This window comes from Cavia porcellus, unplaced genomic scaffold, assembly GCF_034190915.1.
Source record: "Cavia porcellus strain 051 isolate PalLab524CR breed Dunkin Hartley unplaced genomic scaffold, mCavPor4.1 scaffold_10, whole genome shotgun sequence".
Classification (NCBI taxonomy): Eukaryota; Metazoa; Chordata; class Mammalia; order Rodentia; family Caviidae; genus Cavia; species Cavia porcellus.
In genome coordinates, this window is record NW_026947493.1 from 73,197,487 (window position 1) to 73,269,575 (window position 72,089).

Consider the following 72,089-nt stretch of genomic DNA (forward strand, 5'->3'; position numbering starts at 1 on the left):
CTAGAGCTTGCACCTCTGTTCCTCTGCCTGGAATTCAAACCCTGGATGGCCCATGGCTCAGCTCTCACATCGGCCCAGGAACTGGCCCGTGCCCTCCTCCTGCCCTTAACCGGCTTCATTCCACTCACAGGAAACAGGCTCCTAAGGTTTTATTGGCCCACATCCGCAGTATGCAAGGATCGCATCCCTCATGGGAAGGTGTCCACGTGCATGACACACCTGAGGTCTTTTTCATTCTTCCTTCTCCTCTCTGCCCTCCATCTCTTAGTGTCCCTTCCCATTTGCCGAGGACTTGTGTCTCATATGAAGTAGATTATATACTGAATATTGCATTTCATTCTTTTAAAAAGTTCTGCCTTGAGTGGTATCAAACTGTACACTGACTGACATGTCAAAGGAAAATGATATTACTTTAAGGAGGATTCCGGCATTGACATTTTTGTGTTTCTAACACTGAATCTTTGCCAGCTGACAAGAGAGAAGCACCACGCAAATAAGGAAAGTGCCCGAGTGCTCACTTTCTGCCAGGCATCGTCCTAAACTCTTTGACTGCTCCCGTCCACGCTGCGCCATCACTGCAGGACCGGGTTCAGGTAAAGAAGCCGAAGCACAAAAGTCTCGGGTGTCCTCCCTGGACCACGCAGCTGGGCGGCAGAGCAGTGATTCCTGGCCAGGCCGTGTGGCCGGCACCCGTGCTCTTCACTGCTCTGGCAGATTATTTGGAGGAAGCATCCTTCGTGATGAGGCAGGGGAAAGGTCGAAGCTGTATCTGCCACCAGCCAACTGGGGGACCTCAGACAGATTGCTCAGCCTCCATCTCCCCTGCACAGCAGCTCCCTTTCAGCTTCAAGTCCTGAGGAACTGGAGTGGGGACCAGAGTGTCCCCACTCTGAGCAGCTGCTGCAGTCCACCCCTCCGGAGCAATGTACACGTGCCTGCACTGTGCAAACTGATTCAGGGGCTTTGCAGAGTCCCTGCAGCCCAGCGTCCTGGATGCGAAGACTTGTATAAACAGTACACTTCAGGCCCTGGAAGAGATCTGAGGAATGTGGGTCTTTTTGTTTTGAAGGAATTTTTCAAAGTAAGGGTGGCTTTCACAAGCTTGAGACTGTCTAGGTATAGTTTGAGGGGAGGATGAGACCCCGCAGGGTCTCCTGTGCATCTTGTGACTAGAGCTCCTCTCCTGGGCTTTGTGGCTGTTTTTTCAGGAGAATTTTTTAGGACATTTTCCTGACCATTGTACTATGCTTAGCAGCACCCTTGGTGTCTACCCACTTGCTATCAGGAGCACCCCTTCTCCAGGTGTGACAACCAAAACTGTGTTCTTCTATGGGCAAATGTTCCTTGGGGCCCAAATCACCCCTCATTAAAAACCACTGGCCTTAACTGGGTGTGGTGGTGCACTCCTGTAATCGCAGCACTCGGGAGGCTGAGGCAGGAGGATTGTTGGAAGTTCACGACCAGCCTGAGCTGCAAAGTGAGCCCAATGCCAGCCTGAATCACATAGTGAGACCCTGTCTCAAAAAGACAAAAAAAAAAGAAAAAGAAAAGGAAAAACCTACTGGTTTAGAGAACATCCTAAAACAATTTTTTGTCCATATAAGAATTTGTACATGAATAACCATAGGGCTATTATTTTCAATATAATGTAGAAAAAGCACAAACATCCACTGAATGATAAATCATAAAATAAAATGTGGCTAGCCATGCAAGGGAATATTATACATCCACAAAAAGCAATGAGCCATTCATACCATATCCAACATTATAACCTTAAAAACACAGACAATGAAAGAAGCCACACACAGTAATACAAAGTACATGATTCCATGTATATAAAATGTCTAGAATGGGTAATAGAGAGACATAGAAAGTGGATTAATGGTTCCTCAGGCCTGGGGATGAGGGGTGGTAGGGAGTAATGGCAAACGGGCACAGAGTCTCTCAGTCTTTCTTTCCCTCTTGTGAAGTTTGAACTTAGGACCCTACCAGGCAAGTACCCTACCGTTCAGCCCACAACTGAAGGTGGTGATGATTGTGTAACAGTAGATGTGTTCTAAAAACCACTGCATCGTTTTGTTTAAATGATGAATTACATTGTATGTAAATTACATCTCTCTACCACAGTCATGAAGAAGGAAGAGGAGGAAGAGGAGGAGGAAGAAGAGGAGGAGGAGGAAGAGGGGGAGGAGGAAGAGGGGGAGGGGGGGGGAGGGGGAGAAGTCACTGCTGAGGGCCCAGGTGCTCACTTCCTGCCCGGCTCCCAGGAGTGGCAGGGTCTCATGCTCCCCGACGGCCCCTGTGCAGGGCTGGGTGTCCAGTGTCTGGGAGCCGCAGGGCTTAGAGGCCCACACTGCCTTGCTGTCAGAAGAGGAGCAGATTACTAAAGCAGAAAGGGCCGGTGGAGGGGAGGAGCAGTTGCTTTGGGCCTGTGTGCAGAGGAGTCGGTTCTGCTCTCCTGGTGCCTGGTGATGGAAGGGCAGATGCCCTGTGCTGTGACCTGGCACACAATGCCCCCTGGGGACCCTGCAACAAGAAGTCAGCATTGCCTTCAGTATGCTTAATAGCCAAATGTCTTTCCTGTTGCTGTTTTATTGTTTGTCTGTTTGTCTTAGAATACAAAGCACAGAGCCCAGCCAGGATCTTGGAAAGTACAAGAGGAGAACCTGCCTTAACAGAGGATGCCCAGAGTGTGGGCCACAGATTCCAAGCAGCCTGCTTGAGATGAGCACGTTGGGGATGTCTCTTCCTTCCTGGTCATCCTGGACCAGTGCCCCGCAGTGCTGCTGGCCATTTCAGTCAGCCCTGTGTGGCTGTGCAGGCGAAACTCGGGCCGAAACCCTAACCCTCCTCCCCCTCCTCCCCCTCCTCCCCCTCCTCCCCCTCCTCCCCCTCCTCCCCCTCTTCCTGCTGCACTGGACAGAAGTGGCTTCAGTGTTTCCTGACCCCCACTCAGACCTGGGCTCTGTCTGCGTTTTGCCTTCACGGCAGCTCCACGAGAGGTGATGTCCCAAGGACCTTCAGTCGAGGAAACCAAGCCACTGAGTGGAACCACCCCGGGTCATGCGTCCATGGCCCACTGAGCTCGAAAAGTACATGGCACAGGGCACAGCACACAGCCAGGCTGCGTGGCCATTGGCCTCATTCTCCAAGGTCTAGTCATTGCTGACCATTTGAGCTGATCTTGATGACTCACTGGCATAGTTAGCATGGAACGGGGTCTTCCAGCAATCAAACCATAAACCCCACACTGTGGGAGCCCAGGGTGGAAAATTAAGGCCTAACTGGCCTCTCGTATGAGCACTAGGGAGAAAGGCAGCGTGCGTGAGTGCCGACACGCGGCAGGGAGAATGAGCCCAGCTGAGTCCTGCTGCTACCCAGGTGTGTCCTGCAGATGGGGGGAGACAGCCAGATACTGTTTTACTTTCACTGTTTGTGCAATGAGATAATAAAGCACAGGGGAGCCAGTCACTCAGGGCTCTTTGCTGGAGGGCGTCAAGACATTTTAACCTATTTTGTGACTCTATGTCATCTTCATCACACCCTTGGTCAGGTGCAACCTTGTAGGTTGGTCTCCTACACAAAACCAAACCCTGATGCTGGGATTTCAAACGCCCTGGCTTCTGTGGGGGCCACAGGGTATAATCTTGGTCAGGGTAACTCACAAAGTAACACTGACTCCAATGCCGAATGCCTCTCTACTGGCAAGTCATGTATTTTATCTCCATCAGTCCTGAGACGCTGCAGTGTGTTACTGCCCTCATTTTGCAGTGGAGGAGACGAGGTAAGGTTGAGCAGCACAGCCATGTCACCCCAGCGAAGCCCGTGCACTCACCAGCACGCTACCTGGGCCCCAAGCAAAGTCCTGAGCACTTCCTGTCCTGTGCGTGTCTGTGCCACCCTCCCCAGGGACACAGTCACTGAGGTGCGATCACTCTGTGTGTTCTGGAGCATCTCTTGCTCACGGTAGGTGCACAGTGCATGCGTGTGGCATGCAGGGTGTCTGGTAGGAAAGAGACGGACTCAGCATTCAAGTGGAATCAATGAAGGCCCAGATGCTTCCCAGGTGGTAAGGGGCAGCTTCCCTTGGCAGATAGCAATGGTCGGAAGCCTCCCACAGGCCTCATGTGCTCAGAGGTGGGGCTTTTGGATCATGAAGGTCTGAGGGATTAATCCATGCCTGGTTCAGAGCTGTGTGTGTGCAGTTAGGCGGTGGCCTGGGTGGAGGTGACATTTCCCAGGTGTGACCTGGAGGCGCCTTATCTCCCTCCCCAGCCCCTCTTTGCTTCCTATTTCTGATTCTTCCCCACCTTAGAACCTGCCAACCATGCCCTGAAACTTCTGAAGCTGTGAGCCGAATAAAGCTCTTTGCCTTTGAGTTGTGGGTGTTGGGTATTTTGTGTCAGCAACAGGAACATGTCTAAGACTGAGATTCATGTAATCTAATTGTGGTGGGCAAAATTAGTTATACCAAATAGAATTTTTAACTTTCCTTTAGGCCTGGTATGGTAGGGCTTGCCTGTAACCCCAGTGCTCAGGAGGCTGAGGCAGGAGAATCACTATGAGTTCAAGTCCAGCCTGCACTTGTCTCCCAGTGCTGCTCCACTCCTGGATCCTGAGGCCCAGGTCACTGAGCAAACTTGTCTTAGGCAAGGATCTTTCTGTTGCAAGTGACAAAATCCCAGCTCAAACAAGCTGACATAAACTGGGGATCTGCAGTGTTGGCTTTCTCAACTAGGAACCGCTTGGGAATCTTGGGGCACTGAAGCCAGAGCTACTGGGAACCGGGCTGGGGCATGGACTGGGGAGCCCCATCCAGCCAGGCCCTTCCTGCTTGTCTCTCCTTTCCAAAGGCCAGCTTGTGTTTGGCAGAGGAGTGAACGTGGAAGATGCCCAGTTTTGCACCCCCAGATCCTCCCTTTCTTGTGAGCCCAGAGGAGGAAAAAGGACAACTTTCTTCCACCTTTGATTTGGGGAATTCTAGGGAAAAGCTCCAGCTGGCCCCGTTGTACTGCATGCCCGCTGCTTGGATCAATGCATTCACTGCCAGTCAGTCAACACACACTGTGAGCAAAAATGGTATCGTGCCCAGCCTTGTGGAGCTCATAATCAGTGGGAGAGACAAAAACAAACCATTCTGCAAATGCAAACTTGTACTATGGCAAATGTGAGGCAGAGAGATAGTTATAAGGGTGCACTTGGGGTCACGGAAGCCTTCCCTAAAGGACTGATGTTAGAGCTAAGGGACCGGTTACCTAGGTGACGAGTCAGGAAGGGCGCTTGGGGTGCTATGGCTGGAAGGAGCCAGCTGCATGCTAACTGCAGGGCCTGAGGCTGCAAGAAAACCTAGTAGCCAGAATGAAAAGACTAGCAAGGAGCAGTGCAGGAGAGACAAGAAGGGGCGGCCCATAAGCTTGCGGGTCCTAGTGAGGAATTCGCCTTTATCCTAAGGCCATGGGAAACCAGGGCAGAAGTTGTGTGTGTGTGTGTGTGTGTGTGTGTGTGTGTGTGTGTGTGTGTAACATAATCATATTTATCCTTTGGAAGAATGCTTCACCTCCAGCTGCAGTAGACAGGGAGGAGGTGGCCTCAAATGGAGGTGGAGCCACGTGCTAGAAGGCCACACAGTTGTTCAGGAGAGAGATGAGAATGGCTAGGACGAGCGTGACCCGGGAGGTGGACAGGACAGAACCAAGGGGGAAGAGCTGATGCACCTGCAACTTGGTGATGGCCGGGGAGGAAGAGGCTGTTGTCAGAAGTGAGTTCTAGCTTCCCAGCTTCCTTAGCAGTGCCCAGGGATGAAGAACAAGGATCAGCCTAGCTAGGTCACACTGTCACCTGTCTTGGTTACTTTTCTCTTGTTGCTGGGATAAGACACCTGACACCCAAAGTGAAGAAAGGAAAGATTTATTTAGCTCACAGTTTCTGGAGGTTTTAGTCCTTGGTCAGCTGGCTCTAAGGCAGGGTGGCATGGCACTGTGGCAACACTTCAAGGCAGCAGCCAGAGCCAAACGGAGGAAAACAAACCTCTTCTCCTCCTTTATATTGGACACAGGCCACCCTCCCCCTGCCTCCCCTCTCACCCGCTTCAGGGCAGGTGTAGCCTGGACCTTCTTTGCACAGTGAGGATATTTACCAAGAAAGAACCCCGGCTCCCTGCTGAACCTCTCAGTTAAACTTCTAAACTTCTCAAGTTGACACAATGTATCACCCCAAGGGAAGGACCTGGCACTCAGTCCAGATGCATGAGCTGGGGATAAATGTTCTGAAGGTACTATAACCAGGAAAAGAGAAACAGAACAACACTGGACAGACCCTACTGCAAAGATGACGTAGAGGGGGCAGTCTCTGGTCTTTGTGGGGGACCAGCGAGAAGCACCACAGGTCTATCACAATCACTCATTTGCATATGTCATCAGGAGAGACACATAGGAATAAAATCACGCTGCTGCGGGACCCCCAGGTGAGGTTTCCTAAGGTCAAGTTCACGGTCATGGCCACACACCTGAATGGGCACTGTTATTCTTGTCATCCTGCCCCTGAGGCGGCCAGCCAGGTGACATCTTGGCTCCAGTCAAATCAGAGGTTAAAACAGACCCAGCAATTAATTCCAACAGTTCCAGGCAACTGGGATACTAGCAAAGGAGCTAACAGAGTACAGCACAAGAGCATTATTTAGTCCTTGTTTTGCAAAAGCACCCTGAAGATACACACGCCTGAACACTGCTCTCTGACAGTCTCTAAATGTTTCCCCTTTGTGACATGAAGATAAGAATCTTGAGAAAAAATGCAGTTTATCTTAGCTGTTTCTTCTCAGTGGTATCTTGAGGCTGAAAGCAAATATGTCAAGATTATAAAGGAAGCTGATAAGCTAGAGATGAGGTTAAAATAACAAGAACTGGTCTTTCAAGGTCTCCTCGGGTCCTCAGCCAAACCAGTCACATTTACGACAAAGTGAAAGAAGCCAAATTGCCCAGGATGTTTGTCTACGAAAACAATAGCGTCCCTGTTTGCACATTCAGCGACAGATGTGAACTTGCCAGGGCTTTGCTAAGTTCCAGTAAAGCCACAGAAGCAGCTGGGGTCTTATCTGGAGAGCAAACGGGCAGCGGCCAGGTTTGATTTAGCCACGTCCAATTTGTTGGTTTGCTTGTTCTTTCTTTCTTTTTTAAGTACTGTTTTAAAAACTATGTTGAAAATAGTTCAGGTAGTAAAGAAGAATATAGAACAGTAAATTGTGCCAGCCGCCAACTGGCACAATTTGTGGACTCCGACTGGCGACATTTTGGGCTAAAGGATTAAGTAAAGGGCTAGCAGCTGAGTTGGGGTTTGCACGCTTCCCGAGAGCAGGTCCTGTGGGCCCCCTCAAAACTGGCAGTCCCCTTGTGAGTCCTACAGAGAGCTGACACACAGCAGAGCCGGACTTGAACCTGGGCTGTATTTCAAGTCTTCCCACTAAGATGCTGTGCTAAATGGAGCCTTCCAAGCTGTCTGTTTTACCTTGCGGCTCCTTGAATTAATATTCTGGCCTTAACCCCAGTCTGAGGTCAGGCAGGTCTGGCCGGAGGGCATGATGGTAACAGGTTCTATGTAAAGGGGAGGGTTCTGGGTTTTGAGAGCGACTGGATCTCCCTTTGCAGTTCAGGCTGGCCTTGAACTCACTCAGTAGCCCTGGCTGGCTTCTCACCCATAGCCACCCTCCTGCCTCTGCCCGGAGTGCTGGGATTACAGGCAGGCGCCACCATGCCCAACTAGGTGACTGACTTCTAAGCAATGAGAGATGCGCAGAATTGTCCTGAGAGACTCAAAAAAGAAAGCAAATGCTTTTACCTGTTGCAACTTCTCTCTGCCTGAAATGTGGCTGGGTTGGCTGTGCTCTCTGCATCCCAAACTTTAGCGTGCCTGGGAATCACCCAGGGATCTGTTTAAAATGACAAGAGTCCCCGTCATGCTGTATAGTTAATATGCACTAAGAAAAAACCATTGAGACCAGTGGGAAATTTGATATTTGATGATACTGAGAAACTATTACTAATTTTAAGGTATAATACTAAACTATTGTTAATTTAAAGGTGCTATTGTCCTGTTAAAACTGTCCTTATTTTGTATAGAAACATACTAAATGATGAAAACAAAACAAAGCAAAAATAATACCTTGCAGATTCAGCTGGGTGTGGTCCGCGAGCCCGCGCTCCAGGTACTCAGGAGGCAGATATGGAAGCATCACACATTTGAGCCCAGCATGGGCTAAAAATTTAGCTATGCTTTCAAAATAAAAAAGTTCTTGTCAATTTAGTTCAACTTTAAGAATACTCGTCTTCTGAAAGTTACAGAAAACACAATAAGCTGTCTGAAATTTGGTTCGAAACTCTCTAGACTAGCCAGGCATGGTGTACATGCACGTGGTCCCAGCAATCCAGAAGCTGAGGTAGGAGGGTCTCCTCGAATTTGAGGCTAGCCCTGGGTACATGGTGAGTTCAAGACTAGACGATAAAGTGAGATCCTGTCTCAAACAAAAACACCTGTCTAGGTATATGTGGGTTGGGGGAATACATGTAAAATAAAAATAGGCCAAATGTTGATAGTTGTTGAAAATGAGTGATTGGAAAACTAGATTTATTACATCACTTTCTCCATTTCTGTGTATATTTGCAAATTTCACAAATAAGAAGAAAAAAGGAAAGAAATAAGTAAAAAGCAAAAAGAAAGAAGAGGAGAAAGACAAGGGAAAATAGAATCACTGTTAGTAATTATATAAAAGTCAAAAGATAAAAAATTAAATTTTTAAACAATAAGTCAGAGAATAAAAAGTTTAATAAACATAAAAGGTAAAACATAATTAGAACAAAAAATACAATTCTTTTTAAATATCAAAAGGAAAAATTTTTTAAAGTTTTTTCTTCCTTTCTTTGGGGGGGACCAGGGTTTGAACTCACGACCCTGTGCTTGCCAGGTAGACACTGTGCCACTGAGCTAAATCCCCAATCCCAAGAGGAAAATTTTTAAATAACAAAAAAGATGAACAGCACAAGAGAAAACAAAATTTACATTCCATCTCTAGGAATTCTAATACAAATCAGTTTCATAAGAGATGAGACCAAACACAGCAGTCATATCAGTAAATGCAAACAGGTGTCATTCACCTATTAAAAAATTATTTTCTAATTGGCTCATAAAAATTTAAGTGACTCATAAACCCAGAGAGAAGAAGCAAGAGGAAACCTAAATACGTGAAACTACACCAAGGAGACTTAAAATCAAATTATTTTAAAAGAGAAAATCTTAAAAGCAGCCAGAGGAAGAGTACATGCTATGTACAGAGGAGCAGAGTAATACTGGATTCTTACCAGAAATAATGTAGACAAGAAAAGCTATATTTTTAAGGTTAGAAAAGCCAAAAATAACTATCTACCTAGAATTGAATACCTAGCAAAAAATCATTCAATAATGAAGACATAAGGATTACAAGAATAAGGACTGCAAAGCTCATAACTTCTCCAGAGTTAGAGTTGGTGTCTGACATGATCTTAAGTCCTGTTAGGCAGATTAGGGACAAAAGTCCCATCAGAAATAGTTAAACAAACAGGACAGTGATTGAACTTCCTAAAATTTAAATGACTCAAAAATATGCACATGTGGGATTCTAAAGGTATAACTCACAATGGATACATGTATGAATACACATATGACACTCATTTTGCTTAGAATGTACACCTATGTGCACATACGTGTGTATACATGCAACCTATAGGAATTATGTTTGTATGTGGTTGTGTACAAAAACAAGTATTTCCAGCCTGAAGCTCTTATGTTACTCAATAGGAAACACTAAACACATTTCTGCTTTGCTCAGAAACAGCATACAGGTTTCTACAATCTCCACTGCTGTTTAACCTTTAGAGGAAGTATTTAATCAACACAATAAAGATTAGAAGAGAAAATGTGCAGCTATTTATATCTGTACACAACATGATAGGACATCCAAAACCTAAAGAAGTCAGTTTTTAAAAATCAATGTAACAAGATATAAAGTTAACATAAAAATCAATAGCCTTCATATACATAAGCAATAACCAGTTGGAATAGATAACATAAGAAAACTCTATTTATAAGAGCAACAAAAAACTAAAATGTTTAGGAGTAAAGCCTAAAAGTAGATACATTTATTCACAAAATGAGTGTGGAAAAAGTCTTGACTCAAAAATCTAAGTGAGCCGGGCATGGTGATGCACGCCTGCAATCCCAGCTTATGGGAGGTTGAGGCAGGAGGATTGCCAAGAGCTTGAGGCTGGCCTGGGCTATACAGTGAGTTCAAGCCCAGTCTTAACTACACAAAGAGACTTTGCCTCTAAATAAATAAATAAATAAATTTAAAAATAAATAAATTAATTAAATTAAATTAAAAAAATAAATAAAATGAAAAATTAAAGCATAAGATCCTGAGTTCAATTTCCAGTACCCCCCACCATAAAAGACTAATATGTTTGATTAGTCTTCTGCATTGTAAAATGCAGAAAAAAAAAACTTCTGCATTGTAAAATGCCACCATAAACAAAGTTAAAAGATGAAATGAAGAAATAGCAGCCAGTGCCAAACCAGCCTACTGTTGCCACCATCAGGTACCCATACCCAGCACTGGCTGGGATAACCAGGCAGCCATGCCCCAGTGAAATCATAGCCAATGTGGGAAGTGTCTGGGACTCTACACCTGGCTTGTCCAGAACACAGGAAAATGTCAAGATGAAAAAGTAAAAGCAGGGACTAGGGACTTAGCTCAAAGCATAAGCACCTGCCTTGCAAGCACGTGGTCATGAGTTCGATCCCCAGCACCGATCCAAAAAAAAAAAGTAAAAGCAGTCTCTGGCCTACAACCCATGCAGAGCAAGTCTAGCAGATATAAATATGGAAGATACTGAAGCCTCACACCTGAAGTTTCTGAAGTGATGGCAACTGAAGCAAAGAAACAACTTCATGAGACTATAAAAGAAATTAGATCAGAAATGCTATTTCAGGTAAAAGAAGAAATGAAAAACATAATAAAAAATTGCTGAGCATATCTAAAGAAGATATAGGTAAAGAAGTAGAAAGAGATAGAGAAATGAGGGAATCCTTGAATGAACAATATAAGCAAGATTTAGAAGCATGAAACAGATTCAAAGAAACCTCTAGGAAACTTAAAACTCTATTGAAAGCTGGCAAAACCACTTGAAAGAAACTGAAGATAAACTTTCAGACCTTGAACACAGGTTTGCAGCTAGCAATTGTGAAAGGAAAGATCTCTTAAAAATAACAAGGAACCGGAAAATAACAATTAAATGGCTAAAAGATGACACAAAGAAAAGTAAGAATAAGTGTCAGTGAAAAGTGTCAACACAAATGACATAAAAAGATTATTTGCAGAAGTAATAACAGAAAACTTCCTGAGCATGGGAAAAGGACCTGACATACAGATAAATGAGGCATATAGAACTCTAGCTAGCCATAACCATAATAAATCTACATCCAGACATACAAGAATCAAGACCCTAGAAATCTAGCACAAGAACAGAATATTAAAAGCTGTTAGAGCAAAGAAATGTCACTTATAAAGGAAAACCCATCAAAATCATGACAGACTTCTCAATACAAACCACCAAGTCAAGAAGAGCTTGGAGTGAAGTATTTCAAGTCCTGAAAGAAAATAACTTCCAACCCAGATTGATGTACCCTGAAAAACTATCTTTCAGCATTAATGGAGAAACAAGATACTTCCATGACAAAGAACAACTGAAGGAATTCATGGCCACCAAATCAACTCTACAAAGAATACTGAAGGACATTCTAGACAGAGAGAAAAATGACCACGGTTCCAAAAACAGTGGTGGAGGGAAATCACCAAGCAAGGCAAGCAATTGAATGGAGGGGAAAAGTAGAGAGCTAGCAGCAGGAAGATAGCAAGGCAGAGACCATCCAGAGCATGTAGATCATAACCATCAATGCAGATGGCCTGATTCACCAATAAAAAGACACACAGGCCGAACGGATTGGAGATAAGATCCATCAATATGCTTTATACAAGAAACACATTTAGCTAGAAAGGAAATTCATAGGCTGAAAGTCAAAGGAGAGAAAACCATGCTCCACATGACAGGGAACCAGAAATAAGCAGGGATAGCTTGTCCAGCAATTGCAGAACGGATAAGAAAGAGATGGCATTTTTATACAACGGAAAGCTATCCAGCTATAAAGAAGGATCTTGCAGGTAAATGGGTGCAACTCGAGATCACGCTCATGGGTGAACTGGTTCAGTCACATGAATGAACATTGTGTGGTCTCCCTAGTATAAAAAACGAGTGAGATCTAAAATACACAATAGATATTGTGAAAGGGGGGAATTGTGTCTAAAAAGGGAAGGTGATAGCCATTGTTCATTTCCTATTACCTTGTTTTGAAGCTTTATTTTAATTTTATTTAATTTTATTTTTATTGTTCCATCTTGTTTGGTTTTATTCTGTTTTGTTTGTTTGACTATTATACCTGATGCTATGGGCAACTATTTCAAAGATAACAAGATATATTATGGCAGCCATTGTTGATTTCCTATTACCTTGTTTCAAAGCCCTGTACTGCTTACTTTGCTTTGCTTTGAATGGTTTTATACTGTTTTGTTTTGTTTGACTTTATTATGTCTGATGGAATGGGCAGCTATTTTGAGGATAACAAGAGGCATTATGGTAGCCATTGTTGATTTCCTATTATCTTGTTTTGAAGCCTAGTATTACATTCACTGCTTTGCTTTGATTGATTCTTCTCTGTTTTATGTTGTTTGGTTCTATCCTCTTCAAAAAAAAAAAAAAAGATAACCCATGAATTAAAATTATTTCCAATATACATCACAGATTTTTACAATATTTACAACTAAGGAAGAAAAAGTAGACTGAGAGCCCAATAGAAAATTGGCAAAAGGCATGTATAGACAATTCACAAGAGAATCAAATAGCCCTTACATAAATGCAAATGGTCTACTTCAATCATAGTAAGAAAAATGCAAACTAAAATTACACCTAGCTTCCTTTCCTACTCACTTGGCTGGCACAAATTCATAAACAACATGCTGCATATCAACAACCACTGGGCGGGGGTGACACGTTCTTCCAACCAGCAATTTTGTTTCTAGAAATTTATCACAAGAAAATATTTTTTTTTTGGCTTTTTCCTTTTTATCGGTACCAGGGCACAAGAAAATATTTTAACAATAAACATTTTAATGTTTCATATATTTTTAAAAGTTAAGTGGGTAAGACTAGGAAGAAAGGAACTTAATTCAATTCAATATTGTAACTACTCCAGGAGGGAGGGAAAACACATCCAAATAACCCGGACAAGCCCAGTGCTTCTGTAAGTTTGAGCTTGATCGCAGCTTCATTCTGTGGAGGTGCAGATGTGGTGATTACCCAACTCTTGGCGGCTCTAGTGAAAATGTGTAGATGTTGTTGGGAGCGAGGGTTCTTATTACAGAAGCCCAGACGTACATACAAGCATGGGACAGGGAAGGAAGGAGGGGGAGAAGAAGGAAGGGAGGGAGGGAGGAACGTTTCCAGGGTTGGATTGGAATTTATCACCACCAACTTTTCTATCAGACTCTCCTTTTCCAACTATGAAAGGCACAGAATCAACATCAGCATTGTAGTAATGAGGATGTCTAAAGCCTTTATCTTGGTTTGTAAGTACCTTTCCCTGCTAATGAAACCAGGACTTCTTAGAGAAATGCTTGGTCCCAGGGTTGGGACATAGAAGGTATAAGATAAACCCTGACCATCTTATTAGGCCAAGGAGTGAAAATGTATAAACCAAACCACCATGACAGGAGGTGCTCACAGGCCCCCAGGAATCCCGCTGGATTAGTCTGAGAAAATGTGGCATCAAGCTAAGGGTAAAAGGGTCATACTCCTGGGTGAAAGCAGGGACTCCGGAGCCCACACTGATCATCAGCCAATGCGGTAGACAGGAGACCTTCCACGCCAACTGCCAAGTGGGAAGGGAGTTGTGAAATAGAAAAAACCATCATTTTAAACCAGCCGAGTCAGGCTGATTCAGCAAGAAGGAATGAACACTAAATCTAGGGAGGTAAGTTTGATGAGGAACAGAATATCTGCATAGTCTTCAGGTATCTCTCCAGAGGCTACTAATTCATCACAAAAGGTAAAGCAGTACTTCTACATATGGGTCCAAATCAGGGACAGATAAAAGTGTGTCCTCCTCCCCTGCCAGGTGTCACAGGCTAGAAAGAATCCAGCCGCTATTTCAAGTGGGAATACAGAGCCTGGAATCGGATTTTAAGGAAGTACAATGAATCCAAATTAAGAAACATTTATAAATAAAGATCAATTTCATGAAAGTCAAGGAAAGGTTGAGGAACAACTGCACATTAAAGAAATCAAGAGAGAAAACAGCAAAATGCAAACCATGAGGGGCACTAGTAATTCATAATTGAGATACATGACTGTTAAGTTTTGTATCAGTGTTAAAGTCCTGAATCTAACAACTACTGTAATTATGAAACAGGATTATCTCTGTTCACCGGAAATACACGGGGAAGTACTCAGAGGTACGGGGACGTGAAGCCGGGCATGGTGGCATGTGCCTGCAGTCCCAGCACTCTGGGAGGCTGGAGCAGAGGACTGCAAGCTGGACCCTAGCCTGGGTAACTTAGTGACTGAGACTCTGTCTCAAAATAAAAAATAAAAATAAAAGGCTGAGAACAGCTTAGTGCAAACCCTGGGTTCAGTCCCCAGTAGCAGAGCCGGGCATGCATGGTGGCACACACCTGTCATCCTGGCTCTCGGGGCTGAGGGCCGAGGACTGCTGCAGGTTACAGGCTGCCTGGGCTACACCGGCAGCTTAAGGACAGCTTGGACTTCAAAGTAAGACCCTGATTCAAAAAACCAATAAAAGAAAACAAACAGCTGTTGACTTAAAAGAAAGAAAGAAAGAAAAAGAACCCCAGTACCTCCAAAAAAGAAAAGGGGGATGATACATGCACCCTGTTCCAAAATGGTGCAGAAAAAAAAGAAAAGAAAAATGTGAAGGGATGAAATAACAAATGTAGCAAAATGCTAAACAAACACTGGTGAGTTTGGGGTAAAGTGTTTTTTGAAAATTCTCCATACTACTTTTGCAATTTTCTGTTACGTCAAAATTATTTCGATGAAAAGTGAAAAGCAGAAGTATGCCAGCACTCACTAGGTTTCTAATCTCAGAAATGCACAGCCTGGGGATAAATAAGTAAACACTACGGGACGCCTGAACCACTCGCCCCGCACCGTCCCCGCGTCCCGAGCCTCTCCCAGGCTCCAGGTCCGCTTCTCTCTTCTGCGGAGGCCTCGCTTCTCCAGGACCCTAACGTCACCGGTGGCCTTCAGGACACAGCTATGAACTGCTGTCATATCTGCAGCATTGGAGTTGTCACTGTCACTGCAGCCTTCTTCAAAGAGCATCACAGGGAAGGTGACAGAGAGAAGGGAGCCATATGGAGGTTGGTTCTGAAGCCATAAAATACTAGTACACGTTGTGAGGCATTTCACAGTCATAGCCTTCATTTTAAAAATATTAAGAATTGCTCTTTTTTGGCAGGATTTAAAAACCATTTTCTCTTACTTGGGAACCATGAAACCATGAAACCTGGAATGATCGATGTGGTATCATCTCGAGTTTTAGTCCTTGCTGCAGTGCAGTGAGTGAGTGGAGTTTGCTGGTGGTAAGTGGAGGCGGCTGGGCCACGCTGCCTCCACTCCCCACTCTCCCGTGGCTCACAGGTTTTTCTTAACAGCTGACTAGGAAAACCCTGTCTCCTCCCACAATGCGGTGCTATAGTCTAACATGGAACATCACACAACAACAATAAAGAGCCAACTACTGCGACACACAGTGTGGATCAATCTTACAAGTTAGACAAAAGTCAAGCGTGTGAATCCATGTTTTGTGAATTCATTAATATGAAGTTCAAGAACAGCTAACACAAATGCGTAGTGATAGAGGAAGAAACTTACCTTTGGTAAGGACAAACAGCAACAGAGGGGAGGCACAAAAGAGCCTTCTGAGGTACTGGACAGGTGTTTATTGTTGTTGTTGTTGAGACAGGGTCTCTCTATGCAGTTCAGGCTGGACTTGAGCTCACTTTATAGCCCAGGCTGGTCTCAAACTCTCAATGATCCTCCTGCCTCAGCCTCCCAAGTGCTGGGATTATAGGCGTTAGCCGCCATGTACTTTTTTATGCTTGGTTATAAGCATTGGCCAAAATCAGAAAAGATGCACTCTTTAGGTTTTGCACTCTACTATAAAGAGGTAATACTGCAATAAAAATTCAAATTAAAGTCTATTCAGAAATAAAATCTGTGTAATAAAAAGCAAAGAATAAAGTTTTAAAAAACAAGGCAAAGAGCGCTGCTCCCAAATCACCACAGATCTGAGGCATCACTAGAAAGGACACACACCCTGCTCACAGTGTACCACAGGCTCGAACGGCTGTGTCTGTGTCCAAAAGCCACAGGGCCGCTTCTGCCAGGGGACAGTCGAGACAGGGCCGAAGGTGACACCACCACAAAGCATTCATCACTCAGCCTCTGGGATCAGATGAGAGCCAAGTTTGCATTTCCAGACAATGTCATCCCAAAGTCTTATCAATATAATCAGTGAAGAAAATTTTAATTAGTCTTGTCCACATAATTAGAAGAGAAAAGCTAAATTAAACTAAAAGTTAGTGACGAGCAGTTCTAGACCACACTACAAGTATGTGTTACTTATTTGAAAGCATTCTCCATTTGTTGGAAATTTCTTCTTTAGCAGAGGCAATTGACATTTCATTCATTCTTTTGTTTTTTTAGTTGAGACAAGATCTGACTACATAGTCCAGGCTGCCCTTGAACTCAAGGCAATCCTCCTGCCTCAGACTCCCAAGTGCTGGGGTTACAGGTATGCACCACCACATCCTGACTCCATACCTATTGCTTGAAAAATGTTAAAGAGAATGTTGGTATCTTCCTGCTTGGTACAGAAGCACAATACAGGGTCAGAGTGCTAATTATGCAGGCTTTATAAACTTTTTTTTTTTTGTACCAGGTGTCAGGCAGACACTTAAACCACTGAGCTAAATCCCCAGCCCTAAATATTCTTAATTACAAGATTTTGAGTAAGTTTATCAGCTCCAAGAGAACCTAGAAAGATGATCACAGGGTCACTAAAGGAATGTCTAATGTTCCCAAGCAGTCCAAGGCTCTCAGAGGAAGAAAAAAATATTCATTTTGAATTTTATCCTGGTGAAAGTCCTTTTTCTCCTAAACAATGACATTCTCAATTTTTTGATGAGAAATGTGTAACAGAAAAGCATCTTCCTGTTTGTCTGACTATGCACTTTGAGAAATGCGAGAACTTGCTAGGTGGGTCCCCCAGTGTCCCCAGTCCCCAGGCTAAAGGCAGCCCAGGTACTTGATACATTATAGACCTTTCTTTTTGTACTTTATAGACAGTTTATGCTGAGCCTAAAAGCATGAACTCCAGAGTATAAGCCTTGATCCAAATCCCAGCTTCCATCACTGCTTACCATGCACGCAAGCTTGGGCAGATCGCTTCCAAAGTTTCAGTTTCTTGTTCTGCAAGATGGGACATTACTCAATCAATGTCGTGAGTTATATAAAGAACTGAATGTGCTCAAGTATAGGAAAGAGTTCATTTGAGGTCTGGGCTATGTATAATTCAGTGATGTTTGTGTAGCATGTGTGAAGCCTTGGATTTAATTTCCGGAACAGAAACAGGAAAGAAATTCACCTGATAAATTAATTTGTAGTACATGCTTAATATTAGCAGTTATAATTACTGACTCAAAATCCAGGCATTTCTTTTTTTTTTTTTTTTTTGTCTTTTTCGTTTTTATTGGTACCAGGGATTGAACTCACGACCGCCTGCTTGCAAGGCAGGTGCTTATGCCGTTGAGCTAAATCCCCAGCCCCTAAAATCCAGGCATTTCTTTGCTACAAAAATTGAATTGACATCTTTCCAAATTACACGTCCCCCCACTTTAAGCATCAAGGTACACAGTTGCCCCTGGCCGCTGTCTTAGTACTTTTTCTCAGCGTTTGTTGACTGTAACCGTAGTGCCTCTAAATATCACTGTCTCATAACTGGTATTGTAAAGAATGGTTAGCAAGTTTATAAACTACCCATGCAAGATTAAAAATTAAGTTAAAAACTTAGTACCTTAGCATACAATCTAGTATTTGATTCCTTTTACATTGTAATTAATGCTTAAGGAAATGAACATTCTTCTACAGACTTAATTTGGAAAATATTCACATTCAGGAGCTGAAACTGGCAATTCTGATTAGCAACTTGAAGGGAATGTAATACACAATACCCCATGTACCCCACAGCTTTTCACTTGAGAGAAGTGTAGAACAAAAATCCATCAGCAACCCTAAGTTCATTTGTTCACTTATGCTTTAGCGACAGTAATAGACTTTGCGTCATCTTCCTGAGAAATCAAGCACTGTTGATTTCCTATGTGAGGAGCTTTTTTATACAGAAAGAGCGTTACCTAGAGTTAGTTAACATGCCACAGTGCTTCAAGTGTCCTGGTGACAGTCAGTAAACAGCGCACTGCACACATTTTACCTTTATAAATGATTCAGTTTTCCTTGAATTAGCCATGATTGTGATGGTCCATGAAAAGGTATCACCTACCATGTGAAGTGAGGTCGCCCTGTCATTGTGCTAGTTAGGCAGCATTTGAAGCTAGGTGATGGACAAAATATAGTGAGATGCTCCATAAAAATGTAGTCACTCAAATCATTATCTTAACCTGAGACTGTTTCACCGAGGACAGGTTATATTTATACAAGTGAAGTCAGTATGAAGCGAAGAGAAGGCGATAAACGTCCACCATGTAGCTCTGGAATTGTCCAAAGGTGCTCTTCCCGGCTGGTCTGGTCTAGAAGTCCCCATGAGCAGTGTATCAGAGTATCAGCAAGTACACTGACTGACACAACTTGATCTGCTTCTACACTCAACCAGTTTTAGTTTCCACGAGAACCATCCAGAATCTTTTTAAAGTCATACTCACTCACTGCAAAGCAATAATCTGCCACGATAGCTTTTTATCAAGAGTAAGAAATTTTCAAAGTACTCTCTTTTATCTCTCACTGTTGCCCACTGCTTTGAGCTGGAGGGGGAGGAGCGTAAAGAGAGCGCATTTTTGGTTATTATGGGAGACACCTAAGTGACTCCCCTCGAATGCAGAACAATTGCTACAACTTTGATTATATGGAGATTTATTTCCTTATACTGACATGCACAGAGCTGACTACATTTCCTTCTCTTCATTGGCTCTAAGCATTGCAAATAAGGCTAGCCAGGTACTGGTATGCAATCTCTAAAGCCATTGCAGTCTCCTGTTTCCCTGCATAGTGTTCTCTCTAAAACATGTTAAGTACAGCAGGATGGTAGAGCCATCAGCTCCAGGAATGTCAAATGGGTATGAGCCTCGAGATAGAGGCTCTGCCTCTCCAGGGCACAAATGTTTACGTATCAGAAACCCAAACAATGGCCTCCTAAAACAAGTCAGTTGTTACCTTAATTGAATTATGCAAATTAATCATTCTTAATATCCTTAGCCCTGCATTTTGCAGAGATGCTTTTCTCCCTACCTGGCTAGCCTGCTCAAGTTACTCAAGTAATTCCCACCATCCTCCAGCCACCTCCTTCTTCACAAGGTATTTCTGGGAAGCCTAGCATCAGGGTTTTTGGCCGCACATCCCCACAGATACTGGGATTCAATTTAGGACCCCTTGGCTGCCCTTAACTTTGAGTATGTCTTGGTGTCTTTACTCTTGCCGTGCGTTGCATTGCAAGTGGCAGATTGGAATTAACTTGCTGGATTCCAATAATGTCTCAATGGGATTACAAATTAACCTTTTGGATTGTGAGGAAAATAGGAAAATGATTACCATACTATACTCAATATTTGGGATTACTATAGGTTATGCTGTTTATCCAAGTCTCAGTATACATATTGAAATGGAGGAGTTACCGTAGGCTAGACAAGTTTCCAGTTTGTCCAGACTGTCACCTTGTTGGTCTAAACTTTCAAATGTGTCCTCACATTTTATAAAAAAACATGCTAGTGCAATAAATGGGAGTTACCTTATTCTGCCTTCCATCTCAAATCCCCACTATGAAACCAGGCAGTTTAAAGCACTAGACAAGAGCTATGTATTTATCAAACACAACCAGTGAATTTCCATCATTCATGTAGTTACTTCTGTGAAGTCACTCTCAACAAGCACTGAATCACTGTGTTAGGGATCTGTGAACCTGTCACACATTAGACATCGGTCATGATCAACACTGGAGTCGCACCCTACAGCACTGGAGGGCACGTAACCCCTGCCTGGGCAAGGTTCACCTCACACACACATCAGGTACCTCAGGTGCTTCTGGTATTGCGCACTCCAGGTAGCACTTCTGTCCTCACTCAGGGGCCATTTAGACTGTTAAGATCGCCAACATAAGGCTTACACCCGTGAACATGGCACCGAACAGAAGGAGACACTTGTTTATAGCTAAAAAAGAACCAACTGATCTTATGAGAGTGTGCATGTCAGGTGACTTGCTGTTCTGTACATGTCTAGGAATGACTGAAAAGCAGTATGAGCATTAATTTTGGGGTTGACAAATATGCAAACACGAATCCACAAACGATCTGTCCATTTTTCTTGACAATTCCTGCAAGATCAAAGGTCTACCTTGCAGATTTGTTGGCTCCTGTACATCTGCTATACCTAAAAAACAGACATTTCAAGAACAGACGAGTGTGACTTACCTTCCTATCCTCCTAGAAATACTGAACTTTAACCATCAAATAAAAGTAGCTAGCTGGGGATTTAGCTCAGTGGCATAAGCACCAACCTTGCAAGCCATGTGGTCCTGAGTTCAATCCCTGATACAAAAAAAAAAAAAAAAAAAAAAAAAGCTAGCTTGTGCAAACTATTTGAAATACATTTTACAACTCCTAAAAATTTCAATTAAAACCTGCTTCTTTAAAAGCCATCATCTTTTCAAACTAAAATTTTCGGAAAGATGGCATATGTTTCTAAGCACTGACAAAAAGCTATCGACTGTCCATTGGGTGCACTTATTTGAGCCACAGTAAATGGGATGGGTTGGTTTTATACACCAGTTTCAAAAGCCAAGCTTGGCTAGGTATAGAACTCTTATAAGGTCTCATTGTACAGGGAGAACTGCCACTTACAAACCAGGATCGGATCCCAAATGCTGTTCCTAGCATAGTCATGAGGTAAGAAGCTACTCAAAACTCAGTGTGCAGAAGAGTATCAGACCACTTTCTCAAAAATGCAAAATGCCTAAAATACTTTTTATACAGCTATCTGCATAAGATATGAAGTCATGTCTACACCTATCCTCTAGAAGAGAGAATCCCTACATCTTAACTTTGACAAAAATCATAAGTGGTAAGGTTATTACAACATACTGAAATTAAGTCACCATTACAAACTACCAAACTAAAGACCTCTCGGTAATAGGTATATGGTTGGGATGTAGCTCAGTGGTAGAGCACACGTGCATTAGGCATAAGACTCCTTGGTGCCTAACAGTATGGTTTTAAACTGATCGAACCTTTATGAAAGCTCACATGGACTCTCAATTCATAGAATGCCTCAGCAGAGTGATCTACGCCTTTTAATACAAAGCCAAGGCACTTTTGAGTTCAACAGAAGAGACTGTTATGCCAACCACTACTTCCAGGTGTGTAACTTAAAAGTCATCACCTGTTTCATGTCCATCGAGAGAATGAGACTTTAAAAAAGCATAGTGGGGGCTGGGGATTTAGCTCAGTGGCATAAGCGCCCACCTTGCAAGCAGGCAGTCGTGAGTTCAATCCCCAGTACCAATAAAAAGGAAAAAGACAAAAGAAAAAGAAAAAAGCATAGCCGTGCACTGTTTAAGGAATTTTTATTAAAGCAAGAATTTTATAATCCAAATTACGTTTCCTTGCTCAGTTATCAATTCTGTTATGTAGACAGAACTGACATCCTGAGCTATTCCACAGTAAAGAATTACAAAATTAAAGAAAGGAATGCTTTAAATTTTTGTACTTTGCTGAAAATTCTTTTTCTGGGGTCTATAAAACATTAATTTGTTTTTATATTTTACTATTTTTTTTTGTATTTTTTTGTTTTTAAATCACGTAATCTAGGACTAGCATTGTTTGCTAGACCTGGCATTTGCTCGGTACATAAGGTTCAAAGTTTCCTTTCCTTTTTTTATTTATTTTATATTTTGCAATGTTTTTTTTTTTTCATAGTATTTAAAGTTTTTCGATGTTTAGATATTTTTCTTCGGTGAAGCACGAGTTTCTTTTCGTGGTCCCTGATCAATCTGTAAATTAAGAATAAACATTTAGAGACAGGAATTACTGGTACTTGTCAGTAGCAAATTAAAAGCCCACAGCCAAATGCAGTCTGGTGCCCCTTTCTGTAAACTTTTTCTGTAGACTTTTACTGTAACCACCATTCCTTTACATCCACATCTGCTCTGTTAGACACTGCAACAGAGTAATTTCGCCAGGAACTACATACATTGCCCACAAAACCTATTAATTCTGCCAGTCCTCCACAAAAAGGCTTTCCAGTCCCTGGTCCTGATCTTAGCTGTAGCTTTGTGGCTACATCAGACCGTTTCTGCAGACATGGTGGTGCACACCTGTAATCCCAGCACTCAGGAGGCTGCGGCAGGAGAATTGCCTCAAGTTTTTGAGGCCAGTCTGGGTCACATAGTGAGTTTAAGGCCAGCCTGAACTACACAGAGAGCAAGACCCTGTCTCAAAAAGACCCCAAAATGTTATCCTGTTTCATGGAATAACAGAGCAGTGAGGGCAAATGTTGTAGTCACCACCGAATAAACGTTTAAAACTTTTGAAAACCAACCTGGTACAGACCACTTAATGTAAATTACAAATACCACAGCTGTCTGAAAATGCTGCAATTTAAAAACGCTAGTTTATACAAGCATAACAGGTGAAGTTTCCTTTAATTCCATTATATGTCTACTTCTCTAAGTCAAGCTGGAAAACAGTGAATTACAGAAGAAAAACTCACTTTAAACAGTTGGAACTCCAGTGGCACTGTTCACTGCTTTCTGAGCAGCCTCTTTAGCTTGGTGGGCTTGTAGTACAGCTACGGCTTCATCAACCTAAAGGTACCACCAAATACATTGGCCTGGTAAATAAATAACTGAAAACAGTTTCTAACTAATAATAAATTCCCATAGACAAATAAGTCTGCATAGACAAGTAAGTATGCACAAAGACAAAGTAGTGAAAAATTATTCTAAACAGCAGGACTAAAGAGTATGACGTCAGAACTAAACTGACTGCATCTGAACAGCTTCCACATATACCATGGGAGCACTGGGCCAGTTACCAACTGTTTCAGCTTCCCCATTTACAAAGCGGGCAAAACACATCACAGGTGGTTATTCTGAGTGTTCATGATTAATGTTTGTAAACCCACAGGACTCTGATTTGTTTAAAGCACTATGTAAATGTTCTACAGAACTACTCTACAGAAAACACTGGAAGACAGAGTCAACTAGACAAATGATAAATTTTAAATGACCTTAGAACGGAGAGACTCTGGAGACTCCAGCATGTGAAGAAGTTCTGAATTATCAATCTCCAACAACATGCCAGTGATTTTACCAGCAAGAGTAGGGTGCATGGCTTGAATAAGTGGAAACAGCCGTTCACCTAGAATTGAAAATATTCAAATCTTTCAGTCAAAAAAAAAGCAAAGAAAAAAATACAGATGGCACTTAACAAGCTACTTTTGAGGACGCTTACTTGCATGTAGTACACGTATGCCAGCCCACAACTCATCATTTCGTTACACCTTTCACAGGAAAGAGTAAAATCTACCACAAAGTAATTCCTAGCACTACTGAGCTGTTAAATAAGTAATGTAATCACTATTAAATTGTTAAATCTGCTTAGACAAAAACCAAACCCTCATCTTATCTGGTTTAAATTCTTTCTTCCAAAAATGGAGTTGGTAGCACTTGGAGGTGAATATCTCACTTGAAGCTGAGGCAAAAGGATTGCTACAAGTTCAAGGCCAGCCTGAATTCTATAACAAGATTTGTCTCATTAAAAAAAAAGAAAGAAAGAAAAGGTGAGCTGGGCCCATGGTAAGTCATACTCTACCACCCTAACTACTGCCAACAAATGTGATTACTAGCTTTGCAATGTTTTAATTAGTTACAGTAGCAGCAAACCTGGCACATGTTTTTCTTTTTAACAGGCACAGAGTTGTTTTTCTAAACTAAAACCTCAGTATTTGGATTTAATTGCAGTACTGGCACTCTGCAATAAACAAGTGGGGTTTGAGTTGTACCTGATCTATTAGATGCTTTGCCACCACTAAGGTGACCATAACCATCTACTGCACCAGCTGTCACTTTTAGTTAGGTGCACAGTGACTTTTGCACTTTTTATTCTTCGTTGCTGACTACAAGTTGGACAAAAACACTTACCCAACATTTGCTTTTGCTCTTGAGGGGGGGCAGATGCCAACATGGAAGCAGTCAAAGGTTCCTGACCTTGTACATGAACAGCAGGCTAGAAAGAAAGCAGCAAAGAAAACTCCTAAGCACAGAAGGAACAGCACACATCAAGACAAAGCAGCCATCAAGACAATCACCCAAGGGCTATATGACATGCTGCGTACACAGCATTAGGGGCTGAGCAGTGTTTTAGAAATGTAGGCTAAGGCCCCATCCCCACCCCAAAGAGGAAGGCCAGAGCCAGCTGGGGATGGTGGCACACGCCTATAATCCAGCACTTGGGAAAGGCTGAGTCAGGAGGATCACTGTTAAGTTTGTGGCCAGACTGGGCTATGCAGTGGGTTCAAACCTAGCCTAAATTATATAGTGAAATCCTGTCTCTGAAAAAGAAAAAGGAGAACAAAAAGGAGGCTAAGGTGGTCATTAATAACTATGTGCTCAAAAAAAAAAACCAAGAGTATTCTTTGGAATCATATTCTGTTGTCACTACCATCAGTCCAACACTGGAAAAGACACAAACCTATCTACATACACTCTTAACTTCCCTTCCCTTCCCTTTTCATAACACGCCTGCCAAACAACTCCCAAACCACACAAGTAATTTAGAATGGCTATTTCTTAGTGAGACATAAAACACTTCCACACGATGTATCACCGAGATATTCTGCACAGCTTCCGTGTTCATCAATCAAGCAGTTGCCTTAATGTCTGATTCCCGCAAAACACTGTCATTCTTACAGAGAAATGATCACGTGCACACCTGCTGCATGGTGACCTGGGGCTGTGCATTGAGATGCTGCTGAGGATTGCGGACTCCCGCAGCATATTTATACTGGGGGACGGTGCGGACAGCAGGAGTAGCTGCAGCGGCAGCAGCTGCAGGACGCGGACCCATTGTCTGTGTTGATGTGTTTGCTGAAATATAAAAACATTGTTTCTGTATTTTTCTATTTCAAACTGGGAATCCGTTTTGACACAGGGATTAAATTAGCCTTACCAACACGCTGTGTCGACATGACTCGTGGAACCTGTGAAGAAGCTGGTCTCATAGTACTGAATGGTGGTCTAGGAGCGGCTGGGCGGATAGCACCGGGCATATTCTGGAATGCTACAGGAAAGACAGGAACGCTCATCAGCTGGGAACTCTCAAAAGTGTTATGCTGCTTTCTCAGAGCTGAGGTTCACACAAAAGCTAGAAATAATCAAATAATATTCTAAAGCCAAGTTCTAACTTTCTATTTTTCCACTCATCAAATCAGCAATAAAGACACGACTTCATATAATAAGTAGTACTAATACCTAAGGTAATGAAGCAGACTAAAATCTCAAGCACTTCTGTAATACCAGCCTGTCACACAGGATAAGGCTTAAAATTAAAATGCCCAGCTGGGCATGGAGATGTATGCCTATAATCCCAGCGCTTGGGAGGCAGAGGCAGGATACCTGCAAATTCGAGATACAAGTCTAGTATGAGCTACACAGTGCAAGACCATTCTGAACCATATAGAAAAACTGTTTCACTGTAAAAACACTGAAGCTTTTTTTTTTTGAGACAGGGTCTCTCTATGTAGTTCAGCATGGCTTCAAATGCTTGGCAATCCTGCCTCAGTTTCCTGAGTGCTGGGATTACATATTTAAGCCACTAGGAATAGCATAATGAGCTTTTAAAACTGCTTGGTATTCAAACATGGAGTCGAATCCATTCCCAAAGTCAGCATACATGCTAATATCTCAGTAAGACAGGAACGGTAGTGAAGCAGTTTTTTTTTTTTTTAAATAGCAAGGAAAAGAAATGAACATCTATATTCAAAAGGGATGAAAAGCCATCACTAACATACTACTGAAATAGAACAGCTAATCTCCTTCATGAATATTTTTAATCCAATTTCCAGTCTTAATCAAAAAAATTAAAAGGCTTACGATGAGGTCTGGCACCCTGAGCAGTCCAGCGAGGACTTGGTCTTAGTTGAGCAATTTGGCTAGGAGGATAGTATGCAGCACGGTTCTGAGTCTGCAGAAGGAGCAATTAGCGAATTTATCAGCTTTAGAAAATGCAGACTGTATAACCAGCATTTGCTCTCACCAACACTGCCAGACCCACACCCCGAACACTTTCTCCTAGTGCCACCACCACTCACCCTGCGGGCCGCTGCCCGCCTCTTCCCGAAACCCACCTGTGGGATAGCTGCCATGAAGTAACCTGAAGGAGGCGCTGGCTGGTAGGGGTTGATTACAGGGTTGGGCACAGCTCGTACACTCGCCATCCTCTGCATATACTGGTTAGTGAGGTGAGCCTGGCGCTCTTCTTTGCGCTGAGCTAAAGCTACATATAGTGGCTTGGTGGCCACAATTCTACCATTCATTTCTGTAACTGCTTTAGTGGCTTCTTCTGGGGAGGAGAAACACACAAAACCAAATCCTTTGCTGCGACCACCCTCCATCATAACCTATTAAAAGAAAACAAATAAAAAGTAGAATGAGGCACCGAAACAAGAGCATCACCATTTAGTTAACTATAGTCATTTCTAGTATTATTTATTGAGTATTATTTACAGTAACATGGAGTTAACTGCAAAATAAAAACTGGCATCAAATTCCCTAAATCAATGCAAAGGCAAAATTAGTAAACACATGAAAATGCATCAATAAACTAAAAAAGAAAAAAAAAAACATCAAACAAGATGAGACTTTTTTTTTTGGTACCAGGGATGGACTCGGGATCTTGCTCTTGCTGAGGTGCTTGTGCTGCTGAGCCAAATCCCCAGCCCCTAAGATGAGACCATTTTGGACTCAACTGACAAATCAGTAAGACCACAGAAACTCAGCCAGCCACTTTTTGAGAGTCTGGTTGCTGTAATTTTAAATACAGTGTTACTACTAACTAGCAATTCCAATTCTAGAAATTTAGATGTAAGACGTTTATTAGAGCACTGGTTCTAACAGTGCAAATATGCAAAGCAATCCAAATGTCTACTGAAGTAAATACTATATAAGTAAAACAAATAGTCATTAAAACAAAAAAAGGAAAAAAAAGTAAAAGAATACTTGAAACAGGTAAGCATTTATTTGCATCTACTATTAAGTAAACAGGCAAGTCAGACTATGTATAAAATACGATTCCATTTTCCAAAAGCTATTTCTACCTATATAAAAAGTCTGAACCCTATGGAAAATACTCAAACTAATTACTTTTTACAGACTAAAGCTAATGTTTATCCTTGATTAAAAAAGGATCTGTGTCTTGATAAACAAATGACCGTTTCCTCCTTGCCCACCTTTTCACTTTCCTTTGAGTAAGAATATACCAAAGACTTTTGCCCCTGTCCCAATTTTTTACTCTGTCTAGGGTAATAGGTTTATCAGGAGGGAAAAGCCAATATCAGCACCAGCCATGGGACCACTTCAGATCACCAAGTTAAATTTCTCCCTGTGCACTCTTCCCCTACCCCAGGCTTTTGCACAAAACCTCGTATGGAGGGGTTTCTAAAGCATGGACAGCAGACTGTCCAAACCTGTCCAAGACCCGAGCTTCTCACATCAATATTTAAGAATTTGTGCTACAGTCCTATTATTGTTTCTTTATCTGACTTCAAGAGAAGTATCTTCTCAGCTTATTGGTTAAGGGGAAGTTAAAGATCTGACTATCCAAAATTAGGCAAGTAGAACTATTGTAATAATTACAATGCCCTAATAATTATCTTTTTAAATTGCTATAATAACCAGTATGGAGCAGTCCAGTCATGTGACCATGCAGCTATCCTTAGGAAAGAGTTCACAATATTTGCAAAAGTAAGCCATCAGGTTCTCACATGCACTTCAAAAATGCAAGTTTTAGTAATTTAATGAAGGTCTTGATTTCTAGAAAGATCTGGTATTTTTGTGGGAAATTATTTGATTATTTATTTACAAAGCAAGCACACATTCCACATACAGGGATTTGTCCACTAATCTTTAAAATTCACACGCTTTTACCTTTGCGCTAGTGATTGTACCAAAAGGAGAAAACTCTTTCCGGAGACGTTCATCATCAATACCATCATCGAGATTTTTCACATAGAGGTTAACACCCTAAAAAGAATTAAAGAGAACTATAGGAAAGGGTAAAGGCACACCCCACAGTGGCCCTAAGCACACTTGCTATTACTTTATCCCACCCGTCGTTTCTTCCTTCCCACTCTCGAACCCTGTTACCTGGCAATAACTGAAATGAATGTAAAATAGGTTTCCTCATCCCTGTCTTATTTTGCTTGTTCAATTAAAACTGAACCTGGTATCTGGTGATCCTATCTTGCTTCATCTGTTCAAATTTGCGCTTAAGTTCCGTCTGGCGTTCCACTTTTTTCTGAGCTCGACCAACGTATATTTGTTTTCCATTGAGCTCCTTTCCATTCATCTCATCCACAGCCTTACAGAAATAAAAAAAAAAAAATGCAATCAACAACTGGTAACATAAAAGCTTATTTCCTTAACAATACGGATTATTAAATTATAAAGTTAGGGTAACCTCATCCTCCCATATCTATAAGCCTGGAGCAATACAGGTTCTCAATTTATATTAAACCATGTATAAAACACAAACAAGCTGGGCATGGGGGTCCATGCCTGTAATTGCAGCTGAGGAGGCTGAGGCAGGAGGATTGCCCGAAGTTTGCAGCTAGCGTGAGCTATACAGTAAATTCAAAGTTAGCCTGGAATGAGACCCTATCTTAAAAAACAAACAATACAACACAGGGATATGTAAAATAGTCACTGGCATACACATTAATTTCAACATGAAGGGCTGGGGACTTAGCTCAGTGGTCCTGACCTTGGCTCCCAGAACCCACCCCACAGAAGAATTAACACAACTACATATCCTTTCTTACAGCAGATTACAGAACTACAACACTGCATTTAATATTGAATCTTACTTTCTGTGCATCTTCATGCCTTTCAAAGCTCACAAATCCAAATCCTTTGGATTTTCCACTTTCATCAGTCATTACTTTCACACTTAGAGCAGGTCCTAAAAAATTTTTTGAATTCAAAGATATTTCATACACATAATTTGTACATTTTACATTAACATACAAAAGCAAAGCCATGGAGGATAAAAAAAAAAAAAGGGATAAAACATTCCTAAGACTCCAAACATTTCTCCAAGTCTCCTATACTCCAGACATTGGTCTCTTCAAATACCCTTTATAGTAAGCAAGTAGAGACTTCGTATTTCTCTAACTGACTTAGGATTCTTCTCTCCATTCTGAGGGATATATACCTCATTCAATTCTTAAAAATACTACTCTTACTTAGCTTTCGTTCAGAGATGCTGTTTTTTCATCTTAGAAGAATCTCTTAAGCCATCCTTGGTCTACTATGATAGAAACAGAGGGGAAAGTGCACAGTGGATCCTGTGGGGGGGAAGGAGGTACACTTCTAAAGCCATGTGTTTCCCTGCACCCCCTTCAAATGAAGTCGCACTGAGAATCTTAGGCAAGTAAAAATCACATGTGACTGAAAATCTGGAAGATGTGCAGGCACAGGTATACTTTTCTTTTTATTTACCTCTAAGGCCTTACATCAAATTTCTTGTATGCAAAAGTAAATGTACCTGACATTTTTTCTTAAATCAGTACCGGGGATCAAACTCAGGACCGCGCGCTTGCAAGGCAGGTGCTTAAGCCGCTGAGCTAAATCCCCAGCCCCAATACCTGACATTTTCATGACAGTCACCTCACAAAGCATTATTCATTAACAAAACCCAACTTTAGAAATAGCTTCCGGTTTTAAGACTTAGAAGCAAGACAGAACAAATTTTTAGAGGTCATAGAGAATCTGGAGTACAATGTGACACTTTCCACATCTTGAATGATTTGACTTTGGACAAAATGACTGTTTTCTCAAAGGAGGGTTCAATAAAGCATGCTTAAGTTGACAATACAAAACCCAATTCTTTATTATTTGAAGTACTAAAAACAAATCACTTCTGTTTTAACAAAAGAAAACCAGAGTGGGGTCAAGCTAATCGTCTGAAAATGTATACAACAAAGCTCATTTTCTGATCTTATTCTACTAACCAAAGTTAAGGTTAGTTCCTCTCTCATTAAGATTAATCAAATTACTTTGATAACCAAAAAAATAGTATTTTAAGATCCCATGGATTTAGATCATCCCAAAGAGTTATCACTGGAAAACCTAAATGTTTCAGTCACTGTTTTAAGTCATTCAACCACGATGCTGTGGGAGCTGGCAAGTCCAGAGTGCATTCCACTGCAAGCTGTGTCAAATCAATGCTTCTGATGGGACAGCGTCTACAAACCTATCAAGTCCAGGACCTACTGTAAAACCTTTAAAATGTATTCTTTGTGTGCACAGTGGTAGCACTACTGAGGACTGAAACCAGGGCCTATGCTACCCATATTCTGCATCCTGGGCCCTCGAGTCTCTTTTAATTAATTCAGTCACACTTACTGCACTACTCCAATGATTACTCACTCACCTTTCATCTAAACTAGACAGAATTCTCTTCACACGCTCCTCTGTAGAATGGAATAATGACTTATAGCTTAACAATGAACTGCAAGTTCTTTTTAAGTACATTGTAAGTCTCATCTCATTCAGCCTTTCATTAGCAAGTGTTTCAGCAAAACTGGGCACTGAGCAGTTACTCAGAACTTTTGAGTATAGAAACGTAATTCAGACACATTACCAAACTTGCCAAAGAGATCCTTAAGGCGCTCATCATCCATGTCTTCTCCAAAATTCTTGATGTAAACATTGGTGAATTCTTTTGCCCTAGCTCCAAGTTCTGCTTCTCGCTCTTTACGAGACTTAAATCGTCCAACAAATCTAATAAAATACGTAAGGACTGTAACATTAGGTTCTACTTTACATAGTTCAGATTATACCTGAATGTTTTAATACACTTTTCTGTCTTCTCTCACTAACCCAGGTTTCACGGGATCATTCCTATCAATATAAACTGTCTACATGTCAATGAAAAGACCTAAGTAAAAGCTTTCACCATTGTTGATTTTAAGTGTCTCTTGCATTTTACTTGCCAGCCTTTAAACGGAAAGTTTTAACTTTCCAATTCTATGCTGTAGCATACAATGTCCTGGCCTAACTTTTGAGGCATTATTAATACCATGATTTGAAAAATTCTGATATAAAAGCAGTACATACGTCATGGAACAGTTACATACAGCTAAGTAAAAAGGAAAAACAATCAATCTCCCCTAACCCCACTCAAACTGGGACTAAGTTTTTTCCTTCTCCAATTGTTCAAGAACAGTCAGTAACAGACACCCATGGTTTTCTCTATGCTTTTTGAGGTTCTGGTGAGGTGTTTCCACCCTATCAGCCTCATAAATGTTCTCAATGGGAACTAACATTTCACTGTAGACACCACATTCTGCTCTTGTACAATGCTGCCCAACTTTGTATTTGTTCTTAGGGTAGAGCTACAAAAATCAGTTTAGAAGGCGTAGTCAGACTATCTTCCAGAATGTTGTATCATTATAGACCTCAAACCAGCAATCAATCAGTCTTCATCTGGATGTTCCAGAATTGGACGTTCTTTTAAATTTTTCCTCTGAAGTGCTGCCTCTAAGCACTGCAATTTTAAGTGCCACGTTGAGGATGCCCAAAACACTTGGAATCCAAGTGTTTTGGACTTGAGAATACTTGTGCAGATTTTTATTTGTTTTATTTTTATTGGTTGAGCATCTCTAATATGAAAATCTGAAATATGCCAAAATCCGATTTGATTACCACATTGGGCTCAAACAGTTTCACTTTCTGGACCCTGGATTTTTGGTTTAGGCTTATTTGACCTATAGTAATGAAATGATGATTTTTAAAATCTCATTTTAAAGATGAGCTGTTCCTTAGGAACTTATAAACAATTTTCACTACTGAGGGTTTGCTGGTTTTCTTAACAGCAGAATATATTTATTGAAAGCAAGCTTCTGAGGGAGAAGGGGTTCTGCTGGTTTTCTTAAGACTTCTTGGTTTCTCTATGTATTACAAAATCTTTCCATAATCATGGACTTGACTACACTACCTGATGTGTTTAGTTAAGAGTGACACAGCTGCTTTATTAAAAAACAATCCAGGGCTTGGAATATAGCTCAGGGGTATAAGTGCCTGCCTGGCAAACATGAGGTCATGAGTTTGATCTTGGACACCCGTTTCCCGCCAAAAAACCCAAAATACATGCCTTCATTGTGGTTTACACAGTAACAAAACTCTCAAGTTATTTACACATGACCTTAAAGATGAACTCACCCAGGAGATTAAGATTCATCATCCCTTAAGATGATAAAATTTGTATTTTAACAAACTGCTGCAGAAATAGCCGGGGTGGGATGGGGTGGGGTGAGGGTGGGTGTGTGGCACATGCCTATAATCCCAGTCCTTGGGAAGCTGAGGCTAGAGAATTTCTGTGAGTTTGAGGCCAGCCTTGGCTATATTAGAAAGTTTAAAGCCAGCCTGCACTACATAGTGAAACCCTGTCTCAAAAAGAAAAAATAAAAGCAAAACCTCGAGAGCGGGCAACCTTTTAACTTGTGTATTACAGGAAAGATTAACATCAAAAAGTTTTGATTTAATCCTGCCTTGTTTTTATACCCCATTGACAGACAATATAACTGAGAACAGACTCTGAATTCAGCTCACTGAGTGTGTGTATAGATCTGCTTTCTATCAGAAAAATATGCAATTTTAACTCTCAGATTCCTCAAATGTAAAATGGACTAATTAAACTGGCACGAAATGTGTGTGGATATGTGGTTCTTCAACCATGAATTTACTGGAAAAAGCGTTATATCCCTGCTTACCTAACTTCTTTATGGTTTGCGCACTTATCAACTATATTACATCCATGTCATACTGGGTATGGAGAAAATGCAATTATAAAATCTATCACAGTGCTTCATTTTCATTCTAGCTGTTATCTTCTTTACAAAAACACAAATGTGTAACTTTAAAAATGAACAAACCTGGACTACTAAAAACAGTATTGAAATACCAACTCAATATTTCTACTTACACTTTGCGATCATTTAGAAGCATCCCATTCATTTTTTCAATAGCTCTTTCAGCGGCTTCTTGCGTCTCAAAATGTACAAATCCATAGCCCTTGGACCCATTTTCATCACAAACCACCTAGGGAAAAATGTATACCCATTTTTCATTACTGGCTATTGATTTAACATTTCCCAGTGTTCAGAGACAATGCTAGCTACCTAACCTCAGGTACTATATATTTGGTAAACAAAGACAACCCTGTAACAGCAGTTGCTATTTCTAAGGACCACACTAATCAGCTAAACACTGTAAATGTTACCTATCATATCTTTGCTTACCTTACATGAAAGGATGTTACCAAAAGCAGAAAATGTATCATACAGTGCTTTATTATCAATGGATTTGTCCAAATTTTTAATGAATATGTTGCCTACTCCACTTTTGCGAAGTGATGGATCACGCTGAGACCACATGATGCGTACTGGCTTGCCCTTTATAACATCAAAATTCATGGTGTCCAAAGCACGCTCCGCTGCAAGAAGGAAATTTTCAAAGTTGAGTATTACTTCAAAACTTCAACTGGTCACTTAAAATCACATTAACTAGACAGGTATAATGATGCACACCGGTAACCCCAGCACTCAGGAGGCTGAGCAGGAGAACCAGCCTGGGCTACATAAGTAAGAGCAGCCTGAACTATGTAACAAGATCCTGTCTTAAAAACAACCAAAACCCAAATCCCCCAAAATATATATCAGCTATGGTGGAAAGAGTCTAGTCTAGTCTAGTCTAGTCTCACAGCTGAACTCTTCTCAAAGTTCCAGAAAGCTGGAGCCAGGTGTAGTGTGGTGTATACCAGTAATCCCAACATTTGGGAGGCTGAGACAGGAGGATCACTACAAATTGAGGCAAGGCTGGGGTCACAATTTAAGTTTTGTCAGTTTTGACTACACATAGTGAGGTACTGCCTCAAACCTCCCTCTGAAGACTGCTGAACCTTTCAAGCACCAACTACTAATCTGGTTTTTTTTTTTTTGCGGGGTGGGGGTTTAACTAGGAACTGAACTTAGGACCTCACGCTTACCAGGCAAGCACTGTGCTGCTGACCACTGAGCTATATCCTTGACTTGTCTACATTTAACTGTATAATGCACAAAGAAAAAATAAATCATCAAAATCCCCAAATCTGTAAAGAAACTTAACACTGCTAATAATTAGCACATATCTGAAACGCTCAATTCCTTTGCCATTAAATGTAAAAACACCTTTTGCTCAACACGAAACCATGATTCTTTTACATTCAATCTACTTAAGGAACAAAGGAAGACTAAGCGGTTGGGCCTGGTGGTGCCTGCCTGTAATCCCACCACTGGGGACAAGGGCAGGATTTCTGGGAGCTCAACCTGGACTACACCGACCCTGTCTCAAGAAACAGAGCAAAAAGACCAGGTAACTGTAGGTATCAACAGACTGAAAAGAAACTTTTGTATTTAAGCATTTAACTTCTTCCTGTTTGTCAAAACTTCCCTCATTCTATTGCTCAGCATTACCGATGTTATACATAGATTAGTCCATCAACAAAACTTCCCTGAATGAATCACTGGGGAGGTGTTCATGGCAAAAAGGCTAGAAAGTCTGAATGCCTTCAAAAACTAATGTGAAGCCAGATGTACTTACTTGTATAGTAATCAGAGAATTTTTAAAATGTCAGGTTCACAATATTCACAATCCACTTTTCACACTTCCTGGATACACAAAACTAATTTTATCTTAGGTCATCGGTTTACTTAACCGATGATTTTGTTATTTCTAGATTGTGCTGGAAATTTTCAAAAAATCTACCCTATAATTACTTTTAGTCTATGAAGACTGAATTATATGTACCTGTACCATTATAGAAACACTCAAATGGAAACCCTAAATAGAAAAACCCCAACCTTTAGTAAAGCCTAGTCTCTACAGAAGGGAAAAGACAGCCCTTGGAAGTCCTGAAACAATGTGTGACTTCCAGACCAACCTAACTGTAAAGTTATCTAACTTGACAAACTGTCCAGCCACTTCTATAAATGAAAATTCTAGTTTGTAGAGAATAGTGATAATTAGCTGTCAGCTCATTATCAATTCACCACACCTACTCAGTTCCCCAGTTTTTCTTTTTCTTTCTTTTTTTTAGCTGACTTTGCTTAGGCTTCTTTTGAATGAGTCACCTCACCCCATCAAATACTGGTCACTTGCAGAAGCTAGTCTACAAATCAACGCCATAATAAGCTTTAAAAAATGACAATCTGAAAAACTACTTTGCAAGATGGTCAATTATATAGAAACTAAAAACTAAAGATAAAAACGCTGTATTATTTTGAACAGTTACTGTACAGGTCTACTAGTATAATCTGAAAGTATATATGCTATATTGTAACCATGGCAACCTCAAGTTCAACTTTTCAAATTCCAAATTGTTTTCCTGGATTTAAAAATATTAAACTCAGGACTAAAACTTTCAAGTTACCATTTTACAGTATCTAGAATTCATTCAAGTTTTTTTCCCTACTCTTGAGGACTGATTACTTGTCCCAAAATAACACACACACTGCCCAAAATTTAAAACTGTTATATTAAATGACTGCTTAAAAAGCAAAAAAGTAGGAAACCTACAGCTACAGGGCAGTTTTACAACTTTGGCTGTGTCATACAATATTGTGCTTGCTCAAAATCTTGGTATCAACTTCACCCAGTGTAAAACTCATCATCAACCATTAACTAAGTGAATGAATAAATCTAACTCACCTTTGTAGAATTTTCTAAAATAAAAATGAGTCTCTCAAATTTTAGAGTATTTGTTACACCTCCAAGCAGCTGGAAGAAAAACTGGGCCACAACTGAGTGAACCTAACTGTTTGAAGTCAACTGATCCAGATATTGCAGACCTACTAATTCATCCAGCTATATACTTTAACTGTTAAATTTTGTTTTTGTGCATTATTAACTTCAAATAAAAACACAGGCTCAACAAATCTGTTATTTTGTATTTTACCATCCCTCAAAACCCGCAATATTCTTGTACACTTTTAAAAGGAGATCCACGGTTTACTTGAATGCTACAGGCAAATGTAATGGTTCAATGTAGCTTTTCCTAGTATGTCCAGCTGAACTTAGTCAACATACTTTTTAAAAAATCCCTCAAAACCATAGAAGCTGTTCTAAAAGAAAACATATGTTCCACGTATCACCGATATTATGAAATTCAGATCAAGTTTCATTAAAAAACGATCTAAATTATCTGAAATAACTGGTCTCCAAAAGGGTCTTCTTCCACATCCCTCCTCCTTCCATCATCCTGCTGTAAACCCTAAAGAAATGCTTAGTCTAGAGGAACATCCCTAAGTACACGTCTCGGATGCTAATTTCTATTCCTAGGTCCATCAGTCACTAGCACGTTGCAAAGTCCGGACTCCCAACGCCGAGGACCACCTCCCCAAGACCCCCACTAACTTTGCCCGGTGTGCCCGGTGGCTCTACCACCCGGCTCCCGGCACGGGGCCAACCACAAGAACAGGCCTTGGGCCTGCGAGGTTACAGGGTTCAACACGTGTCTTGCGAGGCCCGAGTCGCACTTCCTCCCAGGCTGGGGCGCCGGCTAGAAGCCCCGGTGGGAGCCTCCATCTTCCACCCGGGAAGGGGGTTTGGGTACCTGCACCTTCTGGTGGGAGCGCAGCACCAGGAGTGAGCCTCATCCACCCTCCCAGCGCGTCATCACCCTAAACTTTGAGAGCAGCCGAGGACGAGAAAATGGTTGCAAAGGAGGAAGTGGCCCGGCAGGCGAGGGGCGTGCGTCGCCGGCTACGTGGGTCCCCAGGGCAGGACAGTGCGGCTCCCGGGGCCTCTGGCCGGCAGTCCCGGCGCCCAGCGCGTCCCCGCCGACCCTGGGGGCTGACACGCCGCCCGCCGCCCCCGGGCCCGCCGGCCTAGCAGCCCGCCGCCACCGCCACCGCCCGAGGTTCATGGCCGCCTGCCCGCCGCCCTCCGGCCCGGTGCTCACCGTCCGCCGGCTGCTGGAAGTTCACGTACGCGTAGCCCAAGGAGCGGCGGGTGATCATGTCCCTGCAGACCCGGATGGAGAGGATGGGCCCGGCCGGGCTGAACTTCTCATAGAGCATCGCCTCGGTCACGTCGGGGTGTAGATCCCCCACGTAGAGAGAGGCCATGGGATAGCTGGGGGCGCTGGGGTTCATTTCGGCACAGCTGCCCGTGGGGCCACAGGCCACGACCTTTCCGAGAGCAGGAGAGTGGGTGCAGGCACCAGGACCGGAGCCGGGGGGAGGGGAGCGGGGGCAAGCGCAGAGGGACAAAAATCAACCGGAACCGAAAACTACTCAACGGCCGCAGAACGGGGTCGATCGGCTGCTGCAGGCGGGCGGACGGGTGGCTGCTAGGAAGGGAGGAGAGGCTGGCGGTGTTGGTCTGAGCGGCGGGAAGGCCTCGGTCTCCGGGTTTCTTCTTGGAGCTGCTGCGGGGCCGCGGGCGGGCGGGTCGGTCTCGGCTGCTTCACCGGGTTATTTTATAAAAGAGGAAGAAAAAAAATAAAAGTCTCCGGCGGGGGAGACGCGGATTTTTTGTAAATTTTTTTGGGTTTTTTAAAAGATTTTTTTAGATTTTTTTTGGGTTTTTTAATAATAAATGTGTGTTCCGAGCCCGGAGCACACACTCCGCACTCTCAGCACTAACCGCCGGGGAGAAGGGGAAGCACCTCCTCCCACACCCTCTACTTATACCCCCCGCCGCACTCGCCCCGCCCCCGCGCGTCTGACGCCAGAGCACTACGCGAGCGTCAGCGCCGGAGAAGGCGGAGCAAAAGAGGCGAGGGGGCGGAGGGAAGAGAAGAGGAGGAGGAAGAGTAGAGAGGAAGGGAGAGGTGACGACGGCGGCAGTGGCGGCGGCGGCGGCGGCGGCGGCGGTGGCGGTGGCTGTGGACGTGGGGGTGGGGCTGAGCGGAGGGGCGGGGCGGAGGGGCGGGGCTCCTGCGCACGCGCTGCGCCCGGAGGCGGGGCCTGCGCTGCGCCGGCGTAGAGCGAGGGGCGGGCGGGCCTGACCGGGTCGGCTCCTCCCCACGTACGCCCCGCCCCCTTCCCGCCACCTGGAGAAGCGTTAAACCCGTCGCCGCCGCGGAGGGCAGTATCAGGGCTTCCGGGTGCCTCAGCGCCAACTACCCCCACGTGCGCAGCCAGCGGCTTCTTCCCGTCGCTGCCGGCCTACGTCCAGAGACGTCGGGCCCGAGTGGGCCGGCGTGGTACACTGCGGGCAGTTTCCCAGATGAGCGCGGAGGGAGCCGAGCGGCTTTCTCCTACCCGTCCGCACTACGAGTCCCGGCGGGCAGCGCCGCCGCGCGTGCCGGTCCCTGAGCAGTGCCTGCCGGGAGCTGGAGTGCTCAACGGCCGCGCCGCTCGCCGCTCCAACCGTCCGCGGGTCCCGGGACCCCAACCGCCGGGCGCCAGATCCGGGGGGAGGGGAGCTCCGATCTCCAACCTTGGCGTCCGCTCGCCGGCCGCGGGCCGCCCGGGTCGCCCTGGCTACAGCCGGGGACGCTGCGCTAAGTCCTGGGGTCACTTTCTAAGTGCTTGGGCGGGATTCCTGGTCAGTGCGGTGTCTGCCAGATTTTTCTTCGAGGTAGAAAAGCAGGAGTTGAGAAAAACGATTGATTCTGCCTAAAGTATATGTTTCTCACGGCGATTTGAGAATGGATGGCCCCAGAGCTCTGCATCCGGCAGAACTAGGGATAATCTAAAAGAACAGTCACACACGTTCAGACAGATTTGTGCAGTATCGTGGATTTCAATGACAATGCCACACTTAATGAATTGATAGCTATAACTAGCTGTAGGAATGACATTAAGTATAAATTCTGCTTTAGTAATGTGCTCTTACAATTTTTAGAGCCCTTGCATAAACGCACCGGTAATCTTGTATGGGAGGTAGAGCAAGTGGTAATAATTTTATTTTGTTGTTCAGGGAACAGTCTCAAGTTAAATGATTGCCCAATTCACTCTTTAATTCAATAAACTTTAATGCATGCCTATAGTATTGCAGTTCTCATTTAATTAGAAATTAAACCAACAGTGTTACACAATCTCTTATCCCCTATCTTAGTAGCATGAGTTTATTTTTCTGCGAACATGTTGCCTTACTTGCTCTGTTATGAAAAAGAGCAAATCTCAGGGTTGTACTTTAAAAGGAAGACATTTATTACTAAATGACAAACTGTTGTTCAATCTAACAAAACTATGTTTAAAGTCAATTCATGTATGTCCATTGAATGCTACCCAGTGGAGAGTACTATAAGTAAAATGATAAAAAATCAAGTTTTTGTTTTCAAGAAGGTTAAGATATGATTATCATCTGTTAATCATTTAAACATAGCAGTATTCTAAAGTCCTAGTATTTTACCAGGCTTGAACAGTTTCCTATTTGGGCCTAAATTGGTTTTCATCAAAATGTGAAAATTCCATTGTGGTTTAAAAGAAAATTTGGTTGTTTCATTAATTTACTGAACAGAGGCAATATGCAAAATGAAACATTTGTAAAGAAGGAAACAAACAGTAAAATAGGAGTAAAGGGAGATTACCAATAACTGGGAAAGATTATGCCCAGGGTTAGAAACTCCAGATACCATATATACAGGCCAGGTGTGGTAGGCTACGCCTTGTAATCCCAGCACTTGGGAGGCTGAGGCAGAGAATCACTGAGTTTGAGGCCAGCTTGGGCAACATAGTGAGTTTAAGGCCAGCTTTCACTACATGGGGAAATCCTGTCTCAAAAAACACATGATGCACAGAAAAAAAATTAACAAAATCAATGACTTCATATTCTATCACTAGAAGATGAGGGTACATTTTCTGGTGAACCTCATTAAATAACAGGTGAAAGGAACCATCTGGAGTAAGAAAATTTGGAGCATGGAAATTTTGTCAGAGCAACTTTTGGCAAGATCAGTCTGGGATGGGTTGAATATTCCAATTAACAGAGAGGTCTTGCCCTCAGATTAAATAATTCCCAGAAGACCTTGTAAATCCATTTGATACAGTCTTCCAATTGGTTAGTCCAATATTTCTGCCTGCCAGGCATCTTGACAGGAAATGAACGCCTGGATTGTAGGTAGATACATTTTAGTTACTAGACAGGTATACTCATGTTCTTCCTAGATTAATACTTCGGAAAAGGAGCTGGTCATCAGGATTTGCAAACCTCTGGTTTTACATTTAGTGGTTGTCGCTGTCATGTTTTAGGGAGGTAACAGTTGAATATGTGCAGAGGAAACTAGAAGTAAAATCTTTCAGGAAAGAGGTGACAGGAGTGGGATTTGGAACTGGAATCAAGAACCTATTCTTTTGATACATCCGTTACCTCTTCCTTACTTCCAACAACTGACTTTAGGTTAGAAACCTAGTTTTCTGATCAAGAAGAATCCTCTTCCTTTCTCTCTTTTCCCAGTTGAATTTTTTGTCCTTAGTGTCATATCACCCACAAGTCCTCAGCCCACTCAAACTTCCCATCAACATGTATCATTGACCCAGTGGAATTCTTTCTTTAGGTCCTTTTTACTCAGTGTTTGCAGAATTTGTCCCTGTTTTTTTTCCTCTGTTTTAAAACACACTTCTGACTTCTGGGATATAGTTCTTGTCTAAATTTAGAATATTCCTCCTTTCCAATAACTAATCCTTTCCTGAGTTCCAGACTCGTCTAGATACCTTTCCTTTGGCCTTCATCCTCAGTACCTCTCTGCCATTATATTTCCTATATTATCTTAAAATAGTATGTTCGTGGGTTGTCTCCAAAAATAAATGAGCATGTGTTACATTTATCTGTGTCCCTACAACCTAGAATGAAATCTGGAACTTTGGAAGCTGTAGAGCTTTTTTCTGATTTTGTTCTACCTAACAGCAAGGAGAGGGTTAACTAGGCTTCTGAACTTACCATGCCGTTATTAGGGAGGTCTGTCCAACAACCGTTGCTCCAGTGGGTATCCAGAGCAGTGTGTGCACTGGTGGAGCACACTACTTTGAGGTGGGAGGTATTTCCTAACGTACTAGTGGGGCTCTCATTTCTGGTGCTGAGCCTGGAAGTAGTGGACTGTTAGTGTGTTCAAAGTCAGGAAAACATGGACAACAACTATTCCTGGGCAAGAGGAGTTTCTGGACCTCCAGAACTGGGGCCTGTGTGCATGGATGATCCTAGATCATTCAGGTGCAATCGGAGAATCTCTTTTCAACATTAACAATGTGATTCCTTCTGGTAGAGGCAACTAAGTCTACAAGAAAAAGGCAGTAGATGAAATATTTGCCAATTCCCTTTGCATTTTTGATTCACCACTCTTCATTTTTTTTCTCTCATCTTTTCTTTTACCTTAAAAATGTGCCATGTTTATATCTCTTGCCTAATTTTAGATTGCAAGCTGCAGGAGAGAGTAATGTCTTTATACACGCAGCATCTTGCTGCGGGGGCCTGAGCCATCTAATGACATCAACATCATTCAATTAGCCTATTTTTATTAAATAAATAAATTCTAAGGCTCTCCCAAGAACTTGTTCTTTTGAACTTCCCTAGAGATACATATTTTCAGTTTACATTCAGGATATATTCAGAATTTATTCAGACTAAAGTATCTTGTGTAATGTAAGAGAAATTAAAATTTGCTGGTTTTGTAAGAGCCTTAAGGTAATATATTTGAAATGGATAATGAATAAACTCAGCAACCCTCCCCCAACTCGAGGCATACTTTTTGTTGATGCTTAAAGTGGAAAAAAATATATATATGTGTCTATGATAAGACCCAAACTATAATGTTGCAGACAATCAGCTACCTGCTTCTTTGATTTGCTAGGTTGGTGAGGCACATAACCTACTCGAATTTATAAATGGTCAGAAGAACTTCCTATAATGAATCCCATTCAGAGTTTGTTTTCTTCCATAATCACTATATATTTTCCTCATGTCCACCTAGAAGGAAAATGAGACTTACAAAAGCATTCAAAGTTGGGCCTGTCGCTGGATTGTGTGTCAGATGATGTAACCCAACTTTAGTTTTGAAAAAGTGGCTGCCAAGTAAGAAGACATGAATCCCGAGCCAGAGACCCAATTAGGGTCATAAACCCAGACTATAAACAGAGAAAATGCTGGGAGGGGGCGTAATTAATGTCTTTGTTGTAGGAGAAAAAAGTAAGAAATGCAGAGAAATCTAAAAACACTACAGTGTCTTACAAAGTGCCCTTCTAAGAGCATGGCCATTTGTATTACACCAATGTTCACGTACTGCTTGTTGAATATGACCGGGTTGCTGTTACCTCCTTAATAGGATTATTAGGATCTAAGTAAGACAATATATGAAAATTTAAATGGCATAAGGTACAATGCTGCTGTTAGTACTATCTCCCATTTTTCTAAATATAATCACTTCTCAGTTGATTTGGCAGATACAAAATTCAAACTTGTGGCCAAAGTATTAAACAGAAACATGTACAAGATACAAAAGATACAACTGTTCACTGTGGTAAACTAATTTAGAGAAAAAGCCATTGAACGCATTGAGACAGTGTTAAATAGCCCACGTATCACCCATAACACGAAAACTAAGTTACTGTTAGGTGGCAGGGGTCTACTGAGGAAACTCTGAAATGTATTACTCTCTAGGTCCATTCCATTGTTCGTAAGGGACAAATTACTTAAGTACCTAATTTAAGATATAAAGAATGAAATGTGTTTCGGCTGAGTGGAAGACATTTCATTGAGAGTTAGTATGTACGACGCACAGGTATTTATTGAACCTGGGTGGTTTTATTGCCTCCTCCCACAACCCTATCAGGCAGGAAACTACAGCACTGCCTGTGAATAAACCGAGGCTGAGAAGTGGAGCCAATGTGATGCAAACGCAGGCGAGCCCAATTTCAGAAGACGAGGTCTTTGATGTGGGAATTAAAATGGGGCAAGTACTGGAATAATGAGAGGAGAGGGCATTGTGAACTGGGGGACTCAATCAAGACTGCCTGGGAGGGGAGGATAAGCAGTGTGTGCTGAGGGTTCCAGAATCCCACGGTCAAAACTCGCAGTGGACTGGTGGGATCTGGGGTGGCGAGGGCAGTGGGAGCGAAGGCAGGCGTAAGACACGTCAAGGCTTGCAAACCAGAAAAGCTGACGGGGACATGCACGGAGAGGAAGCCCAGGATCTGATCTTTTGTGCCTATGTTTTTTTTTCCATAAGGTAATTCTGGCGGTGGTGTGAAAGCACAGGATTTGAAAGATGAAAGACAAAAAGGGACCAATTAAGGTATTCTTGGAATGGTGTCACTTTGATCTTCCTGGAAGTGAAGGCAGAGAAAACAAATTCTTACTGTCTAATGAAAAGAAGCTCATGAGGTTTATTTAGGAAGAATAACCTTTTCTCCTATAGTAAAACTTAGGTTAAAAAATTATTGCATAGCTCTTTGTATAAAGGAACATAATTCCTTTATTCATTACAGATCAAGTGTTTATTTAGGTCTGCAGTATGTGCCAAGATACTGCCTGTAATACTTTAAAGCTTGGGATATTTCTTCCTTTCTGGAGCTTACTTTTGATAGAATTGGATAATTGTCTCAAATGGAAATTTGTTATTAAAATGCAGGAACATTTTTATGTGGATTTTTGCTTTTCTTTGACTCTTGGTCATGGCTAATTATAATCCAGTATAGGTGCTGCTGTTAAAAACCAACTTTGACATAAGGGGTCCCAGTTGGTAGGATTATAGCCCTTAGGCCTCAGATCCAATTGTCAGTGGCTCCTTCTGGACTTTTTGAAAAAGTTGGATTGAAGTCACTCTCAAATGGAAGTCTCTGGTAGGAGACTGAAGGACAGCTATCCTGGATCGGTGATTAAAAATAAGTGTACATATTAACATGTATGTCTACTTTGTGCATTCAATATGTATTTACTGAGTAATACTTTAAGCCTCTTCAAATACTGCAGATACAAAAAAACGGACAAGAGAATCCCTACCTTGAAGAATGTGCAATAACATCAACATTATAGAATTCACCTGTGGGTTTCTTTTAATCCTAGTAAATGGATTGCAAAGTTCTCTAGAAAATTTGACTGCTTTAAGTTCCTTGGAGATTTATAAGTAATTTTTGAGATACTACTGCTCCCTAGGATATGTCTGGAATAATGGATAAGAAGAGAAAAAAACGTTACGCTCTGTTGCTTTTTCTCTCCTTTTATTTGGCTCAAGCTCACTCTGAAAAGCCAGTTTCTCCTTCAACTCTTCATTTCTCCTTTTTCAAATAAACATTGTCACTGTTTTTTGCTTGTTTCAATTCTTTGTTTGAGACAAAGCAATAGAACGTAAGGTAAAAGAAGAGGAAAAGCATCGTGGATGATAAATCAGAGCTGACTGGTTTCGGGAGGTATTTGAATCTAACGTCAAGAGGCCCATTGGATGTGAGCGATGCGGGCTGTAATAACTCCCAGCTGAAAAGGTGCGCTCTCAGGGCACTTCCATAGCAGTAAAAAGCTGCATGAAGGAAGTCGTAGTCTAAAGGGTGATAGATATGATTGCTGGCAATTACAATGCGATGAAATAAATTTCAAGAGGTGCTCTGGGTACACAGGCAGCCCTGACATCAGCTTTGAGAGTGTTTGGGTCCAGGGACAGCAGAGAAGCAGTGAGTGTCATGTCCCCAGTTTGATAATAGCTGCCACAGCTCGGGGACCCGAATGAGGTGGAGAAGGCCAGCACCCAGCTGGGCCCAAGGCCAGGCCCATCAGCCGCGAGCTGGTCAGGCAGCTCCTGTGTGTCGTACGTGACCTATCTGTCATGTTGAATGACGTTCTGCCTCTCTGTTTCTACTAGGCAGCTCTTGTAACCGCACTTCATTGGTTTATTTTTCTTCTAAGAAGCCGACAAGGTGTCAACAACATTTCTTCTAAAAGTCTTTCTTTTGGTTCACTCATGGGCTGAGAAAGAAAATAATATTATGCTAAAACTGCTTCTGTCTTTACAAGTATATGTCAAGTGATTACAGTAACAGAATTACACGTGCAGGTACCTGTCCAGCCGTGCCTCTGGTTTGGAAGTCTGTTATTCAGGAATGTAAACCTTGTGTAATCATTTAGAATTAATTCAGGTTGCTCAATGATACTGTTATCAGTTAGCTCCTAAAAGCAGCTTGCCAAATAAATGTTACCAGGTTTTGGGTTGCTTTGCCTCTACTTATGGAGTTGAAGTCCAGATTCTTCTCTTGAACAAAGAATGCAGTCAAACAAGCAAAAAACACTGGCAAGGTGTACTTGAAAAAGTAAAAATTAAGAGTGAAGGAGAAACTGGCTCTGCAGAGTAAGCCTGGGCTAAATAAAAGGACAAGAAAAGAAATAGAAAAGGACACCTTGGAAGCTAAGTGTGGACCACACATCTGTGATCCCAGGACTTGGAAGGCTGAGGCAGGAGGATCTCCATGAGTGTAAGGCCAGGTCAGAGCTACAATAGTAAGTTCAAGGCACCCTAAACCACATAACGAGGTCCTGTTTCAGAAAAAAAAAAGTATAACCTCAAGGACACAGAACAGGCCATCCTGAGGAAAGCCATGATAGCAAGGTGGTCTTGACATCAGTGTCCTTTTACACTGTCCAAATCTCGAGGAAACCCATGAGAACTTCCACATACGGGTCCTCAGAGGCAGGGCTAGGATCCCATGCCTCAGGCTGACCTCAGCTTAGGCCATCCTACTGCAAACCTGCTCCAGTGCTTATGAGGAATCCACACACAGGACTTAGGGAACTGTTCTGTTGATGTGTCCAGGATCTTGTAATTAAGTGGGCACACTTACTTCCCCAGCCATCTTTGCTGTGTCCAACCTCTTCTACAACACCATTTCCTGTTCACTAAAAATATTGAGATATTATTCATCTCTTTCCATTTAAAAATCTCTCTATAGCCAGATATAGTGGCACATGCCTGCAATCCCAGCATTCAGCAGGCTGAGGCAGAAGGATTGCTGTGAGTCGGAAGCCAGCCTGGGCTACTCTAATTGTTTAAATCTGGAGTTTAGAGTAGCCAGCCTGGGCTACTCTAACTGTTTAAAACTCCTTAATGGAGTTTAAGGAACCCATATGGCTGAGAAAGATGACTGATTCCACGTCTGGGTTTGGGAAGATAAAGATGATATTTGGACCTTTTTTGGGGGGTGGGGGTTGGTTTGAGATTCTTTTGACCTTTCAAAGCCAAATCTAGTTAAGCTTTGTGAAGTAACCCAAGAGATTATGTTATGATATCCCCATATGTGAGTGGCACAGTTTTCGCTTTAGTAATATGTAAACCCCTGTAGTTATCCCACTGCAGAGAGGGTCAGACCCAAGGTCCTCACCAAGGCCTGCCAGCCACTGTGGGATCTGGCCTTAGACTTCTCGGCACAGCCCCGATAGCCTCGGTAGCCGGCCCTCTCCTCCAGCTCCAGTGCCTCTGTCCACACTCACCTGAGCTGGGCATGCTCCACCCTAGGCTTCTTCTGCGGCTCTTGAGTTTCTTCTACAGCTGCAGTTTGAACGTCACCTTCTCACTGAGGTTTTCCCTGCCCACACAACCATTCTACCCCGGGAGCACCACATGCTCCATAGTACTTAGTGCCAATGTATAATTATTTTTATCTGCTCACAATCTCTGTCCATCTGAACAGAAGGTCCCTGAGAACTAGAGCTGGACTTGTCTTCACTGGTGTCTCTCCAGAACCTAAAGGAGCATTGAAGGCACATGTTGCCTATAATTAATGCTTGCCACAACAACAACAATCCAAAAAGCAAATATTAAGTGTATTTCAACTATAAGACCCAGAACCCGAGGTACCCAGACCAATGCTATGTCTTTCAAACAGTCCCTCATCACTGAATGGTTTCTAAGAGGCTTTTGATTCTAGGAACAGCTATATGGAGTCCTATTTACATCCTCATGAAGTTAGAGATGTGGGACAAGCTTGGCACCCCGGAGCTGTTTGCCTCACTGAGAGTCGTCAGCTGGGAAGCGATGCTCTGCGTGCTGCGCTGGTATGCGGTATGCGCTCTCCACCAGGTAAAGCTTCTGAGTCACTAAGCCAACACGTGCTGGAGTCTGTGTCCACATTTGTTAGTCATTGTGTATGGAAAAAATGCATTTATGAGTGCTTTAGTGTTTGTAAAGAGTTTGTAAATCAATGTCAGTTTATTTGATCTTTCCAAGCCCTCTCCTCTGAGAAGCAACTGATGGCATTTTACTGGTAAGGTCCTTGACCCTCCAGAGAAATTAAATTTTGGTTAACACTACACAGCCAGTAAGAAAAAGAGCTAATAAACGAACTGGACTCTGCCAAGTTCATCTTCCAAATTCAATCCCTTGGCTTTTAGCCGCACCACAATGAGTCTCACATTGTTGAAATAAAATTCTGTGGCTTATAAAGCACTTTCACATAAACTGTCTCATTTCATCCTCTTAGTGACCCTTCCAGTTGGCAAGGTGAGTAAAATTCTTCCCGAAAAAATGTTGTCTGTGTGAGGAAATAATCCACAGGTGCAATCAAAGCTACCATTACAGAATGGTATAAACACACAGCAATGCATACAGATGCCACAGAGACTGTGAGCTGAACATGGCCAAGTGCGATCTAGAATAAATTCTAGAAGAGGTAAATGTTTAACAGGATTTGGAAAAAGAGGAAAAAACCGGATTTGATGGTTGAAAACAAGAGGGGTCAGAGCCTTCCAGACAGAAGCAGTGTCACATGGCAAATACAGCCAGAGAACTAGCTTGGCGAAAGCAGACGGGCACCTTCAGAAATCTTGGTAAATGGAGACACTAAGGCTCTTCCTTTTTTTTGGTCTTTTTGACACAGGGTCTCATTATACAGTTCAGGCTGGACTTGAGTTTCCTTTATAGCCCAGGCTGGTCTCAAATTGATCCTCCTACCTCAGCCTCGCCAGTGCTAGGATTACAGGCAGACACCATCCTTCCCTGGCCTAAGTATACTCCTAGTTAGGGAAAGACAGTCAGGGAATTTAGGTTTTATTTAACAGACACTAGCCAGTTGGTAAAACTCAGGCACATAGGGGCTAGGGATTTAGCTCAGCGGCATAAGCGCCTGCCTTGCAAGCAAGCAGTCGAGAGTTCGATCCCCGGTACTGATAAAAAGGAAAGAGACAAAAAAAAAAAAAAAAAAAAAAAAACTCAGGCAGGTAGTACCTTAGAAAGGAAATCCGGTGGGAAAGACTGAACTGTGAAGGTGGCTGTGATGGCCCACAGGTTCAGCGTGAGGCCACACGGTCAGTCGGAGATGAAGCAGTGACCAAGGACCTGGAAGACAGTGGACCTGGCACACAAAGGCCATCGGGGCTGGACAGCGGAGGGGAGTTCCAGAGGGCGATGAGGAGGCGAGGAGTCAGCAATGTCTGAACACACTGTTTCTGAAGCAAAGCCTGGGATGCGGATGAGGAAAAGATGGGCTAAGCCGAGGGAGGTGGGATGTGCAGGTACAGGCCTGGAGGCGACCGGGAACACGTCCAGGGAAGAGGGCAGATGCAGGGCTCTGCACTGCTGTTTCATGGAGCCCCTCGATGTCTCCCACCCCAGCTCTCTGCTTGGCGATTCACTCTGAGAAGGAAGCGTTCATGTTCCAGGTGTGGATGTTTCTGAGAACTTGCTCACGGTGACATAAAACAGTAGAAGGAAAACATTTTTAAGTGTGCTGAGGAGTTTTCAGCCTGCAACAATTATTTTAAAATTAGTTTGGTTTTTAAAAATTAATATTGGTTACTTTCAAATTCAAAATTTGAAGCTTTTACATTAAACATATTCATTTTATCGTTCTACTTATAAAGCTAACAAATTGAGATCTGATATAATTTGTTAATCATTTTAAGCTGTATTTATAAATTTAATAATTTGGCTATTTTTTCAAGTATGTCATCTTTCTTTCTTTCTTTCTTTCTTTCTTTCTTTCTTTTGAAACAGGTTCTCACTCTGTAGGCCGGGCTGGCCTTGAACTCACAGTGATCTGCCTGCCTCAGCCTCCCAAGTGGTGGAATTCAGGTGTGTGCCACCACTCCTGGCTAAACATCAATTTTCTGATATTCCTAAATTCTCAAGTAATTCTCATTAAAGTAATACATTAAGCTAGTATGGTGAGTTGTGATTTCTCTTAGAAGTTCTAAAACTGTATAAATGTTTAAGATTTTTAACTTAAAACAGAAGTCTAGATCAGTCATTTACATACTCTAAATCAACATTACAAGGTTAATTTTTAATATTTAATTTTTATTAAACAGAAGTATTTCTACCTAGGCATGGTGGCATACACTGGTAATTCTAGCACTTAGGAGGCTGAGGCAGGAGGATTACTGTGAGTTCCAGGTCAGCCTGGGCTCCACCGTGAGTGTTGCCTAGCCTGAACTACAAAAACAAACAAACACCAAAGTCCATTAGTCACCTTTTTCCTCTTGGGAGAAATAACTGTCTTAAGTGAAGCACTGCCTTCAGAAAGCCTTTGCTTGGACTGGGAGACTGTCAGAAGACAGTAGTGAGGGGAAGACAGGAGCAAGTCCGGAGTCTAATGTCTCTGCATAGTGAGGAGTAAGTCTCCATCTCCAGGGCACGTGGAGAGGGAAGGGGAGCGAGGGGGGCCAGCAGGGCAGGCACCAGGCTCTGAGGGGAAGGGATGCAGATGGCCTCTCGGGAGAAACTCATGTCTGTTCACTGATGTCCACCACAGTTTGCAGCCTGCCTCTCCCTGGCTCAACCAGTGGTGTCTGATGGTGATCTGGGAGTGAGGTGCCGAGGTTGGTAGAGCTCAGAACCACTTGTGGCAGAAAGAAAGCTTGGGAGCTGACCCTCTTGGCTGACCATGAAGACATTAGCTGTTGGGGTGTTGTCTCAGTGGAATGGAAGCAACAGGCAGGAAGACTCCTGGGACATAGAGGAGAGGCTGGCGGCTCCATGACGGTGAATGGTAGCACTGTTCACAGAAGCAGTAAATCAGAAAATGGAGGAGGATGGTCAGGCAGGCAGGAGGGAGGTAGAGCACGTGGGTCGCCATGTTGAGTGTAGCATCCCAAGACCTTGAAGGAACATCTGCAGTGGAAAGTGTGCCGTCACAGAGATGTTTGAAACAGTATAAAAGAAGCTAGTTTCTGAGGAACAGAATTTAGAGAGGAAAGAACAGACTGCACTCCAGGACAGTTTAAGAGCTCCATGCATCAGAATTAGAAAGCCTTTGAGGAAAATGGAAAGGGTGTGAGAAGACAACCTGAGTCATAGAGACCCAAGGAACAAAATCATTTATTTCAAGTTTGCATAAAATACGCAGTGCAGTTGAGTTCAGCAGCCACTATTAAATATATGCTGCATGCATGACTGGAGGATTTGGATCTAAAGAAAATGCAGTCCCCGAGACTGACCAGACAAAGCCTCTTTCTCCCCTCTAGGAGATCCACACCAGGAGCTGCAGCAGGCGTGAATAGAGTGTGCCTCTAGGGAATGGCTGGGGCTACTTTACTTGGGGTCACACTCACCTTGAGCGCCTATTAAACCACTGATGGTAATAGAATTTCCATCTCAATAGGTCAAGGGTGGGCCTGAGGCCCATGTGTTCCTGGTGACCTCGTTGACATTAGTCACAGGTCTGGAGTGTGTTCGGGGTGTGGTCTGCAGTTGAGGCCAGGGCTGGAGAGTGCAGAGTAAATAACACTATTCCTAACCTTCCTTCCCCACCTCATCATCACCATTTAACACCCCCCAAGTTATTTAACTGCAGCTTTGATCATTGTACTGGGGCAGATCATTGTACTGGGGCAGAGGCGGGTGAGGGGAGGAACTGCCCCCTGCAGCTTATCCGTGTGCCCCTGCACGGGTCCATCCTGGACCTCTGATAGGACAAATTGCACAGAGGCCTCTGTCAAGAACTGAAAATAAGGTTCGGCTCCTTTCTTTTTTGGTGCTGGGACTCCAACTCAGACCTCTATCCTCTTAGCTCCAAGTTTCACCTTTTAAACTATGAGAGCCACACTCAAAGGATCAAAGAATGAGGCAGAAGGCCAGGCTATGCTAACAGACCTTTCAGCAACTACTGGAGAAGAAGAGTGAGCCAGAAGCACCAGGGCGGGCTGAGGTGGGAGGCTGCGGGGTGCTGAGGCTGTAGCCGGGGGAAGGATGCCCAACACCACGACTCCGCGGTGAGCCCACTCCTGACGTGGAGATACAGTAGGGGCATCAGACTTTTGAGATTCTGACTCTGATTTCCACTGCTGAGGCTGACACTCATTTGCCTGTGTGCTTTGTCTGCTGGGAAGGACTGTGCTGGTCTCACATTCCAGGATAACAGTCCCCAGGAAAGCTATTGCTCTTATTGATATGAATGTGCCTTCATTCTGACTTTTTTTTTCCCAAGAAATTAGTGAATTTGAGTTTGCCACTAAGAAATGACTTGTTCTCAATACACTAATGAAATCAGTTTGCAGAGTCTGCCAGGGTGGGTATCAGATCGTGGCCTGGGAACTTCTCAGAAGCCCGATTGCTCATCTTCCTGGTTATTTCCTGGGTTGCAGAATCACAAGGTAGTGTGACAGGCAGCCAGGACCACCCTGGGGATTCAGAGGGTTCCCGGAAATAACTTCTGAGTTACACGTTCCAGGGTGAGTGAGTTCGCAGATAGAGAAGTGGGCAGGGCATTCCCAGCATAATCCAGAGCAGGGAGAAGAGAATTAGTGGGGTGCTGCTGGAGCAACAAGTACAAATTGGGCTGTGGGGAACAGAATGAGAACAGGGAGGGGTCAGGTGACGGAGAGGCTGGAGTCTCCTGAGTAACACAGCCCTTCAATTTTTTTTTTTTTTTTTTTTTGAAAGAGGATTTTACTATGTAATTCAGGCTGGCCTTGAAATCACCACATGCCCCTGGCTGACTTCAAACTCAAGGAGTTCTCCTGTCTCAGCCTCCTCTATGCTGGGATTACAGGGTACACTACCACACTTGGTTGAAGCTGATCTTTTGACAAGTTTTGGTCCATCCTCAGGGCTGTGACCATTCACTGAGTTTGTGGTTTGTTCCATGATTCTGGAAGCATTTAAAATTTAGATGACTCCCCCAAGAGTGTCTTTTGTGACTGGCTCCATGGGGATGGGGCATCAGCAAGTCTCCAAGACTGAGTCTCTGTCACTCTTGAGGTGGGTGCTATTGAGAGTCTGTGCAAGAGGAAAGAGTGCAGAGAAGTGACACGTGTCCTGGCCATGTGGCTGCCGGGAAACTGACTTGCTGAGTGCAGCTCCTTGTGTGACCCTAGTTGCATCACATTGGCTTGGAGCGAAGGAGACAGAGTGGAATCCGTCAAGGAAAGGCCATGGAGGCCGTCCTGGGGGCCAGTAATCTTTCCATTTCTGAAATTGCCATAGGGCTGTTATACCTTTGAACTTCAGGCTTGTCTTGGATTCCAGATTTTCCAGTTTGTCCAGAAATCTATCTGATTGCAGTCAACAGCTCAGGGCCTGACAGAACTCCTTGTCTGAAGTCCTGAGTTTACTGCTAGGTCCATTCGTGCATCTCTAGATTATAAAATCTAGTTTAAGCAGAGTCCTGTTAAGTCAAGACCCCTCCCATCATGTGTGATCACCCTCAGTACCCAACCAAGTTCCTCATTTTCTTTCATTGCCTCTCGGTCAGTCTTCAGCAAGAATCCTGTTAGGTCTGTTTAGCCAGACACCCCTCTGCCTCACACTTCCTCTTAGTCACTTTCTCTCTGCCAATCCCCATGGCGCTCCCCAGCTACAAATTCCCATGCGTCCATGCTATGTGCAGAATTGAGCTCAAGCTCGCTTTCCCTGGAACCCCAGGATGGACCTGTACTGATCCCTGTGGCCCTGTGTAAAGTCTGCCTTACCATGCATGAACGAGTGTCAGTCAATGATTTTTCTCTGACAAGTCTGAGTGAATCAGATAACAGCCCAGTAAGAGTTTGAGTTAAATGTTGGTTAGAAAAAAGAAATTCTCTGATTCCCCACGCCACACGTTCACTAAAAGATTGGATGGGAATACGTGAAGCTCTTTAAGCTGTAACTGTGACGTGACTGAGTCTCATGAATGAAACTGGAAAGGTAGCTGCTTCTGGGGGAAGGGGCAGAGGGGGCTGTGAGGGAATAGTGGCCTAAGGACGAATGTGTTTGATTAAATGCTTTTCCATCACAGCTGTACAGATGGCACAAACTTACTCAGTAAATGCAAAGTCCTCGGGCCACTCTGCCAACGCACAGGACGCTGCCCACAGGGCTCCCTCTCCAGTGCAGCTCTGGTTGGGAGGCAGGCCCTGCTCCCTGTGGTGGGCAGAGCCCCTGGCCTGGCAGCAGCAGTCTCTGGAGTACACTTTGCCAAAACCTGTCTCCCTGGTATGTCAGCCTTTCCCGGATGAAGCAGTGGAGAAGGTGGCAAAATCCTCCAAGCCTTCTTCCAGGAATTCTGGCAGGAAGGAGAAGAGCAGGGTCCTGGGGTTTGTGGATGCTACAGGAGCTTTCTTCTGAAGTTGGGCAGAGAGTGAGTGATTCAAGGGCTGAGGACAGAGCGAATGAAGTACGTTAAAGATAAGAAAGATCGAGGAGGTCCAAAGACGCTAAGAGGCAGGTTGAAGCCAGTTGTGGGAGAACTGGAACCCACTGTTTCACTTTTTTTTTTTGTCTTTTTTGAGACAGGATCTCACTATGCAGTTCAGACTGGCCGTGAGCTTACTTTGGAGCCCAGGCTGGTCTCAAACCCACAACGATCCTCATGCCTCAGCCTCCCGAGTGATGGGATTACAGGTGTGGGCCACCATGAATGGCTCTTTTGCCTTTTTTTTTTTTTAATGAAAAGTCTCTCAGAATTGGTCCGAGACTTAAAAATGCTTTCTTTTTCAGTTTTAAGTCTAAACTTGGAATACTATAATTCCTTCTTCCCATAATCTCAAATCCACTTTTTAAAAATCCTGGGTGCACTCTGTGTCAGGTTTTGTCCTAGGCTGTAGAAAAACAGGGCAACCAGGTGGCTCTTCTTTGCTCCGAGGTGTGGTGGTGGTGTCGAGGGTGATTAGACATGGAGCATCCAGGAGTGGGACTGGAGGCCTAGGAGGCGGCCCGGTGGTGTGAGCAGTTCTGATTTTATTTTAAGCAAGTGGGAACCACTGCAGGTTCTAAGGCAGAGTCTCTAGTGATCCTTTTTATGTGTCAGAAATCTCTCTCTGGCTACAATGGGCAGCAGAGACTGAATCGGGCAGAGAGGAATCAGAGAAGACTTGGGAGATTAGAGCAGCCACGGAGGAAAGGGAAAGAAATCCTGAGATTCTGGATGCCTTTGGGAGCTGGAGTCAACACAAGTTGCTGAAAAAAAAATTTGGTGCAGGAGGTAAAGAATAGGAATCAGGGCTTGTTTGGAACTAGGCAACTATGGACTTTGATTTTCTGAGCTGCCATTATGTCTCTTAATAAAACTTAAGTTGTTGATTGTATATATTGGTGTAGGCCATCTAGAACATATAGAAGACATGCTCAAGGCCACAAAATATTCGAGAGCCTGTAAGTCACATGAAACTACCGCTAGTCATCAGCTTCATTCGCTTCTAACATTTTCCTCTTTTTTTAAGGGAATTTTTTCTCCATAGTTAAATCATATATTTATTAGAAACAAATCCAGAAAAAAAAATAGAAAAAAAAAACACAGAAATTGGAATCATCTGACTTCAACTCAAAATTAACATTTCTTGGAAGTGATATAAATCTATATAGTCAATTCATTTTGGGCCTTCTTACTATCCGGCTCTCTATTCCGCCTTTCTGTTTTTGTTGTTTGTTTTTGTGTTACTAGGGATTGAACCCAGGGCCTCATGCATGCTAGTCAAGCTCTCCATCCCTGAGTTGTAACACAAGCTGTACTCTGCCTTTAAAAAAAATTGCCATGAACTTAATTAATTTTATTATTTTTGAGACAGAATCATGAATGTATCCGAGGCTGGCCTTGAGCTCAAGGCAACCCTCCTGCCTTAGCCTCCCAAGTGCAGGGGTGCAGGGGTACAGGTGCTACATCTGGCAAATACAGATTATTTTAAAACACAGCTTTTTCTAGTGAGTTGTGTGCTTATTCCAGGAGACTGCCCTGTCAGCCACATTTTGCATAAGGGACAGGTTGCTGGATTTGGGGAACTTTGCTTCACATATGTCACCTTCTACTCCACAATCCCTGCTTACTCTGGAAGTGCAACTTGGAATTTTACACTGGCCCTAAGCTGCCTCAGCATTACCCAGGGACTACTTCGCAGTCCCGGAGTTCCCTTAGTCTGGAAGACAGACCTCCTCCCCTGTGGACCCATCCCCTCAGGCAGCCCCACAGGCCCGTGGTGTTGGCCTATCTGATGTCATTTTTGCAAAGCATGAAGAAGACACGTGAAGCTCCAGAATGACCTTCGAGTGCATTTTGTCACCTGAACCTTCCAGGGGGAGCGCCAGGGCTCCTGGGGCAGGGTCTCGTGCCCTCATGCCCAGGGCCGAGTGGAAGGTGGTTGCCGGCAGCCACAGCCTGCGGGTCCTCTCCCTGTGCTCAGGCCTGGCCTGAACTTTGGGAGCCTGCTCTGACACCCCTGCCCCATTTGTCTCCCACCTTCACCTGGCCCTGCCTTTGTGACCCAGCTCTAAGCCAGACCTTCTGCTCCCTGGAACCTGGCCGCCTCCCTGGACTGGACCCAGACTCAAGATCTGCCCTCGGGGTGGAATTCCCACCAGGACCATGGCAAATGGGAAGCATTCAGGAAACATACACTGCATTTGTATTCTATGTGCACATTTTATTTTCTTGTCTTTTCCCCTAAATCATACTGAGTAACATTATTTACATAGCATTTACATTGTGTTAGATGTTATAAGTAATCTAGAGATGATTTAAAATAAAGGCAGAATCTGCAGCTACATCATGTTATGGAAGAGACCTGAACATCTGCGAATTTGGTACCCAAGGGGAGTCCTAGCTAGATCCAGTCCCCACAGACACCAAAGGACAAACTTACAAAGAGATAAGTCAGCACTGGCTAGACCAAGCCAGCGGCCTGTGTGCCCATCATGGCTCTGTCATCTACTGACTATGTGAACGTGACAAGGTTAAACTTTCTGTGCACCTTCTATAGAAAGAGGACCATAATAGTACTGTACTTGGGGCTGGAGATTTAGCTCAGTGGCATAAGCGCCTGCCTTGCAAGCAGACAGTCGTGAGTTCAATCCCCGGAACCAATAAAAAGGAAAAAGACAAAAAAAAAAAAAGTACTGCACTTATCCATGGGATTATTGCCTAAGCACTGTGTTCACGCTTACTGTTGTCTCTTTTGTGCATAGGAGTGGATTTTCTCCCCGCCCCACCGTATCTGTGCATTGCTGCCTCACCGTAACACATCTGCCCTCCACCCACTGTGATCTGCTTGTATTTGCACTAGCACATCCTGCTTATACTACAAACTACAAGAGGGCAGGTCCAGGACCCACTTTTTGCTACATTTTGTATAGTCCCCCTTTAGTGAAAACAACCATGAAATGTTGCTTAAAAAAGGAGAGCTTAGAACCTGGCCTTTAGCCAATGCCTGTTTCAGGCCAAGCCCAGGCTGCCCGCTGATGCCCGCACAGGGCCCCCTCTGGGGCCCTCACCTCTAGAGAGGGTTTGCTGAACTGGCACCTGATCTGTATTTGTAAGCATGAAGGAACTGTTTGCTAAACAACTTGTTCTTACTTAACCTGTGTTATTTTGGCATGTTTCCCCTAAACTTTTACACAATTAATTGAAAAGTAGTCTCTGGTTAAGTAAATTTGTCTCTTTGTCCCATGGTACTATTTGATGTCTTACACAAAAAGCTGTCTCCAGTGACTAATGCAGACCTCAGGCTAGTTCTGTCTTCATTTTTCAGGAACTCAGTGGAACCCAGGACTCTTGGGTGACCCTGGCTTGTATTCTACACTACGCAGGACTTGCTCGGTCATAAGCAGTTTTGAGAAGACAGGAGGGGGGCAGGAATTTAGCTCAGTGGCTCAAGCGCTTGCCTAGTAGTGAGGTCATGAGTTCAATCCCTGGTACCAAAAAGTAAAAAAAATTAAAAAGGAAAGAGAGAGAGACAGACAGACAGGCAGACAGACAGATAGACAGACAGACAGACAGAAAGAGTAGGCATTAAGTAAAGTGGGGGAAATGGATATTTAGGCACCAATGTTGCCAGGGCAACTGATGAAAAAAAAGTGTAACTGTGAACAGATTGGGTCCCCAGCCCTTGTCTCAGTCCTGATCTATCTTCTCCATCCACTGTCCCTGGAAGGCTTTGGGCTCAGGCTGCCCCACATGGAGGGAGGAACCCTCAGAGACCAGTGGCAGCAAAGGTCAAAGTATTTACACGTTCCTCTCACTTGTGCCTAAATTTTCCATAGTGCACTGTGATGACTTCAGCCCTTTAGATTACAGCTTTTATGGGATGCCTCCTATTCCATGGCTCCAGCATTTACCCAGCTCTTCTCCCCGGCTCTTCCCACCTCTGCTGAGCCCTGAGTACCTCACCAGGCTCAGCAGGACCCCTTGTATGGTTACCTGAACTCTGTCACACAAAAGCAGATCTTTCATTACAACTCTTCTTGGGGCTGGGGCACAGCTCGGAGTGGGGGAGCACTTGCCTAGCTCAGGTAGGCAGGTTTATTACAGCTGAAACACACAGGCATGTCTCAGAAGTACAAATGGCCAAGAAATACATTTAAAAAAAGTGATCAGCATCTTTGGCCATTAGAGGAATGCAAATTAAAACAACACTGAGATTCCACCTTACTCCAGAAAGGATAGCTGTCATCACAAAATCAAATAACAACACGTGCTGAAGAGGCTGTGGTCGTAAAGGAAGATTTTTGATATTGCTGGTGCAAATGTAAACTAACCCAACCACTATGGAGATCAGTGTGGAGATTCCTCAGAAAACTAAAAACAGAAACTCCACTCAACCCAGCTGTATCCCTTCTAGATATCTTCCAGAAACAATAAAAACATCACACTACAGTGATACACGCATACCCACGTTTATAGCAGCACACTCATAACAACTAAATCTTAGAATTGGCCTTTAAAATCATTGACAAGGATAAAGAAAATGTAGCAATAACACAAGATGGAGTACTGCTCTGTTACACAAAGGACAAACCTGAGTCATTTGTAGCAAAATCTTGAGACCATAATGTTACATGAAATAAATCAGATGCATAACTTAAATACCACAGGGTTTCTCTTATATAAGAAATGCAAAATATAAATAATTAAAGGGCAAAATAAAAAGTAGATAATATGGAGTAGGGAGCTACAGCTTTTGCAAAAGGGAAGGAGACCAAGAGATGCAGAGAAGGTGAGGAAGCGGAGGAAAGGGGACGTGAAAAGAAGGATGTGCCGTGTACACACGTGCACACGCATCAGCTCCTCATGAGGAATGTGATCATTGTGTGCTGCAAATGTGTACTGAGCAAAACAAAACATCCATATACTAGGAAAAACGTCTCTATTCACCCCAGGAGATGGAGCCACCGGTCTCCCACCATGTCTGAGACTTTTAGTACCGTGGAATCCAGATGACACGTGTGGTGTGGAACTGGGTAAGAGGATCGCAGTTTAACTTGCTGGATTGGACATTTTCTGATACTTCTATCTTTGCCCTGTTTCTGTGTGTGTATGAATGTTACATCTGACAAACAGGCAGGAAATGATGGGGCCAATAACCTGCTTGCTCATTTGGGAGATGTAGATAAACAAATGTCTCTTGAAAACCCAGTACCACCTAGAGAGAGAAACTGTATTCAGTGCTGGCCTTGGGATGGATTGATTGACTACTGATGGAAAGATTACTGGAATCATGAGAGTCACTCTCTTATAGAAAAAGTGTCGCTGTTATTATTCTGGAAAGGTTTTGGTTTATTTTTAAACAGTGGATGAAACTGAGATTTTATAATCACCAGAGTCTGAACCACTGCCACAAGTAAACAGGCTTCAGCTGCATGAATCCGATGTGCTATAAAGTAGAAAGCTGATGGATAATAACACTTTCTGTTTGCACCATGTGGTACATGTTTCTACACCCTGCTTCCCAAATCGTCACCTTCGCTCGTTTTAGCAACTCATCAAGACGGACAGAGTTGAGATTTTTATTTCTGTTTTACAGGCTTAGTCCACCAAACATCAATTGATCATCTTTTGTGTACCTGGACCTCTGCTGGGCACTGGTGACATTGAGAGGAAGATAATGAGGCTCCCGTCCTCTATCCAGTCTCATGGGAGACACAGAAAGAGCAACTAATGGGGCGGGGGGGGGGGGCGCGGGCGGGATGAGTGTCTGCCTGTGCCAGGTACTGGGCGGGGGCCATGCCATGTGGTCCACGGCTCTCCAACCACTGCACCACTCAGGAACCTGTGTTGCATGCTGTGTGGAGGCTGAGCCTGAGACCATCTTTGGGGCGCAAGATGCTTCTTAGGAATCCATCCTGATGAGGGGAAGGAGGAATCGGGGCGGGGCTGAGCAGGAGGTCAGGCAATGAGTCCAATGATGTTCAGTGATGTCCTGGCCAACCAGACATGAGGTTCTGGGGTGCTGTGGCCTGTCGGGGTCAACCTGGAGCAGGCTAAACTGGCCAGGTCTCTATCGCCCTGGCTTACTGAGTCACCAGATGCAGGCTGCCCCAGGAGGGGTTTGGCCCCTCTGCAGCGGGAAGGCCCCAGAGGAAGAAGCTGTCTGCCCTCCCCCTGGCTGGCTGTGGTGGAGTCCTCCCTGGGAGGGGCCCTGCGCTGGGCAGCTCTGTGTCTGCCACAGGCAGTTTCCCTACTTCTGGTTTCTGTATCTTCCCTGGCAAAATGGAAACAGCAGTGGATCCCCGCAGGGCAGTCAGGGCATTATATTCCTGCCGTGTAACCCAACGCATACTAGCTATTGTTATTATCATCACCTTTACTCTTGGGACCCGCCAGATTTTGGAAATTCCTCAATGTGGCCAAAAGGCATGGTGGTGTGGGCCTGAAAACCTAGCACTTGGCAGGCTGAGACAAGAAGATTACAGTGGGTGTGAGGCCAGCCCGGGCTCCATAGAGAGTTAAAGACCCACCTGACTGAACTCTACATCGAGACCCTGTCTCAAAAAGAAAATAAACACATAAAAATAAAAAGCAAAAGAAAACCATCATGCCCAGTTCCCATGGTGCCTCTCGGAATTCTTCCCCCTCATTAGAGTTCTGAGTCTTTGGTTGAGTTCAGCTGCGCTGGGTGAAGGATTTGAAGAGGAGGAGTGATGTGTGCAGCATGGTCCTGCATTAAAACCTGAGTGATGACCACAGGGTGCCCTACTTGGGTACAGAGCAGCATCCATAACTCAGAGACTCAACGCAAGATCCCAACAAGAACACCTTTCCTTCTCGAGGGCCCGTGGTGCTGGTTTCGCCTGAGGACTTCTTAGAAATGTAATTTTTGGGTCCTACCCAGCCCTGGAAAATCAGAAACTCGAGGTGTGGAGCCCAGTAACCAATCTGTGTTTTTAAACAACCTCTTCATGGGATTCCGACTTCTACCTGTGCTTGGGAAACACAGCCTGAGGAATTCTGAACTCATCTGTCAGGTGAAACCATGCAAAGGCAGAAAGGAAGCCAGGAGGAGACCCAGCATCTCACTGTGAACAAAGGAATTGGAGTAGAGTGCATGACTTGTTGGTTGGAGCGCAGGTCTGTGACCACGCAGTCGTGGGGCTCAGCCGGCTGTAAGGAACCTTGAGAAATGCGGTCTGTAGTGGGAGGCCTGTGTCCAGCAAAAATTTGGGATCTGTACTAAAGAAAGATCAAGGGAATGAGGGCTGGCAGAGGTTTAATAGCCTCTGCCTCTAGTGTAACAGGATGGATGAAAACTAAACTAGAACTAAAATAGTGAGTGTGTATTGGAGAGGAGGGGACATAGTTGAGAAACAAATCTTGTCCTGATGACTGTTTGATCATGAAACGGGAGGAGAGTGGGTGATGATGACAACTGTCAAAGACTCTAGAGGAGGAGCAGGTGAAGAGGATGTGTTTGATCCTAGACCCAGTGGATTTGAGTGGATGAAAGAAGATTCAGATAGAAAAGTCCAGTCCTGTGGGCAGCTGGCAATACCCGGCCATAGACCCAAGGAAAGCTAAGGCTGGAGACAGAGACTTGAAGACACCGTGGTATCCCAGATTGGGTGTGAGTGGGATTCCCCGGGGAGAAGTGTGAGGAGAAGCTGGCAGAGTGGCATATAAGGGATGAGAACTGGAAGAGAAACCAGCAGAGGATGTGAGAAAGCACTCAGACAGTAAGAGGCACAGAGGATGTGGGCGGGGAAGTCCTGGAAGGCAAAGGCACTGACACTGTCAAATGCTGCCACTGGGGCAAGGACTCTGAAATGGTCTTTGGTGACACATAAATCAAACGGAGGCCCAGATAGCTTGATCAAGGCTCTATTGCTAGCAGGTGGCAGCGCCAAGCCTCACCCTAGTTTTTTGGTTCTAGTCTTCCTGTGGAAAGCTGCCACAATGGCCCTAGTGGCCCCCTTGTATATCACCTTGTCCAGGCAGGCCTTCCTAGCTCTCTCTCCCACACCAAACTGGACATACACGCTGCTTTCCGGTGAGTGGGCTGTCTGTCGGGGGCACTGATTTCCAAAAGGATGGTGGCTCTGTCTTCCTCTCGTTTGCTCGAGGGGACCCACCCTCAGTCTAATGGTGACACACCGGCTGGTTTACAGGCTTCCTCTTCCTCCCCGCATTCCTCTTTGATCCTGTGTTGCGTCTCACCCAGCCCCAGCTCCAGAGCCACGTGAGGAGTCCTTGTCACACCCCTCTGCCCACCGCGTGCTGGGAACAGGAGCCTCATGACTAGAAAGCATGACTCATGTTCCGGCCCGTGACACAACCCAGCCTACCTTGGCACGTTCTGAAGTGCAGACAGTTTGACCTTATGGGAGATGACACAGGAGTCAAAGACAAATGCCGCTTGTGACCTCATTGTCAAAGCTTCCTGTATATTGGAGGGGTTGAGCTCGGATTTGGCACCGAGGCAGACTTGCTTGTCTTCCAAATGTTCCATTTGATTTTTTAATTCTATGTGCCTCTCTGACAATTGGGCATTAAGGTGCTTTCAAGATAGTTTGCTACTCGTGAAGCTATTTGCCTGCTGGAAGGACTTTACAGTCACAGACAGATTCCACTATCACCAACACGCTTGGTGCGTGCTGATTGCAAAGGGGCCCCAATTTGGCTTTTTTTACGTATCTTGTGAGATCACTATGGGAACACAGTCATTATGATACAGTAGTTCTTGTCTTGAGTGCCTTGATAATTTTATTTTTTATAGTTTCATTTCCTATTGATATGAGAAAGACTCCTGATAGCCAAAAATAAATATATCCACAAATTTCAGGTTCCTAGTTGCATTTACGAGCATGACTTCGTCATCTAAATTGAATAAGCGTGGATCTCTTATGCAAGTCTGCCCTCTCATAACAAGTGAGTCACATAGGACTCCAACTTTGCCGTGTCAGATGGCCTTAGGGGTTTAGTGGTTACTTATGATGTAGAATGCAGATGGTAGCTTGCCAGTGGAAACCAGGTATAAATACTATTAATAAATGCTACTGCTAGTTCTAAAATACATACTGTTTTGGTTGTTTGTTGGTTGGTCGGGTTTTGGTTTTTTGAAATAGGGTCTCCCTGTGTAGTTCAGGCTGAACTTGACCTCACTATGTGGCCCTGGTGGGCTTCATGGTGGTCCTCTTGCCTCAGCCTCCCCAGTGCTCCCCAGGAGGGCCACCTGAAGTACATATTAAATAAATCAACTCGCATTCCACTTTCTACTGCCGCTATCCAAATCCAAGCTCTCATAACATTAAGGCTATCTTGGGCTACAAAGTGCTTTGATTCTGACCCCTTCCACCCATTTCCCACAGTGAAGCCAGCAACTTCTTATCATGGTAGATCAGATCCTGTCGTTCGTTACTAGTGTTACTTGTGACAGACCAGACCATGTTATTCACCAGCTTCCAACTCAGTTGCTTCCCATCCTAGCTCAGAGTGACCTCCAAGCTCAGACCAATCATCTGCAAGGATCTATATGACTGGCCCACCTGAGTCTCTGAGCTGGCCTCATTACCACCGTCCTCCTCCTTGTAATGACCCATCCACACTGTCTGCTTCCTGTGCACAGCCCGCCTGACAGGGACACGCAGGTTGTAGACCTCGTAACTCCGGGAAGGGCAGTTAGTAGGCTTCAGCGTGAAGGATACCCTCGGCCAGTCTGCTCACACATGCCCAGCGCTGTCCTAACACACAGCCTTGAGACTTGCTGTTCTTCTCCTTGGCATATCCATCTGCAGGTTCTCTGCATGGCTGGTTCTTTCTTGTCAGCCCCTCAACCATCTTCCACAAAGCGCTTCTGTATATCGGGCAGGGCCCCGGGCAAAATGGAAATCAGGGCTTTTGTTCAAAAACTAATACACAGAGCAAAGCATCTTTCAGAGTTCGGGGCCCTGTGCAACCGCCCAACCACATTCTCCTATAGCTGGACTGTCTTGGTCTCACCTTACAGTCCCTTTCTCAAAGGGATCCTTCCTTCTTATCCACTCAGGTCGAAGCAGCCTCCAGGTCATTCTTTGGAGGCCATAGTGAAATCCTCTGTCTCCCTCCCAGGTAACAGAGCAGCATTTAAAATTACTGATAAAGCCAGAATCCACAGAGCATTCTGCTTGCACTGTGTTTTTAGGCAGAACATCCAATCAATTTAAAAGGTTTTGTGTTTCTTTTTAATGAGGTCTTGGACAGGTTTTCACTTTTCTATAAATTCGTCTTGAATGCAGTGACAGCCTTGTAAGCTTAAGAGAACATCAGCATGCAAAGATCAAGAAGAGCTGTTCACATTATCAATTTGAAAAGGGTACTATGGCGAGATTTCTTTTTAAAGTTCAGTGGAAATTGCACATTTGATAATTGGCTAGCATACATTTTCTTCTGCTTTTGGAAGTCAATATTTTTGGTTTCAGTGAACTAAAAATTATTTAAGTATATCTCATTTTTGAAAAGACAAACTGTTGTTGTTTAGTCTCATCATTTTTAAAATTTAAAATACAGTTAACCTGAAATGGAAACCATTTTCATTCATAAGACATTTATAAATATTGGACTATACAACTCCACATAGATATTTTCCAAAAAGAAAAAAAATTAAAAATAAAAAAAGGAGGCAGATAGCAACTTTTAAAAAGTGTATCATGTCATTCACTTGTTGATTTCTCTCCTACCCCCAGGAATGTAGTAATAACAACAGGACAGCAAGGAGTTCCAGGGTGTGTGACAGGGGAGATAAGGTAAGCCTGTGTCCCTTTCAGAGGGACACCGCTGCTGCCACACTCTTTAGGGAAGCCCAGGCCATCTGGGGATACAGATAAGGCTTCTGTGGCCAGTGTCAGGAGCAAAGCAGTAGGAGAAGTATATAAACATCTTGAAAGTGCTTGTAATCAACCTAAGAAGAAAATATCTTTTGGCTCCAATTTTGTAAATAAGCATTAGAGAAAAGAAAGAAGGAAAAAACAAAAACAAAAACAGGCCAGAGACCAACGTTCCTTTACACTTGTGCCATGCAAAGAACAAAAGCCTAGTTAAGTAACGCGCTGAAGAGCACTCGTCAGCCCTGACTTCCTGGCTTCCTACTTCTCTTGCTGTCTTGCAGCTGATAAACTCAGTTATACTAAGGTGTCAGTGACTGAGAAGGATGGATGAATGATCTGGTACCTAGAGTTTGTTATGGAGTGGGCGGGGAAAAGCATTGTTGCCAAAGCATGATACCTACCTGCATGAATTCATGAGGTGTAAAGGGACGCTAGGATTTATGTCTACAGTGAAGAGAAGCAGGACGAATCCGCAGATAAGATTTCAGCAGCGCCCTCAAACCATCCACAGACAACTTTTTCTCGCTTGGCAGAACTGTCTGCATTTCGGTGACGCTGTCTGTCTCCCCTAACTCACCCTGCCTCTGGCCCTCCCTCCTTTTTTGTTTTGGAATAGTTTCCCATTAGCAGAAGAGTGGCAGAGCGGACTCCCAGAATGGGGTTCTCCCCCTCTGGCTTCTCTTCAGGTTAACATTTCACGTTACTAACGTGGGAACCTTGCTGTTCACTAATGTTGCTGGTCACTCATTCTTTACTTGGGTTCCGCTGGTTTCCCCACTGATCTATCTTCTCTCTGATCCCAACCTGACTACCCCATTTGCCTTTAGCCTGTTTTCTTTCTCACCCAACTGAACCAGGCTTTTGACCCAGATCCCCCAGAACAGCTCCTGCACAGGCCAAGAGAGAGCGTCGCGCCGCAGAGGCAGAGGTGGCTTCTGCCTCATTGTCAGCTCCTGGCACTGGCACTGCTCCCTTAGACCCCCTGGCTCCTTTCTCCTGCTCCCTCCACCTCTCCACCCAGTGGTGGCCTTCTCTTCCCCGTGCTAAGCACAGGACAGACTCAGGGTTCCAGCATCTTTTTCTCTCCTGCACTCTCCTGGGCTTCTCATCACCCCTTCCTGTTGAGTCCTGAATTCGTGGCTCTGACCTGGTCCCTTTGCTAAACCCCAAACTGACATCTGGAGCGCTCTGCTGCTCTCTCCTTGGGTTTTCTGCAGGAGTCTCTGAGGTTACCTTTCCCAGCCAGCCCTCATCTGTGCCCTTTGCCCTGCTGGCCCCTCAGTCTTTACCACCTGGAGCACTGCGGCCCCATTCTACCTCTTGCTTGTACCGTCAAATCTTAGGCTCCTCCCTGATTCCTGTTTTGCTTTAGTACCCCATAGCCAATCAACTAGCAGATTCTATCAGTGCCGCCTTCAAAACTCTCCAGATGCTGCTAGCGTTGCCATAGTGTTGCCAGCATGCTGGGCCCAGTCACCACCTGCCGACCTGGGTTATTGCGACAGCTTCCCACCAGCTCCTGCTGTTGCTGCCTGGACCCTGCCCCTACCCCCTTATCCCTGTTTATTCTCAACATGTTTTAAAATTTAAATCCAAAAGTGTGGTTTCTTTATTCAAATCCCTCTGAAGACTTCAATCCTCATAAAAAGTAGAACCCAAAGGCATTGCCAAGTCTGCGATCCACATGCTGTGCTGTTAGTAAGTCTGAGCACTTCCCAGATGGTGACTCACTTGATCCACACGACAGCCCTAGACATCGGTAGGATTTTTAGTCCCCTTTACAGATGTGGAGATGGATGATGCACAGAGAGGCCGAGCCACTGCTGGAGGCCGCTCGCTTAGTGAGCCTGGCGTGCGGCATTTAGGCCCAGGTTGGTCCTGCCTGTGGGCTCTGGGCTCGATCGTGACTCCGGAGCAGGGTTTGGTTTCTTGCCTCTAAGGCTTTGCGGAGGCTCTGCCTTCATCCTGGCAAGGGCTTCTCACACCTCAGTGGAATCCCACTGAGTCAAAACTCAAAGAAAACAGCACAACAGCAGTCTTGGTAGCCGGGTAACAGCAGCAAACACTTCGTGAGTGAAGTTCTGTTCCTGGACCTGAGCCCAAGCAGCTCACATCTAACTTTCACAGCAGTCCTGTAAGGTGATCATATCATACGGGAGGAAACTGTGTCTCAGACAGTTAAGTGACTTACTCAAAGGCTGAGGATCCACCCCAAACCTAAGCCAGCTCTGAGTGGGTTAATCTTGGATTGCTGCTCCCCACGGAAGTTTTCCTCCTGCCCAGCCCCGCCGGCCACACCTCCAGTTTCATGAAACCCTGAATGAGTTCTGGGAAGAACGTTGTTATGAAAGAACAAGCCTGGCCCCTCTGCAGGTGGTCTGACTTCCTGCCTGGCCATGTGGTCTCTCCTTGTGACATGCGTACTCCAGCAGGGTTTGCACCAACAGGACCACTCAACTCTAGACACTTAAAACTGATAAACCTTCTACATAAGCAGCTTCAAGTATTTTGTTTTAGTAACAGAACACTGACTAATACAGGATCCAAAAGGTATTTTAAAACATTAGGTTTAAAACCAAAACAGAACAATGTTTTAAGCTCCATCCTGATCAGAACTCATTCTTTAGTGGGGTGCCAGACTAGAATCTTCAGAACCTGGAAAATAGTTGGAAAAAGAGGGCTTTCTCAATGGGCTTCTAAGCAATAGAGTCCTAGGTGAAGAGAGGAGGTGTAAAAAGAGTCTGTACTTGTCAGGAGGTAGGAGACCTGGCAGGTAGGCAAGGCATGGCGTGTGGGAGGACGGCTGCTGAAGCCAAATAGCTTATTATCGTTTTGACTTGTCTACTTGACTTTTCTCATGAATGAGGTTAAAGTATCTTTTTATACTTTGAAGAGCGATTTATATTTCTTTTAAATAGCCTTTGCAAAATTTTCCATTAATTTAATGGTCTTTCCTTTCTTGACTTCTAGATTTTTATAGGTAAGGAAATGAACTCTTTATGTTACATAGTATGTACTTTTCTCCAGCTTGTTATTTGCTATGTTTTTTTTTCTATGTAGAAAAGTTTTATTTTTCAAGTAGTAAAATACATGACTCATTTTATTTTGGGCTTCTTTTCTTGTCCTACTTCACATATATCATATTTAGAAAATGTTCTCCATTCTAACTTTATAAAAACAATCTCCCATGATTTCTTGAATTATTTTTACCATTTTACTCTTTGCATTTTGACCTGTGGCCCATCTGAAATTCCTTGTGTTGTACCATTGTTTTGTGCATTTGCTGTGTGTATGCGCACCACAAGGGACCCAGCGCCTCACAGACTCTCTCTGATCTAACAGTCGTAATTGTGGTGAGTGGTTTTGTGCTGATGAGGACTCAGGTACCTCCACTTAGATCCAACACTCACTATCAGGACAGAGCTCCAGTTGGCTCTCGCTTGTGACTTGCCTGTTGCTTGGAAATCCCCAGTTTCATAATCACACATTTCAGGCGAGCCAGTCGGGTGTGCAGCGGCTGCTGCCCATTCCTTGGAGAGATGTGAGGAGGGGAAGCCCTGAGTGTCAGGAAATCAGTCACCCAGAAGGGTCAGTGGGTCCTGCCCCTGCCTGGAAGCTGCAGACTCAAACTGTAAGCAAAATTGTGGCTGATTAGGCTAAAGCTGCACCAGAATAGACAGAGCTGAGCCTGTAAAATCCATGAACAGAGGGTCTCCTGCACTTCCCTTGACACGGGATAAGATGGAGTGAGTCTGCAGGGGCCTCACCCTGCAAGGAAGGTATTTGTACCAAATTCTATTGATTCTGAGACCCATAACTTTATACATTGAACATACCTGAAATTAGGATGTTTCTATCTATCAATAGTGGCTTACATTGCTGTCGGCCAGGCCACAGCCACGAGGTAAGTGTCACTGCCTACAAATGTGCCAGTATGCTTCTAGTGGCATACATGATGACAGTAACTCACCAACTTTTCATTCAACAATTGAAAGACCATTGGAGGAAGTAATGTAATCCTCTTTTTCCGAACCCCTCTGAATAATATTGTAATATCCTCTGAAAAGATCAAGAAAGGATCAAGATTAAAACTCAAGAGGTGGGACCAAATTGCTGAGTTGGAAGGAAATCCGTGAAAGAACTCTTTAAAGAAGGCTGCTGTGCTTTGGAGTGCCACCTGGGCCCGTGCTGAGAAATAGAGCAGTTTTGATAAAGCACAGTGCCTGATGGGATACATTCAGGCATGGCTTCTGAACTTTGCAAGATGATTTCCATGGCAAGGCTTAAAAAGCACAAGAATTTGGTCTTAAATTATAGGAACCTGCGTCATTTCCCACAGGCGATCCTGAAAGGTGAAAGACTGCAGTTCTCGGAGAGACTGTGTGAAAAGGACCTTGCCGGAACCCCTTGCTCAGAAGCTTCCAAACCTTGTGGAACTACACTTGCACTCCAATAGCATGGTTGTCGTTCCCGAAGCTATCCTGTTCCTTGTGAAACTCCAGTATCTGGACGCAGTGATGATGCTTGCAAATTGTTTGCCCAGAAATCGATTGTCTGAGAGCTTTACATCATCTTCAGTTTGCTAACAACCAACTGAAATTCCTACCTCCCAGGTCTCACTAACTTACTGAGTTGTTCAAGCTGGGGTACAGTCTGTGACCCCAAAGTGGTGGGGTTATAGGCATGTGCTGCCATGCCTCGGTGCTTTGTGATTTAAATAATACTTTCTCCAAAGTTTTTTCAAGTACATAAATTTCTACATGAAAACAGTAAGTTTCATTTTTAGACTTTGTATACTGCTCTTAATATATAGATTCAATATTGTTTACAAAAATGTTATTAGGACAGCGGTGACTTTGCTTTAAAAATAATATGTAACTTTGAATAATAAGTGGTCTTATTATCTCCAGTTATAGTTAATGTGGAAAATTTCAGCCAGTATAGGATATGGGGTTTCCTTTAGAATTTATTATAGTAATCAGGATTACCAGTGTTTCATCATTCTAGCTTTCATCAAGTTTATATATTCAGATATCCAGAAAACTGGATCTTTTTGATGGCTGTCTAGAAAATGTACCTGCAAAGATAATGCTCTAACTTTTCATATAAGAAATTTACACAAGTTATATGATACAACCGGGGATTTAGCTCAGTGGCTCAAGCGCTTGCCTGGTAAACATGACGTCATGTGTTCAATCCCTGGTTAAAAAAAAAATGTGATACAATCAAAATCCGTTGTATAGTGCTGTATTTGTAAACCTTTTAAAATACACATTTATGGGCAGGAGACTTAGTTCATTGGCACAAGCGCCTGCCTCACAAGCACAATGTTATGAGTTTGATCACTGGTACAAAAACAAACAAACTCTACATATACATATATACTTAAAGAATAGATAAAAATAGAAAGAAAAAAAAAGAAAGAAACAAAGAAGAATGAAAGGGGAGGGGCGCACTGTCTAACCCATGCTCTTAATGGCATTCAGGGTTTGGAAAAACAAGACACAAATATGGGACTCTGAAGTGAGCTGCATTTCAGGGGACCTGGATTCTAAATGAGGAGTTGGGGAAACATCTCAACCCTTTTATTTCTCTTAGATGTTCCCTTTGTACTGTGCACATGTGCTATGTAATGAAAAGCAATGCCTACTAAATGATTTTTAGCAATTGATAACCAATTAATAGAGTCATTGATTTAAACATCAGCAATGGCAACTGCGGCTTCAACTGGGCTCATGGCCCATGACCAGCACACCCCACCTGCTCCCTAGTCCTGGGGGAGCTCTGTGGGGCAGCGACTTACCCGGAAGCCTCTTACCCGGAAGTGATGTCACATCTCTGAACTTGCAACGGGAGACTGTTTCTTTCAGGAAATCGAAAGTCTTGGTAGGTGTCCAGACAGATCCTGTCACTGTGAGATTCGTTTCTCCTGTGTCCACACCTTTTCCAGGGGGTTTCCATCGCACTGGTTAGTATGACTCATGCTAGATAGGTCTCCACCCCTGGCTCCTTGGCTGTCTTTCCAGTATTAAAGGCCACAGCCATGGTGGAGCTTCCTGCCTGACCCATTCCTGGACTCTCTTGAACTGCAAGGAGTCCACCAGCCCCACCACAGTGGCAACTCCTACCTCAGAGACCTGTCAGGTTTACAGAGTTCCTTCAGATGCTATAAAGCAAACATGCTAATACATTGATGAGTGTTAGTTTCCCTCCTTTCTTTATGTTACTGCATCTTGCAATCAATGGCATTTCTAATTTGATGAAATATGGTCATTACATATGCTTTGGAGGGGTTTGGGGCAGGAAACCAGTAAGTGATAGAAGTATATTATGTCACAGACATGGTGGCACATGCCAGTAATCTCAGTTACTCAGGAGGTTGAGGCATGAAGATTACAAATTCAAAGTCAGGCTGGCCAATTTAATGAGACTCAAAAAAGTGTGTGGGTTGTGTAGCTTGGGGATAGAGCTCTTGTCTAGCTTGTGTGAAAGCCTGAGCTGAATTCTCAGTGCCACAGAAAAAAAAGAGGAAGAAGTACATTTTGTTGATATTGCACATATATCACTTTTAACTGGATTTATAGGAAACTATAGATCAGTAAATCTAATTAGTCTAGGTTTCCAATTTTTTTTTCTTATGCTTGTATACTGGTTGTTCTTAATTATATTCACCACTGAAAGTAGAGTATAGGGTCTTACAATGGTCCTTATTAAAATTTATCCTGTTGGTCCTGGCCTCCTCTTCCAATCTGCCAAGACCATTCTCTATCACAATTTTCTAATTTATTATATTAGCTATCCCTCCCCTCTAGCTTTCTGTCATCTATAAATTTGTTAAGTTCAACTTTCTATCTCCTTATCCATGTTACTAGTAAAAATGTTGATCAGCCCTGGACCAATCGTGTAAACCCATGGCAGCTATTGGTGAGTTCCCTCAGGCTGGCAAGAATCCAAAGACCAACTCTTTCTGGACATAGCATTGCCCTCAATCATGGCT

General features: G+C 43.7%; 1 protein-coding gene and 1 long non-coding RNA gene across 2 annotated transcripts; one reads left to right on the forward strand and one right to left on the reverse strand.

Moving 5' to 3' along the window:
- Positions 1-21,983: 21,983 nt before the first annotated feature.
- Positions 21,984-38,355, reverse strand: Pabpc1 (poly(A) binding protein cytoplasmic 1). The gene is made up of 15 exons (XM_063257628.1): positions 37,655-38,355; positions 33,957-34,150; positions 33,641-33,756; positions 31,298-31,437; positions 29,520-29,614; positions 28,877-29,014; positions 28,582-28,677; positions 26,784-27,056; positions 26,530-26,620; positions 25,607-25,717; positions 25,370-25,524; positions 24,580-24,664; positions 23,667-23,797; positions 23,148-23,241; positions 21,984-22,428 (listed from the first exon to the last, which is right to left on the reverse strand). The coding sequence occupies exons 1-14, from the start codon at positions 37,845-37,847 to the stop codon at positions 23,149-23,151; spliced, it is 1,911 nt and encodes a 636-aa protein (XP_063113698.1). The 5' UTR covers positions 37,848-38,355; the 3' UTR covers positions 21,984-22,428; position 23,148.
- A 5,006-nt stretch (positions 38,356-43,361) lies between these two features.
- LOC134477934 (uncharacterized) lies at positions 43,362-49,753 on the forward strand. Its single transcript, XR_010050248.1, has 3 exons — positions 43,362-43,930; positions 47,547-47,698; positions 49,610-49,753. It is a non-coding gene; the product is annotated as an uncharacterized LOC134477934 (long non-coding RNA).
- Positions 49,754-72,089: the final 22,336 nt, after the last annotated feature.

What these genes read in the sequence shown, in the direction of transcription:
- Pabpc1 (XM_063257628.1), bottom strand. Translation starts at nt 37,847, where the DNA reads ATGAACCCCAGCGCCCCCAGCTATCCCATGGCCTCTCTCTACGTGGGG. An exon ending in CTTCCAGCAGCCGGCGGACG is followed by an intron (nt 34,151 to 37,654) that starts GTGAGCACCGGG and finishes TCCTTCTTGCAG; the next exon opens with CGGAGCGTGCTTTGGACACC. An exon ending in TCAGGGTGCCAGACCTCATC is followed by an intron (nt 25,718 to 26,529) that starts GTAAGCCTTTTA and finishes TCTTTCCTGTAG; the next exon opens with CATTCCAGAATATGCCCGGT.